The sequence below is a fragment of the Bidens hawaiensis genome, unplaced genomic scaffold (genome assembly GCF_021521415.1).
Source record: "Bidens hawaiensis isolate Kalapana, Puna unplaced genomic scaffold, B.hawaiensis_p1.1 tig00019079_1, whole genome shotgun sequence".
NCBI lineage: Eukaryota > Viridiplantae > Streptophyta > Magnoliopsida > Asterales > Asteraceae > Bidens > Bidens hawaiensis.
Window position 1 is genome coordinate 98,510 of NW_027492896.1, and position 66,759 is coordinate 165,268.

General features: G+C 39.3%; 3 protein-coding genes and 1 pseudogene across 3 annotated transcripts; all 4 read left to right on the forward strand.

Moving 5' to 3' along the window:
- The first annotated feature begins 1,251 nt into the window (after positions 1-1,251).
- Positions 1,252-3,869, forward strand: LOC143557630 (putative WRKY transcription factor 48). The gene is made up of 3 exons (XM_077046663.1): positions 1,252-1,876; positions 2,894-3,037; positions 3,286-3,869. Exons 1-3 carry the CDS (start codon positions 1,491-1,493, stop codon positions 3,773-3,775), a joined length of 1,020 nt encoding a protein of 339 aa, XP_076902778.1. The 5' UTR covers positions 1,252-1,490; the 3' UTR covers positions 3,776-3,869.
- A 31,642-nt stretch (positions 3,870-35,511) lies between these two features.
- Positions 35,512-37,106, forward strand: LOC143557648 (uncharacterized). Its single transcript, XM_077046678.1, has 2 exons — positions 35,512-35,814; positions 36,855-37,106. The coding sequence occupies exons 1-2, from the start codon at positions 35,512-35,514 to the stop codon at positions 37,104-37,106; spliced, it is 555 nt and encodes a 184-aa protein (XP_076902793.1).
- Positions 37,107-38,277: 1,171 nt separating this feature from the next.
- LOC143557631 (uncharacterized) lies at positions 38,278-40,299 on the forward strand. Its single transcript, XM_077046664.1, has one exon. It carries the CDS (start codon positions 38,278-38,280, stop codon positions 40,243-40,245), a length of 1,968 nt encoding a protein of 655 aa, XP_076902779.1. The 3' UTR covers positions 40,246-40,299.
- Positions 40,300-60,478: 20,179 nt separating this feature from the next.
- On the forward strand, positions 60,479-60,579 carry LOC143557661 (small nucleolar RNA R71; annotated as a pseudogene).
- The last annotated feature ends 6,180 nt before the right edge of the window (positions 60,580-66,759 follow it).

Genomic DNA, 66,759 nt, shown 5'->3' on the forward strand with positions numbered 1-66,759 from the left:
AAGTAAGTAAATGGCTAACCGATTCTTGCTCATTACCACATGGCGGACACCGGCTTTGTTCTTAAAGAACCCCCATCCTGCATAGCTCATCGGACGTATCTAGTCTTCCCATCTTCGCTCTCCACCCAAAAATATTAACTTGTAACCATATCCACTTATTCCAATCCAACACGAACTCTTCTCCCATCTGGCATTGTTGGTCCGACAAGATATAGCGGTGAACAACCCGTACCGTTATCTAAACCCAAAACCCATTTAAGGTGTTCCCCAATTTCCGTTCTGGTAATAACTCAATGCATTCCCATAGCTCTCCCCCTCCCCCCCCCCCCCGGTCCATCCTCCGATGACTCATTTCTAGTCCTATCCCTAACCGAACATCTTTTGTCTCTTTTAAGGTTGAATAAAAGAAATCTTGAACAAAGAGCAATATCCCGAACCCCACAAATCAAGCTAAAAGAGAATATTTTGCACACCCCTAACCTCCCCTTTAATCAAACTGTTAAGGGCAATATTGTTTTTAGGAGCTCTCCTTCAATCTTATGGATGTTATTCCAAACTTCGGTTAATAAGGATTTACACGAAATGTGTGGGATTCCCGAGCGTTAAAGTGGATACCTAAAACACAACCCTCCTTCACAATTGATTCGGTTCGGTTTTAAGTCTCCATCACCATTTAGCTAGTAGGCTTAGATTTAAATCCCTAAGGGGAACCTAAACGACCGCACCCCCCCCCCCCCCCACAATTTAGCTCGTAGGCTTAGATTTAAATCTCTCTTCCTAGTTGTAAAACATTTTTTTATATAATTATTTTTCTGTAAATAGTATATTATTTGAAAAATAATGAATACATAGATAACACTCTCTTATATATTCCATGATATATGGCCTTTGATTTCAATCATGCATAAATCAATAAGTAGTTATTATTTGTACAAAATAAAACAACATTTTAAAAGCTCATGAACAACGATTGTTTTTTGAAATAAAATGTATATACCCATCATACATTAAAGAACATAAATCAAAACAAGTATGTTTTGGATGACTCAACTTCATAATTTTATATATTGAGTGATTGAATTGAAGACTATAATAAATTAAGGGATATGTTATTCATACATCCTTTGGTTATCCACACATCCTACATACGATCGTATAGAAGCTATGCTATCGTCTGAAACCCTATGTTAAAAGGTGTGTGGGTAGATTAAGGGTTTATGAATAACCAATGCCTAAATTAATAAGTAACAAGGGGGTCAAGTAAAACTTATTAATAAGAATGAGGGAAGCAAGGTGTAATTGACCCTACCTAAATTCCAAAACAGTCACCCCACACCCCTCTCCTCTTTTTGTATTCTATAACTCTCACTTTTGTACTACAACTATCCAAAAAGCCCTCTTCACATTATACTCAAAACCAACCACCTATCCTCTCTCTCTATATTATTTGGAGAGCCTGCAAGTGAAGAATAGATGCCTTTGATCAGTCCATGGATCAAAAGAAACCAGAGTCAAAGAATAGCTCAGAGAATTCAAACATAATGGCTAGCACAATAATTTCAGATCAGAATATTCCGGCTGTCTATGATGGTGGCTTTTTTGATATGTTAGCTTATAATCAGGACTACGCTGGGGCGTCCCTCTTTGATTTGCTTCAACAACCTACTCCTCCACCGATCTCCACCGTGCCGGAGACTGCTGAGATGGCGAATACGCCAACGCAGAACTCATCTTCCATCTCTTGGTCTTCAAATGAGGCTGCGAAAATTGTTGATCAGGAGAATAAAAGATCTGATGAAGAACAACATGATCATCATGATGCTGATGCTGATGCTGATGCTGATGATCAAGAAAAGAGTACTACTACTGACAAGCAGTAAGAAAAGAACCCTTTTTTCTTTCACTTTTAAAGACACGCTTATGTGTGTTTTTATTCTTGATTAATCTTTATTTTTTGAAAACATTTAAGGAAATCAAGATCCTGGTACACATATATGCATGTGTCTGCTACCTATGTGTTTTTTACACACAAGCTTGTATGGGTTCTTCATCAAATCCATGATCATTATTAAAATGAATATCAAGAAAACATCTTCTTTTTTCTTCTCAAAACTAGCACACTTTTGGGTATTTCTTGTTTGTGTGTGTGTTTTCTTGGTAACTAATCTTTCATTTTGGACAAATTGTTTCTTTTTCACACACATAAGTTTTAATGAGTTTGTGTGTGTTCTTCAACAGATTACAGATCCATGATCATTGCTAAATAAATATCAAGAAAACAACTTTCTTCAAAACTAGAACACACTTATGGTGTTTTGTGTGTGTATTGATAATCAATACACGGTTTTTATGAGTTTGCATGTATTTTTCATCTATCATTGCTAATTGCTAAATGAATATCAAGAAAACATCTTTCTTCAAAACTAGCACACATTTTACATATGATGTATCTTGTGTGGGTATTAATTATTGACTATTGATAATCCACCTTTCATTTTCTAGTTATTGTCTGTTTTTCACACACATGACTTTTTATGAGTTCTTTAACCCTTTCATTGCTACATAATATCAAGAAAACTAATTCCTCAAGACCAATGTTTATGTGTAATTTCCAGGTATTAATTCGGTGGTTTCTGACCAACTAAAAAGGAAAGAAAACCACTCTCTAGTTTCACACATACTCGGTGTTTTTATATTCAAGATCTTTGTTTGACCAAGAAAAGTTAGGTCCTTTTCACACACATATACACACCCAAAGGTTTTGACGAACATGTCTTTTATTATGCATCAGTTTTCAAGATTTGATGAATCTTTATTCTTTTTTATATCTTTATTGTTTATCTGATATGTTTATTCTTGAACTAAAATGTGGTGGTTTCATTGTGTTGAGTAGGTTAAAACCCAAAAAGAAGAACCCAAAAAGGCAAAGAGAACCAAGATTTGCATTCTTGACGAAAACTGATATTGATCACTTGGATGATGGTTATAGATGGAGAAAGTACGGTCAGAAAGCTGTGAAAAACAGCCCTTTTCCTAGGTATACACTCTCTCTAGATTCCATCTCTTTCTCTCTCTACACCCTTCTTTTTTGTTACCCTAACATATATACTATGCATTCATGCCATGTAATTAAGGAAAGTTGGTATAGTGTTCTTTTTCATAGATAAAGCAGGGGTGTGTTACTTTTAATTGCATCCATGAATTGTTGGCATGGTATCAATATAAACACACATACATATATTGCTTAAAGATTGAACCCATTTTTTTTTTTTTTTTACAAAATAGGAGTTACCATAGGTGCACAAGTGTGGCTTGTGGAGTGAAGAAGCGAGTGGAAAGGTCATCCGATGATCCGTCGATCGTGATAACAACTTATGAAGGCACCCACACTCACCCTTATCCAATGACGCCTCGGGGAAACATTGAGATCTTGTCGGAAACTACCGGTCATGGTGGATTTAGTGGTGGTGGTGGTGGTGGTGTTTCTTCTTTTCTTTTAACACAACCTCACTATCAACACCTACAACCACAACTTTTACCCTATTTCCATAACCAGACGATTCCATCATCTTCTCTAAGCTTTAGCCCCACTAATGGCGCCAGTGCCCATTCATCATCATACTCACATCTCCTTCAAGAAAGACGTTTTTGCCCTTCTTCTTCCGCATTGATTAGAGATAACGGACTACTTGAGGACGTCATCCCATTCAAGTTCCGGAAAGATGAGCCCAAAGAAGAACATAACCGAATTATGGAGGGATTTGATAAAAGTTAAATGCTTTTCGGTGATCCTTGTTATCTTATGCACTAACAATGTATGATGATCAGTTTTTACATGTTAATTGCCTAGTTTTAGGTAATTAGCAATGCCCATTCCATTGTTGCGTAGGTAATTTCGATCATGGATCGGTGTACAATGACTAGGCGTTTTTTTTTTTTTCCTTTTTGGTTTTTTAGCTAGCTAATTATGGAGGGGGTGGCTTTGTTAATGTTGGTTCTTTCGTTTGTTCGTTGTACTTGCCAGACATTCCCCATATTTTACTATGGGGATTTTAGAATATATGATTTTGTACATCTTAATAGCACTTACAAGTTCTTATTGTGTATAGTTGTCAAATTAGTTATTTGTTTGAATATATGCATAGCTAGCATTTGTGTGTATATAATGCATGCATACAACACACACGCATATGTATGTGTATAGTGTGCATATAATGTTACACATACGTACATCTTTGCAACATACATAGGCACTACATACATGTATAAACGGTGATCTAATAAGCACGCTGAGATAGACGATAACTGCATGTATGCAAATTTTCGTCTCAGTTTTAGAGATTGCTAGGAATTTGTTGCCTTCAGGGTGGTACCATGTTAATACGAATCCGTATGCATCAAGTTTCTTCTTACACACACACATGACACCCCATACGTAAATGAAAGTGAATGAAGGCATCAATTGCCGTGTTTTTAAGAATAGGTCGATTTCAAAACTTAAAACACGGCATTACTGTTACATAAAGTAGCTTCATTGATTATCATTACTAGTGTCTCTTTCAACTTAAACATGTGGAAATTTATACGTTTAAAGGCAAAGCAGACAAAAAGAAGGTACCACTACACTTTATTAGAGAAAAGGTAGGTGTATTTTGTATTGCCATTATCTCAAATGAATACAATGATGGAAGCCCTTATTTATAGTATGATAGGAGTCCTATGAGATTATACATATAACTAATCTAAGAGATAACTAAACCAATATGCCATTTGAGCTAAACAAACTTGATGACTATGAATATAAGGGTGCCACAAGCAGTTAGCAAGCCTTTGATCATAAAAATATATTAACAATTTAGCAGTACACTTAACACACAATAAAACACGAATTAACTGTGTAACTAATGCAAACAGAAAAATAAATAGAGCATTACACTAATACACTTGCATATTCATACAATTTTTTCTAGCAATTATCAGATACTAAAAACTTCAAAATATGCCAGTTCATAATTTCACCTTATTTTATATATTGACTAGTTAGAATTATTTTATTTTTTATTTTTTTGTATGATGAACAGCATTGGCAAAACCCTAAAAAGTTCTCAGGGAGATTCGATGTCGTGAGGCCTAATCCGCCCAGTGTCCGACGGTGCTTCACCCTTAAACCGGTAACGGCAATGAATATTATTTAATAATCATATGTTTATAATTGCTGACAACAAGTTTTTGTCAATACATAACATAAAATTAAATACATATTAATATACATATTTACTTATATCAGTAGTTTGACACGAAAAAGGTAAGGGACGAATTGTACCATTTCGACTTTATCCCATTCTTAAGACACAGCATATAAGCCATATCCGTGGTTATGCACAACACGTAAACTTGTCCCCACACATTTTGCTTGCTCATATCCTTGATGCTATCGCTATGGACTCCATACACATTAAAAATCCTTCACTTACTCTAATTTAATTTTCGTTTATTTTATTATGTCTCGGATTGACTTTTTAGATCTTCTTGAGTTGTTCCATTTTAAAAGTCATTATAAATACCCAAAAACTGACATACGAATCGATAAAAATACGAAAGAAGGATAAAGAAACGAGTTGTCCATAACACCTAGAAAACATAATTAATGTTTTCTTCTTCTTCTCCTTTTAACAAACTTTGAAACTGTCCCCAATACCTAGGTGAGTTTTTTTAAAACAAAATTTCAATCGTCCATACTGATTTTAACGTTTTAGACTTAACTCGCCTAAGAACACCATCAGAAAGAGAAAAACTTCCTTGAATCAGTTTCGAACTTGAGATCTTTAGGTTTTCTATACACGGATGTGTAGGTCCTCTAGAAGGATCTCAAGACTTGATTCGGATCAATCCGTGTTGTTGGTTAGCGGAAATCACCAACGACACTCGGATCTCGGATCTTAGTTTTGTTTGGTATATTTGCTAGAAAGGAGGAAGAAGATGGAGAGAGAAAGTTTATTTCCCAAAAGTGTTTCTTGAATGAGAAAAAGTTGGAGTTGGAGAAATGGGTTAAGTGACTCTTTATATAGGGTCCCTATTTCTTCAAAGTTTACATAATAAACCTACAAAATAAACGTACCGAGTACATAATATACCGACTAAAAGCAAACTAAAACAACATATACAATCCTAAAAACAATATATAATATTGGCCCTACAATCTCTCTCTAGGATTGAGTATGTCGTGGAACCTTCGTCAAGTTCTTTGCTTCGTCTTTATTTCTTGAAACTTAGTACTTGTCTTGATCCAGGCTCTTGAACAGTTCTTTATTTTCTAGTCTTGTAGACTTGAATTTCCATCTTATTTATGGGAATGATCGGCAACAGTAAATTTTAGAAACATCAGATGCGGGAGGCTCGACATCTAATTTTCTTTTGTTAACTTTCTTGAGCCGACTAGTTTCTTTCCTTGTCTTCAGATACAATCAGTTCCTTTTTAAGTTCAACCACCAACTTTCACGTTCTCGTTTTCTTTTAAGCGCTTCAATATCTGCAACTCCAAACAGACTTGATCTTGATCTACCTGTCCATGTATAGCTGCACAAAACTTAGAACGATAAGATTCGCTCACAGACCCTCTCGAGGGTCAAGAAGAAATCGTTCATAGGCCCTCCCAATTTCAGTCCCTCAACTTGTAAATGATTTGTTTAAGTCCCAGATTTCCAACGAACTTTGCATGAACGACCTTGACAACAAAACACATGATTTTGAATGAAACAAAGTTTAACAAAATATGTACGAACATAATAAAAATTTAAAATTTTTTTGGCATTTTCATATATTTTAAAAATAACGTAAATATATACATAACATTTTGTAGTTGAAACTAAAATAAAACAAAATCAAAATAAATAATAAAAGATAGGAGTAAAGATGAAATTAATATTATATATCAATATTTACAGCATTTTCTAACGATTTTAATATTTTTGTGAGAAAGATCACAACATGGAATCATATTGATTTGCAAAGCCCTAGATCGCGTTTCCATTTTGATATTATTATGACAATTTCATCACCGACTGTAGATATCGTCCATTTGTTTAACCTAACAAGTGTTTTGATGCCAAAGTGATACGTTTAAAGTACAATTAGGCACGGTGCTTATGTGGTCCCCACTTAATCAGACATGTTACTGATTCCATCATATCTCAGGCTTATTTTGTGTTGACATATCACCTCAACTTGACTTAAACCTTTCTTATTTGATCACAGTACTCTTATTAACATACTTGACACTTTATGCTTTATTTTTGCACACTTGACTCAATCTAGAAAGATTAAAAGAAAGCAGAATATTCAGGGCCTTAACAATCAAGTCTTGTATGACTACAAACAGAGAAAGTCCAAGACTTGAATCAAAATAAATGAAGAAATAAAACAGAAGTTAAAATCCTAAGATAGACTCTTTTTCGTCTCTTTTTCTTGATTTTTCTTTTGTTTTTCTGTTTTTCTTTTTATTTTCTTGACTCTTTTGTTTTTCTTTTTCTTGCATTTCTATGAGGCTTTTCTTGACCCAAATAAAGATTAAAAATTGACACTTATTTCATAAGATAACTGTGATTAGGTTAAGAGAGGCTTGGGTATTACATGTATAATTACATTTCTGCCTTCATGAATATGACATCACGGAATCATGTAACTGCATAATGAACGTATATCCACTAGTACTGGCAGAAATTTAGGTTTATATCACCTGACACTTACTTGTTTATCAAGCCTATCTACACATCTGTGAGTGATTTTGTAGACGTTTGATTTACTCTTTTCATGCGCTAGGATCATTGCATATCAATGTACTATCATTTTCCACATGATCGGATCAATTCTTAATTGAAAATTTTAAACATCCGACTCCCTTTAAGCGGGATAATACTTTTTGAATTTTTGAAATTTTTCTTTAATAGGAGTAAAATCTTTTTGTTAAGTCAAATGACTCGTTTTAGTTTTTCTTGAAAGCAAAATGAAAATCTTTTTGGTGAGTTAAACTTAACTCGATTTTCTCCCTCTAAAATTGTGATATGTTTGAAAAATATTAACAATTTTATATACAAAAATATAGATAGGTTGTTTTAATCAAAATTTATCATGCCGAGCGATTCAACCAGAAATTCAAATCAGTCATAATCGATGGTTTTAGTGAAAATGTCAGCAAAGTAGTTGTCAGATGGACTATCTTAAGCATGCATCATCACATTGTATAACAGAGTTGAAGAGATTCAAACCGAGACCCAACAGCTGATGCTGGATCTATCACTTAAGAGAAGTAGTTGGACGAGGTTGGTTTGAGAAACGCTCGAAAAGTTGTTGTTGAACCATTTAAACAAGGCTTCCCTTCCATGAAGTTTGTCCTCCCATGTCGCTTATGAAAGACTCGAATCCGCCATCAAATGGTTTAGCATCAAATAGCAAGGGTTCGTCTCCCATTATATGCCGGGTGCAATCACTATCTAAGTACCTAATACTATTGATAGTCCTCCTTGATTGACCCTGCATGCAATAAGCATTCAAATAGACATGGGTTCCTGGGATACTTTTGTCCCGGGAAGGTCAACCGTAATTCGACCAAACTTAATTTTATTTCCTAAAAACCATTTATTTCTTGTTGGAGACTCACTTGATGAAGAGCGGTCCTTAGGAATCCAAGCAAAAACTTGTTCCTTAGTTTTGACAATTTTGGACTTCTGTTTTCTTGCTTTTACAACTGTTTTTGGTGAATCCTCATACTTTACAGTATTAGGATCCTTTTTGATTTTATCCTTCTTGGTTTTCCAAAAAGGTTTCTTTTTGTGTTTTACTTTATTTACTTTGGATCTCACATCCATTTCACTGGGTTCACTATCAGCTTGATTAGTCCTTGAATCAGGGCTACTGAAAGCTCTTTTTGGGGACTGACTAAGCCGCCTTTGAATATCAATTTGTTGCTTGAACTAGTGCTTGCAATGTCTTGCAAGGAGAGAAGAGTGACCACACACAAAACAACACTTTCTTCTAAGAGTGCCACGGAACTCATCTGAACTATAATGTGGTTGGTGTGGTGGGACAGTTGATCCTTGGAAAGGAGCATGATTAAAAAACGCATTTGTGTGATACGGAACAACAAAATTTTGTTGATAATGACCATAGTAGTTGTTATCACAGAAGTTGTATGACTGAGGACCTCTTAATTGATTGGTTGTTTGAGAAAATGATCGTTTATTTGGTGGAACATAATTACACGAAGTACTTGTCTTTTCATTTTCAAAAACTTTGCTTTTACTTGAATTATCCTCAGTCTCACAACTTGATGATGAACAACGTGATATGTTCACCTCAACAGGCCTACTTTCGTTGACACATTTTTCAACAAAAGTTTCATCACAAACGGTTTCATAATCTGAGTCAGAAGAAGAACATTCATTTTCATTGCAAACGTTTGTACAACTATCATCACTTGAATTTTCACAAAATACATAATTTAACCCTGACTTTAAACTTCCTAACATGGATTCACAAACTTTATTACAAACTGGATTGTTAATAGTTTTGGTTAGATCCACACATGATTCAAAACGTGGTTCTAACGTTCTTTTTAGCTTACAACCCAGGTTAACCGTCCCACATTCACCACCATTTACATCACCTGCTACACAAGACACATTGATGTCAGATTTATCAGATGATGTGACTGGAGCAGCAGTTTGAGAGGCAGCAGGAACAAATTTCACAGGCTTTGGTATTCTACCAACCCCATATTCCATTTCCTCTGGAAAAGTATTATAGCTAAAGTGGGGCAAGCTGGTGTAGTTATCATTGAATGGTGGTGGTACGGCAGTCTAATCATACCCCAGCCCCGCTTTAACTTTAATACTTCGCTGGGCTCCAATAAGATCATCTAATTTCTCAGATGATGCTTCAAATCTTTCAACTTGCTTTTCTTTTTCCTTTTTATCAGAAACTTCAAGTTTTAACTTTTCAATTTCATCTTTTAAATCATTAATTATGTTTTTATAATAAATAACATTATGCTCTTTTTGAAAAATTTTAAGTTTAAGATTTGCTACATCATCATGATGAGTTTTAATCTTTTCAACGTAGATCTTGTCAGCCTTTACATATTCAGCATTTAATTGACGAAGTTTTGCATTTTCTTTCAAAACTTCGTCCTGAAGATATCTATAATATGTAACCTTATTTACGCAAGCTTGAGTGCACAGATTGTGATTTACCTCATCGACTGGTGATGTGTCGGGAATGATAGGATATGCATGACTGCTTTGTCCAGCAGCACTTGTCCAAACTTTATTACTTGACCCAACTTTATTTTCTTTGGACTGATTGTTCATTTGGAGCTTATCTTCCATTATTTCAAAAGACTTGATGGTAGAAGCCAACTATGAGAGTGTCATGGTATACAGATTTGTGGTTCTTCTGATGGTAACCACATTGATGTTCCATGTTTAAGGTGGTGAATTCAACAACTTCATGTTGATCTCAAACAAACCATTGATGATACCGACACTACTCATTTTGGAGACGAGTGACTCAAATCTGTTGATGAGAGAGGCAACCGATTCTCCTTTAATATGTATAAACATGTCGAATTCTTCTTTTAATATTTTCTTTCGGCTTTCTCCCATATCCAGATTTCCTCTAAGCTCAGGTTCGTAAGACATTTTTTTTTAACTCGGTTAGTTTTTTTTTTCTTTTTTTTTTGAAAGAGAAAAGAAATTTAAGGTTTTTGTTTTTTTTTGCTACAGTACCGAGTTGCTACAGTGCCGAGTCGCTACAATTTTCGCATGAGTTGCTACAGTGCCCGATGCGAAGCGATTGCTACAGTACCCGTGCGAAGCGAAACGATTGCTACAGTAACCCCCCATGTGAAGCAAAACAATTTGCTACAGTACACCGTGCGAAGCGATTGCTACAGTACCTCGTGCGAAGCGATTGCTACAGTACCCCCGTGCGAAGCGAAACAATTGCTACAATACCCCGTGCGAAGCGAAACGATTGATACAGTACCCCCCGTGCGAAGCGATTGCTACAGTACCTCGGCGATGCAATTGCTACAGTCCCCGGAGATTGCTAAAGTACTTCGGAAGCGACTGCTACAGTACCCGATGCGATTTTTTTTTTTTTTTTTTTTTTTTTGAGAATATAACACCCAAACTTCCAAAAAGTCAAAAAGACTTTAGTCTAAAAATCAATAAATCGGCCTAGATCTGAGTTTTTAAGCCGAATCTGAGCACATACACAAAAATTTAAAATACTAAAAACTTAGATTTAGTAATTCACATGTATTTCTAAGGTGAAAGGGACTCCAAAAAAGATAAATAACACGAAATCAACCTCAAATCCAACAAAAACTAAGATCAAAATCTGAAAAGTTTGACCCGAAAACCACAAAAAGTCGATCCAAAAGCTCTGATACCACTTGTAGGTCCTCTAGATGGATCTCAAGACTTGACTCGGATCAATCTGTGTTGTTGGTTAGCGGAAATCACCAACGACACTTGGATCTCAGATCTTAGTTTTGTTTGGTTTATTTGCTAGAAAGGAGGAAGAAGATGGAAAGAGAAAGTTTATTTCCCAAAAGTGTTTCTTGAATGAGAAAAAGTTGGAGTTCGAGAAATGGGTTAAGTGACTTTTTATATAGAGTCCCCATTTCTCCAAAGTTTACATAATAAACCTACAAAATAAACGTACCGAGCACGTAATACACCGACTAAAAGCAAACTAAAACAACATATACAATCTTAAAAACAATATATAATATTGGCCCTACAGGATGCTCCTTATAGTTTGCACGTATTTCGTGTTTGGTCCATAACTTTGATAAATTACATGCATACTCCTAAGTATTTTGTAAAACATAATATGGGCGCTCCTTCGAATGAATGATGGTTAGTTTTTCCAGTTAGTTATGTGTGAAATGACTGAAAAAAACTCTACTAAATTACATAAATCCATAAATCATTAAAATAAATAGCCACTTCAAATGAGTTAACTTGGGAAAAATTGCTAGGGTTAGGTGGTGTTAAAGTGTTGGAAAAGAAACGTGCATTGCCATTTTAATTTTTTTTATGGTTTTTGGTAATCATTAAGGGTATAATAGTAATTGCATATTCACTTAACTGAAAAACTTAACGTTCATCCACGCAAGGGAGTACGAGTGTTACGAGGTTCAAAATATTAGGGAACATGCATGTAATTTATCAAATTTAGAGACCAAATGTGAAATTCATACAAACTACAGGGAGCATCCATGTAATTAACTCAAACATAATGAATTGCAACAGTAGACTTTAGGTCTTTACAAGTTTAGTCCTTTGTTTTGTTTAAAAGTATGTTTTAGCCTCTGATGTTATGGGTGATGCTTCTGTTAAATAGGGTCGATGTCCTTTTGTTTTGGCAGATGTGGTATTATGTTACTTTTGGTAACTTTGACTTAAATAAGTCAGAATTATGGATGATTGGTTGGGTTAAAATTATTATTTAGATTCATCAGCGGAATTCGTTTATAGCACCATTGATCTCATATATGTTAATGTGAACTTGCATTGGTATTTTATAGGTAAAAGGAGAAGACAAAATGCAGAGAACTAAAGAAGAATAAGGATAATTAATTAAAGATGCAGTGAACATACTTGATTATATATGTCCTTCAAAGAACCACTAGTTTCATTAATATTAATATGTTAATTAGTTCTCAACCCATATAGATTAACACTTACTGTGATAATAACGATCCATAATACAACCCCATTTAGAAAACGTACACTAGACGTGAAGGAGAGTGTGAAACCGAGTTACTTGTCAGATTTAAAACATTGAGTGGGAGAGCTTGAGAAGCAAGAATATTAGAAAAGATACAATCATATATGAAAAAGAATATACCCAATAATATATATGCGGGAGGCAAAACTATAAATCTACCTTGAGGCTTTATTTAAATATTAATATGTTAATTAGTTCTCAACCCCGTATAGATTAAATCTTATGTTTCACAATTAAAATTAATAAAAAATGTTAAAATTTATTTACAGTTTCTCTCTCCTGAAAACATATATAAAACTTACTAAAAAATAGCAAAACATTTTTTTTATGTTTTCGATGTTTTGTATTAAATGTAACAACATATATTACATGTAACAAAAAAAACAATGTTACATAGGGTTTTCTCAACTCAAGAGGGTTTTCAAATTAACTATACTTCTCCTATATATATATAGGGGAGGGTTATAGTAAAAAGAAATAGTTTTCTAGGAAGACTAAGAATAAATCATAGCCATTGGATCATGCTAATCAATGGTTGAGATTTAAAATACCAAAAACCGACATAGTTTTCTAGAATTACTCTTTCACTATTATAACTGACATAGTTTTCTAGAATTATTCTTTTACCATAGGTTTTAATGCCAAATGTCAAAAATCTATTGGTTCTTACCATTCATAGGAAACTCTTTATTCTTATTTGAATCATTTTCTATATATATATAGGGTTAGGTTAAATTAAAAACCCACTTGAGTTGTGAAAACTTTAGAAACTCATTCTCAACCACATATTTTTAATTAAACATTAAATCTTGTGATCCACAATTAAAATTAATAAAAAATGTAAAAGTTTATTTATATTTTCTCTCTCCTGAAAACATATATAAAAATTACTAAAACTGTAAAAAAAATAGCAAAACATTTTTTTATGTTTTCGATGTTTTGTATTAAATGTAACAACATATATTACATGTAACAAAAAAAAAACGATGTTACATAGGGTTTTCATGGGTTTTCACAACTCAAATGGGTTTTCATTCTATACTTTGCCTATATATATATATATATATATATATATATATATATATATATGGGAGGAATCTTTTAAGAACCATGTTGAGTTGTAACAACTTAAGAACTTCATTCTAGGTCACACATTTAATTAAATGGATTGGAATACGTGGTTGAGATTAAATATGGCAAAAAAAGTCAAAATAGGAGAGAGAATAAAGATGTAAGTGGTTACATTAACTTTTACGTCCGTTACACATGTGTAAAAAGTCGACCCGGTGCGTAAAAAATTATGTAATTTTTTTACGTGTATGTAACCTACATATATTACGCATGTGTAAAAAATATTCGGAAAAAAAAAATCGTTACACTGAGTTCTTTTGAATTCTTAAAACTCAAAGGGGTTCTCATTTGAAATCTCCCCTATATATATATATATATATATAATACTAGATTTTATCCCCCGTATTACGGGTGTTGTTTTACATCATCCATTTTTTATATTTATTTATATATATGTTTGGATTTTAATTTTATTTATTGTAAAAAAGTTAATAATTAATATAGTTGAGTTTTGATGATAAAATGGCTTCACAAATAAATGATATTTTATAATCCGGTTTAAAAGCTATCTGGGTTTGGTGATACCCATTACCCTTTTATTTTCTTTATTATAAAATTATTTCTTAATTATAAATAATATCTTTTTTTAAATAACATAGGATATTAATTTTTAGTATATCCCTATTTTATAGGATTTTCATATCAAATATTTGATGAGATTAATTTTTAATATAATGAGATGTTATAACTCGTTTAAGAGCTATTTGAGTTTGGTGAGACCTTCACCCGTGAATTGGGGTCAAATACGTGAGAAGCCTTCATTTACAAATAAAGTAATCTGATGGCTTGAGAGAATGGTTGTTTTACATTTTTCGTTTTTTAATATTTATTTTTTGGATTTTAATTTTCTTTATTTTAATTTTATGTATTATAATTTATAAAACTCTTAAAATCAAGTGTATTAATTTGCATTTGTCTTATGTATTATATATAGTATAGATAAGAACTTGTGTACAATCGACGCCACAGAGATAGCCAACTCTATTATCGAAAAAATCAGGAAAGTTGGCGACGATTTGGCACCAGATAACCGGAGGTGTAGAAAGAGCAGTTGTGAGAAGTGGAAGAACCATCAAAAACGACGATTGTTCGTGGAGGTTTCCACATAAAGACCCCTTGGTTCTGGCAAACGGATCACAATTACAGGTACTTGGGAGCATACCGATGGAATGAACGAAATACGAACAGTTCACATAACATGGTCATAGATCTTAGGTTGTAACTTGATCATGAGCGAATTTGTTGATGTTGCACCCATCAAGTATGAAAAGTGCCAAACATTGAGAACTACCCGGGAGGAGTTAGGAACAGGAACAAGGAGAAGCGAGAACTACTTAAATGGAGGAATCGATTGTATTTCGTCCTTTGTTCCCTAGTTGCTGAGGCAAAATAAAAAATCCCAAACACCCCCTCAGTCTCTTGTCTAACGGTGTTATGTTTGTGTTTTAGGGTTTTGTTGGTGTGAAGATTTAAATGTTGAAAATGTCACCTAACAATATTTTAAGTTCTTTGAATTCATTTGCGCGTTTTATTTATAATAATAATTATTATTATTATTATAATAATAATTGGATATAAATAATTTCAACTATGGTCTATTGGTAAAATAATAATTTTAACTAACGGGTTGTCTACTTACGGTCTCTTATTTTAGTATATTTGTTCCCAATGAGCCGTGACTAACGGAAACTTAAAGTTGTTAGTCTCCGGTAGCATGAAAAACGTTTTTGCTGGAAAACTCAACCTAGACACCATCACCAATTAAACACCATCGCTGACCACCACCACCACCTGAACACTACCACCATCACCACCACCGTTGCTGGAAACAATCTGTGTGTCAGGGATTGTTTGATTCTCAACCGATTAGACCAACATATAGTCGTTCATCTCCGTCGTTAGAGCATTAGTTTGCTGTCTAAGTGGTTGGGTGCTTACCAGATTTGTCTCAAACTGTCGCCCGCCACCATCTCAGAGTTGGTGACACTCTTTCTCTATCGTTGCTAAATCCGACGGTGGTTCTAAGGTTTCGACAACCTCAATAACTGGATTTTACTAGCAGAAGGCTCCTAAAGGTCAGATCTAAAGATTGAAAGAGGTTTGAGACGAAAATGTTGAGTTTTCTGACCATAAAAAGAATTTATAGCCAAAAATGTTTTTCCGGCGACCAGAGACTAACAAAGTTAAACTTATATTAGTCACCGCTCGCTGGAAACAAATATGTTAAAAGATGAGACCTTAGCAACTAATTCGTTAGTTGAGACTATTATTTGTCAGTAGTATATCGTCTAGACTATTTAAACCTAGTTTTCCCAATAATAATAATAAAATAAGATATTGTACGGAGAAAGATTGGCCATTGAAATAAAAAGTTAAAAAGCATAAAAAGACCATAAATCTTATGAAAACTTTCTTCTTTCATGCAACAACTGAATATTCTTCTACTTTTAAGATGATTGGCCTAGAAATTAATCAAACAAGCCAAAATTGTTCGGAAAAATTCCTAAATGATTCATTTATTGAAGGAAATTCCAAATATGTTCATCCTAATTCAAGTTCTTTAGGTTTGTTCTCAAGCTATCTCGTCGTTGACAACCTGCTAGATTATCGAGACGACGATTTAATCATCTAACCGAAACGCGTCGTGGCCTACCCGTTTTAACTGCTAATGCGTCGTGGCCTACCCGTTTTAACTGCTAATGCGTCGTGGCCTACCCGTTTTAACTGCTAATGCGTCGTGACCTACCCGTTTTAACTACTAGCGCGTCGTGGCCTACCTGTTTTAACTACTAAAGCGTCGTGACGTACCTGTTTTAACTACTAACGCGTCGTGACCTACCTGTTTTAACTACTAACACTTCATGGCCTACATGTTAGTCAAAACAGGTAGGCTACGACGTGCTAGTAGTCAAAACAAGCAGGCCACAGCGTTAGAAGTTAAAATGGGTAGGCCACGATGCATTAGTAGTTAAAACGGATAGGCCACCATGCGTTAGTAGTTAAAATGGGTAGGCCACGACACGTTAGTGTTAAAACGGGTAGGCCACAACGCGTTAGTTAGTAGTTAAAACGGGTAGGCCATGACGCGTTAGTAGTTAAAACAGGTAGGCCACGACGCGTTAGTAGTTAAAACAGGTAGGCCATGACACGTTACAAAAGTAACTTTCGAAGATTGAAAGAGAGGCACTGTTCGATACTAGTCTTGGCACTTTCCCTTGGATAATTAATTCGCCGTCTCGATAATCTAGCAGGCCGTCGATGACAAGATAGCTTAGGAACAAACCTGGAAACTTCAATTAGAAAGGACATATTTGGTATGCTCTTCAATAAATGAGTTATTTTAGGAATTTGCCTAAATTATTTTAACTTATAATAATTTTGTTTCATAGAGTATCTAATCTATCACATGCTAAGAATATTATTTCGTCGACCTTTCCAGCCATTAATTTTGAAAGTGTGTTGCAGTTGTGACTTGTGAGGATGCATTTTTGTTCATGATGTAGTGAAGAAACAGTATAAGGTTATAATGATAAATTTTAGACATAATGGCAAAACCAGTCTTTTATGTTTGTAAATTTTTTCAGTAGTTGTTTTATCAAACTAAATGGTAAAAAACATATTTTATGTTTTAAATCCATATCACGTTACGTCCCTTGTCACTAGCCCTGTTAGTTTTTCTCGTTAAATCTGGTCATGTGCAAGCCACATGAGGGTAGAAAACATACTCTCTCTCTCTCTCTCTCTCTCTCTCATGTGTCTTGCACATGACCAGATTTAACAAGAAAATTTAACGGGGGTTAGTACCAAAGGACGTAACGTGATAGGCGTTTGAAACATAAAGTATGTTTTCTACCATTTAATTTGCAAGGTAGAACTATTGAAAAACATACAAATATAAAGAACTAGTTTTTAGTATTCTGTTTAAATTTAAAGTAATTTAGGTAACTAGTATCATAAAAACCAACCCATTTTCCCATTTTTCACGAAAAATGTTGTTCAGTTCAATTTTAATATATTAAAGTCTTAAAGTAAGTAAAACAAATCACAAAATCTTTCTGATAGACACTATATTTGGAATTGATAAGAGTCTATTGTTGGAAACCAAATCATCACGTAAATAATTCATATTATGTTGTATCTTTCATTATTATAGGAGATTGGCATATTGTAGCTATATATTGATTTGAATAAATGAGAACAAGACATCGATTATATTCTATCATGGTATCAACCCTAAAAGATCCTTAATTCTAGCTACCTTTTTCTTCTGCTCCCCTCTTCCTCACCGATTTCTCATATTTTCTCACCGGTTACTCCCTAACCCAAACACCGTGATCAATGGATTCAAAACTTCATCCCGCTGTCACCGTGTCAAACATCAAAACCTACATCCCTATTACGCTAGAGATGGAAACAAGCCAATACTCCTCATGAAGTGAACTCTTCAAGATCCACTGCCACGCTTTCCTCGTTTCCGACCACCTAGCCCCTCGTCCCACCTCCACAGACACAAGCACAGAAACATCCAAAACCGGTGACACTGCTTTTACAGCTGCGAACACTTGGGACATATTAGATGCCATTGTTTTGCAATGGATCTATGGCACAATCTCCGGTGACCTCCTCCACACAATATTGAAACCGAATAAAACCGCATACGCTGCTTGGATCTCTCTCCAAAACATATTCCAAGATAACAAGGCCACCCGCACTGTTCTACTCAATCAGAAATTTTCCAATACACGCCTTGAAAATTTCAAGGATATGTCAGCCTACTACCAAGAATTGAAGGTTTTTGATGATCAACTTGCTAATGTCGATGCCCCCGTTGACAACGACAAACTGGTTATTCAGTTAATAAGCGGCCTCAGTGACCAATATGAAACATCTGCTACTCTTCTCTCCAACACACCTCTTCCTGATTTTTATGAGGTTCGATCCAAACTTATTTTTGAAGAAGGTCGCAAGGCAGCCCGAGCCTTACGTGCAGCACAAGATGCTGGTCACGCCCTCCACACCAACACCAGCAAGTCATCATGTCAGTCCTTCTCGAACCCGTACCCGTATTCTGATCGTGGTCGGGGTCGCGGGCGATCTCGCAGGCGATCTCGCGGGCGTGGTCATGGCAGAAACACTTGGGGTCATGGAGGTCGGAGTGGCTCTCCGGTCACACAGCCGCTTCACCAAGGGATGTCCAACCTTAGCAATCAACATTGGACAACTCCTTGGGCCTCTCAACATCAGCAGCAAAATTCATAATGGGCCAGCCCATCACAACAGTCTTCGCAGTGGGCTCAAAACCAAAACATGCCCCAATGGACAACCCCACCCCACCCCTATCCCACACAACCCAATACCACCAGAACCGGAAATGGAATTCTTGGAGCACGTCCCGCTCAGGCATATCAAACTGCTTATGCCCCGACTGACATCGAGCATGCACTTTACACGATGTCTCTTAATCCACCGGATAGCTGGGTCATGGAAACCGGGGCAACATCTCATATGACCAACCACCCAGGTAATTTTAAATCGTTTTTAAATAATAGCAATCAAAATATAATCATTGGTGATGGTCAAACCATCCCGGTAATTGGATATGGCAACCAAAACCTTCCCTCACCCTTCCCGCCACTACAACTAAACCATGTCCTTTACGCCCTCAAATTAATCAAAAATCTTATTTTGGTCCGTCGGCTAGTTACCGACAATTGGATTTCTATCGAATTTGACCCATTTGTATCCTTCGATGCAACAGCAACGGTGATTTGTATCCCTTACTGCCATCAAGTGGATTCAAGCATCCTACGCCGACTACTTTTACAGCCATCTCTTCCCAACTTTGGCATCAAAGACTCGGTCACCAGGGACAAAATTTATTACGTACTTTAAAAAATTCTCATGTTATTGATTTTAAGACTTTGAATAAACATGTTTGTCAGTCGTGTGTGTTTGGAAAAAGTACTCGGTTGCCTTTTAATATGTCTAGTACTTGCATGTCATTACCTTTTGATATAATTCATAGCGATCTTTGGACCTCACCCATCGTGAGTTCCAGAGGGCACCGATATTACATCTTATATTTAGATGAATTTACCAATTTTTTATGGGCATACCCACTTGTGAGAAAATCTCAAGCCTACTCTGTTTTTTGTACCCTCACAAGACAGGTCGAAACCCAATTTGAACGCAAAATAAAAACATTCCAATATGATAATAGTAAAGAATACATAAACTCCTCATTTCAACAAATTTTTAATCAAAATGGTATGCTTTTCCGTTTATCGTGCCCACACACGTCTTCCTAAAACGGCAAAGTGGAACGAAAAATCCGCTCAATCAATAACATAATTCGCACCCTTCTCGCTAATGCGTCCCTCCCAAATCACTTTTGGCACCATGCCCTAGACATGGCCACTTACCTTTTAAATATTTTGCCAAGTTCAACCCATAACCTTAAAACCCCCCACCCACCTTCTCTATAATCGTACACCCGCCTACGATCACCTACGCGTATTCGGGTGCCTTTATTATCCTCTAATACCATCCACCACCATACACAAATTAGCCCTCCGATCCACCCCGTGTGTATTCCTAGGATATCCCTCCACCCATCAGGGGTATAAATGTCTCGACATCCGATCCAAACAAATCATAATATCCAGTCATGTTACTTTTGACGAGTCCGTCTTTCCATTCGCGACTCCTATCGCCCAAACCCCCACTACCTATGAATTCTTAAACACGCTCCCATCACAACTTTGGGACTATGTTCAATCCACCACACCCACTGCCACTACAATTCCCACCACCCCCAACAGCCCCCACCTCATCTCCAACAAGCACCAACCCACCTCCTAATACATCACCTTCTCAAGTCCAACCAAATGATCCTCAAGCCTAAAACCCACCATCGGCCCAATCTCCACAATCACCCCAGCCCAGTTATAACTCACATTTTCCTACTGCTCCTGTCTCCTACTCTCTGCCACAAAATTTCTCCCCGCCCTCAACACCACCTGTTATCACTTCAACACAACCGACTCGGACAGTATGAACCCGAGCCATTGATGGCATTATCAAACCTAAACGCCACTTTAATCTTCACTCATCAACCATTGTACCTATACCCAAAAACCCGGCCTTTGCTTTATCTATACCGGAATGGAACCAAGCCATGACCAATGAATATAATGCTCTTATTAAAAACGATACTTGGGAATTGGTTCCTAGACCGCCACACATGAATGTAATACGAAGCATGTGGCTTTTTAAACATAAGTTTAATTCTGATGCTACATTGGAACGATACAAGGCACGTTTGGTAGGTGACGGGCGCTCACAACAAGTTGGGATCGATTGCGGGAAAACATTTAGTCCGGTCGTGAAACCGGCCACAATTCGGACGGTTCTATCCATTGCTCTCTCCAAGTCTTGGTCCATAAATCAACTAGACGTCACCAATGCATTTTGATATGGGAAATTAAATGAGACTGTGTACATGTACCAATCACGTTTGCTTACTTAAAAGGTCTCTCTACGATCTCAAACAAGCACCGCGGGCGTGGTACCAAAGATTTACGGATTTTGTTATTCGGTTGGGATTTATACAAAGTCGGTGCGACAATTCCCTATTCATACTTCACCATGGTAATGACACCGTATATCTACTTCTATACGTAGATGATGTTATACTTACTACATCCTCCGACTGTCTTCGCAAAAATCTCATGTCTCATCTTGGCAATGAATTTGATATGAAGGACCTTGGTTCCTTGCGATTCTTTCTTGGAATCGCTGTCACACGAGAGAACAACAACATGTTTTTGTCACAACACACCTATGCCAATGACATCATAAAAAGGGCTGGAATGAACACATGTAAACCCGCAGACACTACAGCCAAGTTAAGTACTCAGTCGGGTACCGATTTTGACGACCCAATACTCTATCGAAGCCTAGCAGGTGCCTTACAATACTTAACATTCACACGACCGGACATAAGTTACGCGGTCCAACAGATTTGTACCCACATGCATGCACCTAAGATAGAAAATTGGAATGCACTTAAACGCATCATCCGATACATAAAAGGTACGGCCTCTTACGGCCTCACTCTTGGAGGCACACCTAACCCGTCACTCATCGCCTACACAGATGCCGATTGGGCGGGATGCCCAGACACCCGCCGATCCACGAGCGGCTATTGTGTTTATTATGGTTCGAATCTTATCTCGTGGTCGTCCACATGACAAGCTACCATTTCCCTATCCAGTGCCGAGGCCGAGTACCGCGGGGTTGTGAAGAAACACTAATCGACCCCGGGCAGATTACGGATAATATGGGGGTTAAATAGATGTTTCCCACGAGGGTTAGTTCCGGCAAAGATGGTTGTTCTGATGATGACCTGCAAAACAGACACCGTGAGCTCGTCACTGAGAAGGGGGGTACCTCCTTGTGACCACCCTCCGGCGTGAGAATCAGACTAGATTGCTCTTGAATATAAGTGTATATTAAGAGAAATAGCTAGAGAGAAGATGATGATACCGTTCCAAGGTGTTGGAGTATTTATAGCCGAAGGTAGGTTTCCAAGCAGGTACAGCCGTCTGAATAGTATTCCTGTTCTACCAACTGTGGGCTACGCACGTGCCATTCTGGTGGTTGGTGGGTAGGCAGCGGCTGATAGTGACCAGGCCGGCTGTGTACTATTCCTTTTCCACCAACTGCCGGCTATGGACGTGCCCCGACAGGGGTTGGTGAGTAGGCAGCGGCTGATAGTGACTTTAAGTACTAGAGCGTGCTGCCCGTCGTACTGTTGTCAGTGAGCTGTCGCAGCTTTGGTCAGTTCTTTTGTCCATACCTTAGCAGGTACAGTACAAAAGATCCTCCAGTATCGTACGGACTGGCTCATTTGGCGGGAGAATTCCCGGCTTTGGGCGGGAGTATTCCCGGCTTGCTCATTCCCTCTTCAGGTGGCATTACTGAATTATTTAAGAGTTAGTGCCTTGTGCGTGTAGCCTTGCTGCGCGGGTAGCCTTCCCTGATGGCTAGTATCCGTAGCTGCGGGAACAGGCGGAGTACGTCACCATTGGGAGGCTTTTCCTGCGGGAACAGCTTGCGTACTGCGCGTAAGGACGTCGCGTCTCTGAGCATGGTTGGTCCTGCGGATCCAGTTGGTCTTTGCGCAGACGTCCCTCAGGAGTTTTACGAGTTCAACTGCGCAGACGTCTCTTCGAGGTGAGTCTTGCGGGTCCAACTGCGCAGACGTCCCTGTTTAAGGTGAGTCTTGCGGGTCCAACCGCGCAGACGTCCCTGTTCAAGGTGAGTCTTGCGGGTCCAACTGGGCTCTGCTGGGACCTACCTCTTCAAGTCCCCCCAGTCCAATGTTCTTCTCATGAATTGTTAATGAGGTGAACTTTTGGATTTAAGCAATGGGTTTTGAAAAGGGTTTAGTTTTAAGGTTTTCCATGGGGATTCTTCCCGCGGAAGTCCTAATGTCACGTGCAGAAATTCCCGACTTTTCTGCTCGATCTTTGGGTATGATGCGGGTAGGTCTGTAACCTCCTCGCAAGTCAGGAGCGTTGAGTTCCACTTGTGTAGATTCTCCATGAGGTTTTGGTAGTTTTGAACATAGTGATTAATTATGTTAAACCACCAATTCCATCTTGGAGCTTCAAACAATCTAGTTCTCAACGTTCCCACTATGCGGGGATGTTATTTCCGTTTCCGCAAGCATGGCCCAGAAGATCCTTCTTGGTTTCAATTCCCTGCGGAGTGCTAAGTATGTGAAGGGTTTTGCCTTGACACTGTACCCGCACTCGTCTTATAGTTACTTTACTTCCAAGGTATTCCTGGCGTCAATTCCCTGCAGGTGCTAAGTATGTGAAGGGTTTTGCCTTGACACTGTACCCGCACCCGTCTTATAGTTACTTGGTTGCCGAGGTATTATTGGCTTCAATTCCCTGCAGGTGCTAAGTCTGTGAAGGGTTTTGCCTTGACACTGTACCCGCACCTGTCTTATAGTTACTTGGTTGCCAAGGTAAGGGGTATAGTCCCGCTTACTTTTGAATCTTTGTGACTTGCGTTATGAACGTTACATGACTTACGCATGCATATTTTAGTTTATTTTAGCAATTTTCCGAGTGTTTTGAATAAGTTAACCGTTCGACGCGCGGTTGTCAATAGGTTAGTGTTCAGTTTCCTCTATCATGATTGTGCGGGTAGGACCATCACTTTCATTTAGTGGGATGACCAATCTTCACCTATAACTGACCTGCGTGGAGGTTTGTCGTTTTTTGTGTTTATGCGGGTTTTGCCGCCGTCCACACGCAACGACTTCTTTCCATATTTATGCGGTTAATACCGGCATACCGTCCGGAACGTTTATAAATGTAAAGCGATCAACACAATGTGAAAGGAGAATCATTTCCATTAGAAGTGGCCCCAGGCCGTTTCTTTATAAGTCTGGAATTGATCTACATGTAACATTTGCGTAATTGAGCTCCATTCCATGTTCTTGGGATGGGGGTGCCATCGAGCCTTTCGAGCCGGTATGCGCCCTTTCCCAAAACTTCTTTGATAATGTATGGCCCTTCCCAGACGGGGGCCAGCTTTCCTGGGCGTTCTTGGTTCGAAGCCTCGTTGCTACGCAGTATGTAGTCTCCGACATTGAAGTTGCAGAGTTTTACCCGCGTGTTGTAGTACTTTTGCATTTGTCGTTTGTAGTTCTCTTCACGCACTGCGGCTAAGTCTCTGCGTTCTTCGGTTAGCATAAGGTCTAACCGTCTTTCCGCATCATTGTCCTCTGGATGAATCAAGACCCTTGGTGAGGGTAGACCAATTTCGACCGGGACCATGGCTTCAGTGCCATAAGTGAGGCTGAACGGGGTTTCTCCCGTACTTGCCTTTTTCATCGTTCTGTGTGCCCAAAAGACGTGTGGAAGTTCGTCCACCCAGCCGGATCTGTGTTCCAATAGTCTTTTTTTATGCCGTCGACGATGCTCCTATTTGCTCTTTCTACCTCACCATTACCCTGTGGGTGCGCCACTGAGGTAAAGGTGTGGGTGATTTGAAGTTCTTTCAGCCACTGTTGTAGCTTCTTGTCGGCAAAGTTGGTGCCGTTATCGCTCACCAAACTCTGTGGAAGCCCGAAACGACAAATAATAAATTCCCAAATAAATTTTTTGATATGTTTTGCGGTTGTTTGGGCTAAGGGTTTTGCTTCTATCCACTTAGTGAAATAGTCGATGGCAACCATTAGAAACTGGACGTTCCCTGCTGCTGTGGGAAATGGGCCTGTCACATCGATGGCCCACTTCTGAAATGGCCATGAAGAGGTGACTGGAACAAGTTCATTCTTCGGGGCGATGCGTGTTGGGTGCGTAGAGTTGGCAAGACCTACACATTCTGATGTATGCCAGTGCATCCGTATGCATCCCCGGCCAAAAGTATCCCGCGTTGTTTAGCTTAGCTACAACTGCGCGTGGACCTGCGTGTATCCCACAGATGCCTTCGTGTACTTCCCTTAGGAGGTAGTCGGCATCTTGGTCGTCGACGCATCTGAGGAGTGGACCAAGAAAGTTACGTCTGTAAAGGATGTCATCGATGAGTTGATAGTTCAGTGCTTTACAGCGTAGTTTTCTTGCCTGTTTTTTCGACTCTGGTAGTATACCCGCCGCAAGGTAATTTATTATTGGTGTCATCCACGTTTCCGTGCCGGTTTGGATGACACAGACTTCCTTGTGTGGGACTGATGGTGCTCCAAGGAGTTCAATGCGGATGTCCTTTCCCAAGTGGGTGAAAGCCAATGACGCAAGCTTGCTTAACGCATCCGTAGATTTGTTTTCGCTACGCTTGACGTGTATGACTTTACAATCGTTAAAATCGCGCATTTTGCTTGAGCGAGGTACAGGGCCATTGTGTCGTTCACGGCCGTGTACGTCCCGTTTATCTGATTGGCTACCAACATGGAATCCACGTGGGCTTCCAAGTTCTTTACTCCCATCTTACGCGCAATCCTCAGCCCGGCCAAGAATGCTTCATACTCCGCTTCGTTATTTGTACTTGGAAAATCCAGTCGAATAGCGTAAGTGTATTCTTGGCCCGCTGGGTTGGTTAGTTTTAACCCTGCGCCTGAGCCCTCGTTGCTGGCTGCTCCATCAGTGTAGAGTCGCCAGACATCATCGATGTCCTGTGCTGGAGAGGGTTGAGCCTCGTCCTGGCACTCTTTCTCCCGCGAGGCGGGGACTTCTGCAATAAAGTCGGCCAAGACCTGGCCTTTTATGGCTGGCCTCGGCTTATACTTTATCGCGTATTCTCCCAATTCTATTGCCCATTTGGCTAGGCGTCCCGACAGTTCGGGTTTGTCTAAAACGTTTGCAAGTTTGAAGTTGGTGAGAATGGTGATTGGGTGACCTTGGAAATATCGTCTTAGCCTGCGTGAAGCCTGTACAAGTGCTAAGACTAATTTTTCCAGGGTAGAGTACCGGGTTTCGACGTCTGTTAGGAGACGGTTAACATAGTAGATTGGCATCTGGATGCCTTTTCGCTCGACTAGCAGGACGGCCCCAGTTGCTCTATCTGTGGCGGAGAGGTATAGGATTAATTCCTCTCCCGCTTCTGGTGCTGTGAGCGTTGGGAGTTCGATCAAACGTGACCGAATTTCCTGAAAAGCTGCTTCCGCTTCTGGTGTCCAGCGGAAGTGCGTTTTCTTTAAACAGTTTCTCAGCGTTGACACGAATGGGAACGACCTATCCGCATGGTTTGCCAAAAAGCGGTTAAGTGCGACTAGGCGTCCATTCAGTGTCTGAGCTTGCTTGATGGTAGTAGGTGATTCCATTTTGATAATGGCTTCGACCTTTTCAGGGTTCGCTCTGAAGCCATCTTTAGTAACAATGACTCCTAAGAACTTCCCTTCTTCCATCCCAAAGGAACACTTGCTCGGGCTGAGCTTCATGTTTATCTTTCTGAGTGTGTTGAATGTTTCTTCGATGTCTTTCAACATCGTTTCTGGGTCAAGGCTTTTGATGACCAGGTCATCCATGTAGACTTCCAAGTTTCTCCCAATTTGGGCATGAAACTCTTTGTCCATCAGGCGTTGGTATGTGGACCTGGCATTCTTAAGTTCGAATGGCATCATTTGATAACAAAATGTGCCATCGGGCGTCCGAAATGCGGTTTTGTCCTGATCGTCAACGGCCATGTGGATTTGATGGTACCCTTTATACGCATCAAGGAAGCATTTAAGGCGAAACGGTGCTAGCGAATCTACCTTAAGATCAATTTCGGGTAACGGGTAACAATCTTTGGGGCATGCTTTGTTCAAGTCTTTGAAATCTATGCACATGCGCCATTGTTTGTTAGACTTCGGTACCATGACGGGATTTGCAACCCATGTTTGATATCTGCTGACGCGTACGATGCCCGCGTCAAGGAGTTCCTTGACTTGGGTTCTACACGCGTTAGCTTGTTCCGCCCCCATTACTCTGCGTTTTTGTATGACCGGCGTAAAAGCCGGGTCACACTTGAGCTTATGCTCTGCCTTACTTCGAGGTACCCCAGTCATGTCAGCTGGTTTCCATGCGAAGATGTCAGCGTTTTTCTGTAGTAAGCGTTTGAGTAAGGTGCGCGTAGGATCAGTGACTGTTGGGCCAATGGTAACCGCCTGGTCGGGGTATTTGCCATTGAGGGCCCATTCTTCTGGTTCAGTGATGGTCGGTTTAGCCATCTTTGGTTTGGGTGTTGATGAGACAGATGCGATGCATACCTGGGGAATACCGGTGACCATCGCTACGCCCTCAGCTGTTGGCCATCCCATCATTCCGTGGACTGAAGATACCACGGCATTGAATCTTGCCATCCCGTCTCTCCCGAAGAGAATGCCGTATGTGTGGTGTGGCTTCCTCATTACGACAAAGTCCACGTCTTCTGTGCGGGAGTGTTTCCCGTCTGTGAGAATGACGGGGAAGGATAGGATACCCAGGGGGGTGTTTGTGCTGCCGTCAAACCCTTCCATCGAGGCGTAGACCGTTTCCAGGCGTTCTTTGTCTTCGTCGTCTAGCTTGTCGAAGAACTGCCTGTACATAACTGTTGACGAGGCGCCGTTGTCAACAAGAGTGCGGGAAGTGATGTAGTGCCCCAGCTGGCTTTTGATGACGATAGGGCCTTCTTTGCTGGGTCCTCCTGGCACTCGCGGGAAGCGCACCTCAGCTTCCTTCCATGCGCATGGTTCTGTCGTCCGTCTTTTTCTTCCTCTGATGTTACTATTAACCATGTGAATGCTGATGTCAACGGGCTTTCGTCCGTTGCTTTTGTATCGGTTGTCATTCTTCATTCCATTCTTGATTGATGCCACAAGGTGCGTAAGTTTTCCATCCTTGACGAATGATTCAACAATGTCCCTCAAGGATGTACACTTCTCAGTGGTGTGACCCTTTGTCCCGTGGAAGTCACAGTATTTGCTCTGATCCGCGTCAGGTCGATGCCGGACCGTTGGAGCTTTTGGCCATGGGAGTTTCTCAGTGGAAAATATCTCCGTGACGCTTTTGGTGAGCGGCGTCCACCGGGGGTGTCGGCTTGATGGGTGCGTGTTATCCCTTCCGCCTACTAAAGAGCGAGAGCTGGATGAGGTGTTAAAGTTTACCCTTGACTGCCAAATGCCTAGCTTCCTTTTGTTTTGTCGGGCGGTCCGGACGTTGTTTTCTCTAGTCCTCTGCGTGTAGAGGTTTGTGCTCCGGGGCGGATCCCCACCCAGTTGCCTCTCTGTTTCGGCAAAGCGCTTGGCCGCCGTCATGATGGCATCCCACGTGGATGGCATGCCGTCTTTACCCGTCAACGTGCGGATAAGCTCTGGGTATTCGGCGCCCTGGATGAAAGCGGCGCGAACAAGATCTTCGCTTATAATGCCCAGACTCAGCTTTTTCGAGTTGAAGCGAGTGATGAAGTCTAGTAAAGATTCATCCTCCTCTCTAACACAGTTGAGGATCGTCCACTGCTCTTCAGTATATTTCCGCTGTTGACTGAAGTGTTGGCTGAACTTGTGTTGGAAGTCCGCCCATTCGTAGATGTGGTGGACCGGTAGACGGTCAAACCACGCTCTAGCCGCTCCAACCAGCGTCATCTGGAACATATAACACCACGTGGGTTCCGTCCAGTTGCTGACGGTTGCCCCCGCTATGAATCTGTTCAGGTGATCGTCTGGGTCGGATATACCGTCATAAGTGCCGATGTTGGGCATCTGCTTGGCACTCTTCGGGGCGATTGCTTCCGCAATGTCCCTTGCAAATTTGGACGTTCCTGCATTTGCAGCAGTTGGTCTAAAGGTTTTAGAGAAGTCGCGTGGGTTTCCCCCCGCGTTCCTTTGTTTGACGGTTTTTCCAAAATTCCTTGTTGGTTGGAAGTCCGTTTCGTTACGCTTCCCTTTCGCCCTATGGCGAGGGTTTGCGTCACTGTCGGATTCCTCCCGATCATCGTCCGAGGACTCGCACTCATTGCTCATGTTGAGCTGTTGTCGAGTGCTTCCGAATTCGTCAGCTTGTTGGATGGAACGTAAGCGTTCGTCCAACTCAGCTTGGAATTCTTTCTGACGTGCTTCCGCCCACGCTTTAACTTGATCAAGTGTTTGGCGGGGGAACCTCGTCTGTCGTCTTTCCGCCTGGGTATCGATAAATCCCAGGGGATGATTGTTTACTGCACTTGCCCCGGCTTGGGTAACCGGGGTAGTGTTCGTAAAATTTACTGCACTTGCCTTGAGTAACCGGGGTAGTGTTCGTAAAATTTGTGTATTCGCCGGTGTTCCTCCCAATAGCTGGGGTTGTGATTACCGGGGTTTCTTGGTCACTCGCTGGCCTTAGGACCGGAGTAACGTTAACCATCTTTCCAGAAGTTTTGAAAAAACTGAAAAAGAATAAGTTCTAGCTTTTATGCACGGATGGCGCCAATGAAGAAACACTAATCGACCCCGGGCAGATTACGGATAATCTGGGGGTTAAATAGATGTTCCCACGAGGGTTAGTTCCGGCAAAGATGGTTGTTCTGATGATGACCTGCAAAACAGACACCGTGAGCTCGTCACTGAGAAGGGGGGGTACCACCTTGTGACCACCCTCCGGCGTGAGAATCAGACTAGATTGCTCTTGAATATAAGTGTATATTAAGAGAAATAGCTAGAGAGAAGATGATGATACCGTTCCAAGGTGTTGGAGTATTTATAGCCGAAGGTAGGTTTCCAAGCAGGTACAGCCGTCTGAATAGTATTCCTGTTCTACCAACTGTGGGCTACGCACGTGCCATGCTGGTGGTTGGTGGGTAGGCAGCGGCTGATAGTGACCAGGCCGGCTGTGTACTATTCCTTTTCCACCAACTGCCGGCTATGGACGTGCCCCGACAGGGGTTGGTGAGTAGGCAGCGGCTGATAGTGACTTTAAGTACTAGAGCGTGCTGCCCGTCGTACTGTTGTCAGTGAGCTGTCGCAGCTTTGGTCAGTTCTTTTGTCCATACCTTAGCAGGTACAGTACAAAAGATCCTCCAGTATCGTACGGACTGGCTCATTTGGGCGGGAGAATTCCCGGCTTTGGGCGGGAGTATTCCCGGCTTGCTCATTCCCTCTTCAGGTGACATTACTGAATTATTTGAGAGTTAGTGCCTTGTGCGTGTAGCCTTGCGCGCGGGTAGCCTTCCCTGATGGCTAGTATCCGTAGCTGCGGGAACAGGCGGAGTACGTCACCATTGGGAGGCTTTTCCTGCGGGAACAGCTTGCGTACTGCGCGTATGGACGTCGCGTCTCTGAGCATGGTTGGTCCTGCGGATCCAGTTGGTCTTTGCGCAAACGTCCCTCAGTAGTCTTGGAAGTTCAACTGCGCAGACGTCTCTTCGAGGTGAGTCTTGCGGGTCCAACGGCGCAGACGTCCCTGTTTAAGGTGAGTCTTGCGGGTCCAACCGCGCAGACGTCCCTGTTCAAGGTGAGTCTTGCGGGTCCAACTGGGCTCTGCTGGGACCTACCTCTTCAGGTTGCTAACGCCGTGGCAGAAATATGTTGGCTACGGAATCTCCTTCTTGAGCTCCGGCGTCCTCTCTCCCGTGCTACCATCGTCTACTGCGATAACGTTAGTGCCATTTACCTATCTGGCAACCCTGTTCAACACCAGCGCACCAAACATATCGAACTCGATATTCACTTCGTTCGTGAACAAGTCCAACGTGGTCGCGTTCGAGTCCTACATGTGCCTTCTCGTTACCAAATTGCTGACATTTTTACTAAGGGTCTACCTCGAGTTTTGTTTAATGACTTCCGCTCCAGTCTCAGCTTTTTCACCTCCCGCTTCGACTGCGGGGGTATGATAGACACTATATTTGGAATTGATAGTCTACTGTTGGAAACCAAATCATCACGTAAATAATTCATATTCTGTTGTATCTTTCATTATTATAGGAGATTGGCATATTGTAGCTATATGTTGATTTGAATGAATGAGAACAAGACATCGATTATATTCTATCACTTTCAACCTAATTTTGTTATGCTATCTACATGTCTAAAAGCATGCAAACACTTATTATTTAAAACAATGATGTGTTGCCCCTTGAATTTGTCAAAATAAGATTATATAAACTTTTTTTCTAAAACATAAGGTTGAACGTAGTGAACGATAAATTGGGAGAGTTTTCGGCGATAAGGAGCTACAACACCGCCCCTTCCCCTCCGGCGATATTCGGGTGATAGGGGGAATATAGATTTGTCGTCGGTTGGGATTAAAAAAATACTATTTTATTCAACAGGGGGGGCGATTTTTGACTTGAACACCACTACACCCTAAAATGAAAATAACCCATCTGCTGATGTGGTACCACGTGTCGAGTCCTACATGTGCCTTCTCGTTACCAAATAGCTGACATTTTTACTAAGGGTCTACCTCGAGTTTTGTTTAATGACTTCCGCTCCAGTCTCAGCTTACGTTCACCTCCCGCTTCGACTGCGGGGGTATGATAGACACTATATTTGGAATTGATAGTCTACTGTTGGAAACCAAATCATCACGTAAATAATTCATATTCTGTTGTATCTTTCATTATTATAGGAGATTGGCATATTGTAGCTATATGTTGATTTGAATGAATGAATGAGAACAAGACATCGATTATATTCTATCACTTTCAACCTAATTTTGTTATGCTATCTACATGTCTAAAAGCATGTAAACACTTATTATTTAAAACAATGATGTGTTGCCCCTTGAATTTGTCAAAATAAGATTATATAAACTTTTTTTCTAAAACATAAGGTTGAACGTAGTGAACGATAAATTGGGAGAGTTTTCGGCGATAAGGAGCTACAACACCGCCCCTTCCCCTCCGGCGATATTCGGGTGATAGGGGAATATAGATTTGTCGTCGGTTGGGATTAAAAAAAATACTATTTTATTCAACAGGGGGGCGATTTTTGACTTGAACACCACTACACCCTAAAATGAAAATAACCCATCTGCTGATGTGGTGCCACGTGTCGAAATCCCCCCCCCCCCCATTTTGTAGCAAAGATGTGTGCCTCACAATAAAATAATTGTAGGTTATAGTTTCACTTTAGATATTGGGTGAAATAGAGAGAATAAAAAAATAGTTGTTTAAAAAAACATCTTATGATTTTCAAGATTTTCTTCACAAATACATGCGATTTACACTTACATAAGTGTAGAGACTTCAGTATAATAAAATTGGATTAACGGACACTTTCATGTTTTTGTAATTGCTTGGGCATTGTTGAGAGAATTTTCCATAATATTGAAAATGTATTTTTTTTTATAATGTTAATTAACCCTAATAATAAAACATTAATTTATTACAACTTGACACATGGTATACATAAACTAATGATTTTAGAAAAACTAAAGTAAGTCTTAAATTTTTATATAAATAATATCATAAAATTATTACTATTATTATTATTATTGTTATTATTATTATTATTTCAATGGGAGTTTATTTGGATGAAATCGAATATTTTTGCTTTTTAGTTCTATTTTTTGCTTTAAATGGGAATGTATGTTAAATATAAAATAAAATAAAATAAAATAAAATAGAGAACATATTGATCCTAATTCTCCATTTAACAATTATGTCAAAAGTTTGATCCTCTATATATGCCTTCCAGAACAAAAGATACCTTTTTAAATTATTTTGAGAACAAAATTTCTATCAATCTTTCCCTTTTATTTCAAAGAAATTCCACCTACAAAGCAACTAAAAAACTAAAAAAAAAAAAAAAAAAAACCAAGAAATAAACTATTTCTTTACGCATTTCGTTAAGAAAGTCCATATGGTGTCTATAGCTGTCTCTGTGTCTAAATCCGTAGACATATAATACTATTTACCGGAAACGGCTTTATGAACATGAGATTTTGAACAGCTATCAAAATATCGATTGTAGATCCAAGAATCGTATTTATATGATAGAAATTTTGTTTGTTAATTACATTGTGGTCGTTTGATTCAATAACAAAATTTTGTGGATTTTGAGTTTCTAATGGGCCTTTAAGAAAGAGCCCAACTAGCATGAATGTGAATGCCTGTGGCTCAAGTTTGATTAAGCATGTCAACTTTTACCATAAAAGCCATTTCTCTTTTCCATTTTTTATTTTAATTTGTATATTTAAAATATAGTTTATATACTAATAATCTGATCAATCATGTTAATAATGAAATCCACAATGAGATTATAATGCGAAAAGTGCTATAGCATGAATGTTTGAAATAATAACATACTATCTCATACTTTCTGTAGTATATTAAACAAACACGAGTGCAACTAAAGCATATATGATCATAAACAATAAATTTACGGATCTTGAGTATTTAATAAATAACATGACCGGTTAAAACCATCCCGTGAGAATGACGATGTGAAACGTATTATAGAACTTAAAAGATAATTGGCATAAAAATTTTGTTGTAAGAGAATTTTAATTATTTACCAAGGTAGGGTGCAAACACATTATTCCACATTTATGTATTTTTATTTATTTATTTACTTGGTAATAATAGTGAATTTTATTTTCAATTGATTGTGTTCAAGTTACTTGCATTGTTTGGCTACACCCGCGCCAATCCTTTGGCTTTGGCAATCGGCTAAGGGTTTTGGGGTTTTGGGTATGTGAACTCGATGATGGAGACCAGCTAAGAATGCGGGGGGTAGATGATCGGGCACTTATGTGTGCATTCAGGTAATTTTTGACACCGTTGTCAATGAATTGGGTTTAATTGGCGACCAATGAGGTGGATATCTCAATACTTCGGGTATAATGAGAAACACACCTAATATTTGTTAAGTGAGTATTAAACTGCGAGTAGCTTATGGTCTTATGTTCTTACACGAATTGTTTTGTTGAAGACATGCTCCAAACATTATTTATAATTGATTGAAAAGCTAAAAGCATATGTCATAATTTATTTAATACAAAATTTACCTTAAATTAGGGGTGTTCTTCGGTTCGTTTTTCGGGTTTCGGGTTTTTCAGGTCGGGTTCTTCGGGTTTCAAAGTTTTAAATCTTGACCCGAAACCCAACCTAAATCTCTCACGGGGTTTTCAGGTTCGGGGTTTTTCGGGCTGGGTTACCCGAGTTTCGAGTATCCTAGAATTTTTTTTTAATATAATGCTAAAATTAAAACAACATACTATTCTTTGCTTACAATGCAAATAATCAAATAACAAACCAACATAACTTGATAAAATAATTCAAAAGAAGAGTAAAACTAACTCGAACCATAATCGTATTCAATCGGGCGTGATTTGGTTGTTCGATTTCAGTTGCTATTAGTAGTAACATAAAACATTATTTAATAATAAACAGTCGATCCATAATAGTTAGAATGACAATAGTCGATTACAGCCATATTCTAATAACTTTAGTGGCTACGACTTATCCTATTATACCTAAAATTATATTTAATTTTAAAACAAACAATTTGAATCTACGGGGACTTAACCAGTTCAAAAAATTTTCAGGGACTTGTTGTGCCTCCGTCTTAAAACCACAGGGACGCAAACAATAATTTTCTCAAAAGTTTATTTGGGTTTTTCAGGTTGACCCGAAACTTATAAATCAAACCCGAGAACCAACCCGAGTTACTTCTGTTCGGGTTCGGGTTAGTCTTTTGTTGGGTTCGGGTTAGTCGAGTCCGGATATGAATTTTTTCGGGTTGGATTTCGGGGTTTGGATAAAAATGACAACCCTACCACAAATACGGGTAAATTGGTATACTTGAATAAACAATTTCTAAAAAATAAACATGTGATACTAAAAAACCCGAATATAACCCCACTGGATAAGCAAATCCCAACATAAAATGACGAAAAAGCCCTTTCTAGTCCCAACTCTGATACTAACACAAAACATGAACCGCGTCGAGTCATCACAACCGTCGGATCAACCGCCACGTCAAGGATCCCTTTGGAACAAGAAACCAACGGTGGAGATCCGACGTCCCGTATAGCTACTCTGAACAACGATGAACCGCCTCTATTCTTCTCGCTCCTCTCAACCCCATCACTCAATCCCCAAATTAATCAATTTCGTTTCTGGGTTTTGTAAAGAATGAAGATTCTGATCGGAGAAGAAGTGGGTTTTGACGATGTGAACGAATTCGAAGATATAATAATTGTTGAGGAAATTGAGAGTGAAGGTGAAGTTGAAGAGGATGATGATGATGATGATGTGCAGGAGGTTGTGCCTGGCTCAGGCGGAGCACCGCAGGCGATTCCGGTAGGAGATGACGATGAGGATGATGAAGATGAGGAGGAAGATGAAGATGATGACGGTGAAGATGATGGTGACGATAGCGATGATGATGATGATGATGATGATGACGACGACGACGAAGACGGTGAAGATGATGAGGTATAATTTTGCATCTTTTTTTTTATTTTTTTATTTTTTGGCAATTGATAGTTTACAGTTTTTTCTGTCATATATGTGAAATCTAGTTGTATATGTTTTTGTTGATTTTTCTGTGAATTTACAATTGATTTCATATTTTTGCGTTATTTTTACCGATCCACTATGATTTACAGATCTGGTGATTAGGGGTGCCGAGCCCGAGCTTGACTCGGCTTGAGCTCGGCTTGTTTCGAGCTTTATTTTCAAAGCTCGAGCACGGTTCGTGAGTAGATTTTCAAGCTCGAGCTAGGCTCGGGCTTGGCTCGTTTACGATATATCAACTATTTTTTATATAATTATAATTATTTTTATATATATTTTTTATTATAACTTTATGTATAAAATAATATATATTATTTATTTATTATTTCATAACATTATATATATTAATTAATAATTATTAAATATATATTTTAAAAAGTTATATAAATGACAGGCTCGTTTAGGCTCGCGAGCCGGCTCGAGCTCGATAAGTGAAGCTCGGGCTCGGGCTCGTTTATTAAACGAGCTTATTTTTAGGCTCGAGCTCGGGCTTGATTAAGCTCGGCTCGGTCGAGCTTTTTAACGAGCCGATCTCGAGTAGCTCGGCTCATTTGCACCCCTACCGGTGATGTAAATTAATATAAACGTTCAATTCATCAAATTTTGATCTGAAAGTTTGATGAATTTTTGGTGCTTTGTGTTTTTTCGAGTCCGGTTATGTTCGGTGTTCTTGACCATTTGCTATGGGGTTGATTGAAATTGGTGTTTTATGTCTCACTCTTTCTTCAAATTATTAGTCAAAAGTTGCATACTTCACACTATTCTGGACTTGAATATGCAATATTTCGAGTTTTTTCTGGTGTTTTTGACCTTTTGATATGTTGTTTGTTGATTCATATTTGTTATCAATTATAGCCATAAAGCTTAACTTAAAAAGTTGAAACCATTCTGTATCTGTTTGTGCTGATTTTGGTTCTGTCTAGTGTTTTTGACGTATGATGAACTTATGCAACCAGGAGGATGCGCCAACTGAATACCTGGTTCGACCTGTGGCTAACCCTGAAGATGAAGAAGATGCTAGTGATTTTGAGCCAGACGAGAACGGTGCTGATGAGGATCCTTCTGAAGAGGAGGATGAAGAAGAGGATGGTAAGGTTGAAGCCCCGCCAAAGAGAAAGCGGTCCAAGAAAGATGATGATGACTCAGGTGATGATGATGATGATGACGGTGGCGATGACGAGGATGATGATGAGAGACCGTCGAAGAGATAGCGGTTCAAGCCCATTTCTCGCGGTCAACACTCTCGGTCCGTCACATTCTCAAGCATTCTATATGTTTATCTACACCTTGTTACAATTAGGTTGGTTAAATAAGTTAGCAATTATCTAGTTTTGTAAAAGATTGAACGTTTAGAGCTTTTAATTTGTAATCTTGGTATGTAGGTTGGTGCATTATGGTTTTTAATTTCTGCTTTTGTTTACTTCTGTTAACCTATTGACTATATTGTATGTCAAATGTTTGGTCTTACTTTGCATTTTTATCAAGTTGTGTTGTTGTGTTTCTGTTAACCTATTGACTATTGTATGTCAAATGATGTGTTTTATTTATATGGGAAACGAAACCTTTTTCTCAAGAGGTGTGTTACTACAAGCTTCATGAATCATGATAGATTCCATAATCGTTTAGTTTGATTCAATGTGGTTTATAGAGAAACATGATAAGAGCTAATGGCATGAGTTGAGTTGGTTTTAATATAAACTTATATTCTTGGTAAAAAGAACTTCAGATATTGTTATACGGTAAAAAAAAAATTCCGTTTGCATTGTATGAAACAAGATAAAAAAATAGTTTTGAACTTTACCCCTGAGCTTTTGATCTAGATCCGTCACTGAGATAGACTCAATTGTATGCAAGATTAAATCGTTAGTTTTTCTTTGATCCAATCATAAATCCAAAAAAGATCCTATAAATTCGACAAATGAATGTAACAGTCCTCCGGCTTGTGAATGGTCTTGTTTCGGCTTTTTTGCCCGTTGTTTATAAAAGTTTACGTTTCAAAAAAATAAAATAAAATATCATTCAATGCATCTTAACTTAGAATCTCTCACTGTGTTCCCCAGTTTACGTTTCAAAAAAATAAAATAAATAAATTTTCACTTTCTTTTCTCTTTTTCCTTTTCTTTTCTTTCCATCCAATTCTTTCCAATTTAGAAAGAAAATAAATCCATTCAATTTACCCTTCATTTGTCTTGTTTTTTCTTTCATTTCTTTTCTTTTCTTTATTGAAACTCGGGAACATACATTTCCTTGTTTTTTTTTCCTTCGATCCTTTAATGAAACTCGGAAATACACCTGACCACTTCTTACTCTCCATTTCCTTTCCTTTTTTTCGTTTAATGTGCTGTTAGATTTTCAGTTTCAGGTTCAATCTAGAACAACAATATGCATTTGAAAGGGCCATGCTCCTTACTCCTAAAACCCCACAAACCTTCAATCCCTTTAATACTCAACACCAACACCAATCCACAAAACCCTAACCCAGAACTCACAGAATCAGACGTCTTAAACCGATTACACCATGAACAAGACATCAATCTCGCCGTCCATTACTTCAAATCCATATCCAACGCCAACTCCTTCAAACACACACCCCTCACTTACCAAACCTTAATCCAAAAGCTAGCCCACCAACACGACCCACACGGCGTCCAATACCTCCTTCACCAGATGAAATTGGACGGCATAGATTGCTCAGAAGACATATTCATTACTCTAATCACTTGTTTCAGAAGACTTCAATTAGCTGATCAAGCTTTGAAAACGTTCTACAGGATTCAAGATTTTGGGTTGAACCCTAGTGTTAGAATATACAATCATTTGCTGGATGCTTTGTTGAGTGAGAACAGGTTTCATATGATTAATCCTATTTATACCAACATGAAGAAAGATGGGATCGAACCCGATAAGTATACGTATAACATTTTGCTGAAGGCGTTGTGTAAGAATAATCGGATTGATGGCGCACGCAAGGTGCTTGTTGAAATGTCTAAGAGAGGGTGTCCGCCCGATGAGGTGAGTTACACTACGGTTGTGGCTTCCATGTGTGATGTTGGTATGGTACGTGACGCGAAGAAGCTTGTGGTGAATGTTGTGGGGGGTTTTTCGATGGTTTCGGTGTATAACGCGCTGGTAATGGGAGTGTGTAGAGAGGGTGATTTTAATGAGGCGTTTCGGTTGTTGCAAACGATGGATGGTAATGGGATTACGCCAAATGTTGTAACGTTTACGACTGTTTTAAATGCACTATCGGTTGTTGGTGAAGTTAAGCTCTCGTTAGCTGTCTTGGCGAAAATGTTGTTGAAAAATGTCAAACCGAACGTGGTCACTTTTAGTTCTTTGGTAAAGGGTTTTTGTGCAAAGGGGGAAATGAAAGACGCATGTGATGTTTACAACCGAATGACCCGAGAGGGCGTTTTACCAAATGTTGTGACGTACAACACGTTAATAAACGGGTTTTGCTCGATTGGGAATATGGAGAAAGCGAAGTCGTTGGTTCTTGATATGGAAAGACGAAAGTGCCCACCAAATGTGACAACGTATGGAACGTTAATCAACGGGTATGCAAAGTGTAGGGACGTTTTAGGTGCATCGGAAACATGGAACAAGATGATAACACAAGGATGTGACCCGAATGTGGTGGTTTACACATCAATGGTGGATGTTTATTGTAATAGTTTCATGTTTGAGGAAGCATATAACCTTATGAATAATATAAACTTAGCACCAAATGCTGCAACTTTCAATGTGTTTATCAAAAGTCTTTGTTCATGTGGAAAGATTGATTCAGCAATGAAGTTATTTCATCAAATGGGAAATTTGGCTAATTTGACCACATATAACGAGCTTTTAACGGGGTTTTCGAAAGTCAACGACTTTAAGGCTGCGTTTGACCTCATACACGAGATGGAACAAAGTGGCGTAGGGCTAAATTTGGCGACATACAACACGATTATTAACATGTATTGTGTTAACAATATGGTAAATGAAGGTTTAAAGGTTATGGCAAAGATGTTGGTGAAAGGGGTGAAACCGGATGTGGTTACGTTTAACGTGGTTATTAACGGGTGTTGTAAGTATGGTAAGGTTGACCTTGCGGGTCAACTTTTGGAATCTATGAGTCGATGTGGTTTACGGGCTGATATGGTTATGTATACGAGTGCCGTGTTCGGAGTGTGTGGTTTGGGTGAGGTGGAAAGAGGGGAGGAGTGGGTTTGGAGAATGGTGAATGATGGGGTTTGTCCTGATAAGGGGATATGGAGTGTTTTGGTTAGGTGTTTGATGAGTAGAATTGGGTATGATGGTGCAATAGATTTGGTTGATAGGATTTTAGAAGATAAAAAAAATATGTGAAAGTTTATAAAAAACTACACTGAATTACAATTTGATGAAGCATTTAGTTTGTTTAATCTTGTTATTGTATTGAGAAAAAATGAGCACTTTGCATTACATACTTTTTACACAACTTGATTAAACAAAGTGATGGTTTTATACTTTTATGATATAGTTTCGTACCGGTTGCCAATTGAGTATTGACAAAGCACTCGCGAGTTTCACTCCGATTGGAACTCACAGGCCATAGTGACACAGTATGCTTCTTAGGGTGTTACCCATCCTAACCCGTATTTCTTTTAAGTTAGCCAGTCCTAACAGGTCCTTTTTTAATTTAATTTTTTATTTGCCCATTCTAACCGCCAAGTATATATCATGCCCAAGACGACCAATAAAATTCCTTTTTAAGTCCATATCACCCCAAAATCGAACCCTTGGATCAAAATTGTCAAGGATAAGTACTACGCCGTTCAAAAAAAAAGGACTTGTAAGGATAATAAATTGGGTCCAAACTTGGTGAGTAGCTTTCAACTAAGTTTTCAAACCCGAAACACCATATAATTCATTGACAGATTATGAGGTAATTAAGATTTACTAAGATCATTGATAGATTCATAACTCCAAGATCAGCCAATATAGTTTTAAAAGATGAGTTTTGCAACTCAAAAGGGGTAGCAGCGCAGCTTGTTGCCCGCTTGCCTTTCCGTTTCGATGTAATCACTACTTTTTTATTATTAAATATTAATTATTTACTAATTAAGCAGTAAGTAGACTAGACAGAGTTTTAAATACCCCTTTACATTAGTTGTCTATGATCGTTGTTAAGTATGAGCGATTATTAATAATCAAATGCGCAAAGGTCGTCTTCATTAGGAAAATTCGGCTGCATGTGGATCAATACTTTTTGTAGGCTGCCATGTTTAACTCATTTAAAATCATTATGGTGGCTAATATGGACGCAATTTAGTTTTCGTCGTAAGCCTTTTTAAGCATCTTTAACTGTGGCAATAATTCATTTAATTAGACGTCTTGTTGTATTTAAAATTCTATGTGGCCTATGATTATTCAGACAAAACTAGAAAACAGTTCTACCATAGTTTTTTCTAAAAGAGAACTTTATGATTACCGGGGAAAGATTATTGTTAAGAATAGAATTAATCAATTGATTTAAAAGATCTTGAATTAAAATATAGAAAACAAAAGCATTATTTGAGTTCAAACTAAGAAACAAAAAGTATTTATTACAAACTTGTTTTTATTTGAGCAAAGGCACATGCAGAGGATATAACTTTTGCAATAATTAATTTCCTCAAATCACAAAAGCAAACCTAAATATATTCAATATTAAAATCAATATTTTGTGCCACTTTTTAGAAAACTCAATACAACCCTAATTTTTAAAATGAATGTGAGTATCAAACTAATCGAGACCTATAAAATATATTGAGTAGTATGGAAAATAAATTGAAAGGATCATAAAACATGGTGAACCTCCTCAAATCAAAATTATATACATACTAGCTTTTCTCCCTTGTAATACGAGGTTGTTTTACATTATAGGTTTCTAATATTTATATATTTTTTTGAATTTTAATTTTATTATGGGTTACGTGTCTCACCAAACCTAAATAGTTTTTAAACCGGTTTATAGCATCTAATTTATTTGTGAAACTTGGTGAGACCCATGACCCGCTAATTCTTTTACTTTAAAATTCTCTCTTAATTACAAATAATATATTTTTTTAAAAAAACATAGGATATTAATTTTTAGTATATTCTTATTTTATAGGATTTTCATATCAAGTATTTGTAGAGATTAAATTTTAATTTAATGGGATATTATAACCCGTTTAAAGACTATCTGGATTTGGTGAGGCCCATACCCATGAATTCTCTCTTAATTACAAATAATATTTTTTTTTAAATATGGTGGCTTGAGATAGGGAGCAACCAGAAAGCTTTTAAATGTTACGTTCATATATATTTAAGATTTATGCACTAACGCTTAAAAGACATAATATTCATATGATTTTTCGGGTTCTTTATCTAAAAATTAATTCCGTATTTAACACCATATATCAAGCCCATTTGGCTAAGAATTGCATTTTCTTAACCCTTTTTTTTTATCACGATGGACTTCGCCCTATTGAAATACTTATTAGACTCTAATTTAGATTGGTGTTTCTTCTGTATTAAATAGTGAAAACTCACTACATGTACCATCATTGGACTTATTATCAAACTTCCTTTTGTATATAGAATTACAGATGGTGGTCTTAGTCAACGTAAGTTTCATGGCCCCGGTCACATGACGGATTGGTATTTTGCACACAAGTCATATTATAAATTTATAATCATGTTATTAAGTCAACCTTAGCAAGTAGGAAACTTCAAGCATTACCAATTGATATTAATTGCCACTAAAGTGTTAGTGTATATATTTTTTTATGAAACTAAGGGGGTGTGTGGAATTTTTTATTTTGACCTTCTTATGGCTTTTTAACTTTTTAAAAAGTTAAATGATGTTTGAGTGTCCTTATGCTGTGAGTGAATAAGTTAGATGAGTTACAGCTTTGTAACTTATGACTTTTCCATAAGTCATAAGAGACCAAAATAAGTAATCACAAACAACCCCTAAATATAAACTTAGACGTTAGTTGCGTGTTTAGTATTTACGAAGAGGGTTGATCACACAAATACATGACCGATTAACTTTAAAAATTATATTTGTGTATTTTGAATGCTACTAATTCTTAAATCATAAACTTACAATAAAAGTTACATATGTTTATTTATAGACAATTGCGCACCTCAAAACTAGAGACGCTACCTCTTAACGAATTATAGAGAAAGCATATCAACCTCTTAAATCATCACGTAAACGTGAGACAGACCCATTTAGTTAAAAGGGTTTATGAATTCAATCCTAAAACTGACTCGAACTATTAATTAAAATGAACCTGAACTCTATGAATTAATGTCATGCTTGAAATTCACACCCTAGTTGGTGTAAACCCAGCGCGTTCTTACTTGAAGATAAGCGCGCACCCATCATTTCGAAGGTAAAAGTCGACATATGCACCAACTGTTTGGTAGGTAAACAACATTGAGTTGACTTGTATGAATAAGATTGTATATAAAGGTAGTATATACGGACCATAGTTTCTATGCTATCAAACAAAACACTAAATTGATGTTGAGTGTTAATCAAACCAATACAAGATAACCGTTGCTCCGCAGCGGATCAGCCAAGTACGTGGAAGCTAAGGGTTCTGTAAAATTGTAATGAATTTGTTTAATTTTAGATTTCATAAAATTCTTGAACACAGTTGAATGTGCTTGCAGTCTTGCACCTGCTACGCTTTCTTCGGAAACATTTTGTCCACAAAAAGCTCATGCTTATGGTCTTTTGCCCATGAAAAGTTCATGGATTTGTTTTTGGTTGTTTAAGCGGAAGGAGGTCTTTATCATGATAATACTTACACCTGAACACGTTTAACTATGGAGTTCTCATCTCATTTATTAGCATTAAGCCTAAAACACATTGGTGATATTTAAGGCGGAGCATTCCTTATGAATCTAGAATCTCCCATGTCCACGATCGATGTAGGATTCACCTAGCGTGTTACAATCAACCCCCCTGTTGGCAATTTCGAATGATCCTCCTTGAAGTACAAGACAAGTAACTTGACGGGCAAGGCACAAGTTATTTAATTAAAGAATATATATGGATCATAATACTTCCTAAGGTTTAGGTTGTTAGGTTTATTTAATTGTTTTATTAAATTACCTATTGTTTAGGAATCCTAGTTAAACTCAAACGTGTTTAGGTTTGGTCTATATAAACCGTGTAGGTTTCATTTTAGTAATTGAGTTTTGAGTGAGTTTCTCAATAAAGGTGTTTGGGTGTTTAGCCAAATACGTGTTCCGTTCATCAATACCTGGTACCAATTCTCTTTACCCCTCTTATTGACTCATAATCCTCGATGAGGTTTGCCCCACTGTCTAATCCAGGATGTAGGATTCGCCTAAGTGTCTCTCTTGACACCCTCAGGGACTCACCATCCTTGATGAGTTTTGCCCCACCATTCCAAATGAAACTGAAATGACTCAGGTACCATTTGTAACATCCAGCCTTTAAGACTATTCATATTTCCCAATTTGCGCACAAAGAACTAGCGAATTTGTTTTTTGTTGTCTAAGTGAAAATGTCCCATAGTAGAGATGAGATCGGTACTGTATACGTACATGTATCCGTACCCAAAAGTATCCGTACCTAAAATCAGTAAATCTGGATACTCGTACCCAATTTTATGGTGCGGGTACGGGTACGAGTACAAGTACTTTCAGGTACCGTACTCACTTTGGTACCACTTTGTTCCTTTTTTAAAAAACAAATCTCCACTAAACTTGGTATCGTATAGTACCGACATACAATTATTTATAATACCACAACCAAAACCATAATAGCACAGCCAAAACATAATATTAAAACTAATGAAGTAAACAAGAATATAAAAGTCATTCATAATCAAGTAATGAATGGCAAAACATACAAAGTCTCCCAAATTTTTTTATCAAAATGTTTAAACCAAAATTTACTTATGCAAAGAAAGTTAATGGTTGTTTAATCTTCGCTTGCCATTTTTCCATCTTCCTTTTTTTTATTGCTTCTTCAATTTCTATAGAAAAACAAGAAAGAAAGTTGGCATATGTTATTTAATGATATACACAATTACACATACATGAAATAAAAATATATTAATACACAATATATGAATATACACGTATATATCAAGAAGGAACTGATTCAACTGATATATATTAGGTTTTGAAAATCCCTCTTGAAAGTAAATTCATGAGTGTTGGAAACCTAATAAAAGTCCCTACATATTCTAAACGAGTATCGATACCCGTAATACCCGTACCTGTATCGAATGTACCCGTACCTAATAGACACGTATGGTATCAGTACGGGTATGAGTATTCAGGAAAAAAATGTCATCCCTATTCCATAAGGTCGCTCATCCTAAGAACGCTTAACTGTGTATTTTTCAATAATTTGGTCAATAAAAGGTAATAGAAAATGGTCTTTTGAGGTAGTCGCATTTAGCTTCCTATAATCAATGCACACTCGCCACCCAGTTACCGGTCGGGTGGCAATTTGTTCACCACTTTCATCTTTAATTACCTGGATGCCGGCTTTCTTTGGAACTACCTGTGTTGGACTTACCCATGCACTGTCTGAAATTGGATAGATAATTCCCGCATCCAACCATTTGATGACTTCCTTTTTCACCACCTCTCTCAAATTGGGATTCAACCTCCTTTGAGTTTCCCGAGTATGCTTTGCATCGTATGTGGTGATGATTTTGTGCATGACTATGGACGGACTAATACCCTTTAAATCGGCTATTGTCCACCCAACTGCCGCCTTGTGAGCCTTCAAAACTTCCAACAATCCCTCTTCTTGAGCCTTATCTAAGTTAGAGGCAATGATAACCGGCAACGTCTCACCTTCTCCCAAAAACGCATACTTGAGATGACTTGGCAATTCTTTCAATTCTACCTTGGGAGGACAAATCAATGAGGATTTAGTATCCGAATTGATTTCTGTTGGTAGACTCTTAACCTGATGAGTCCACGGTGGTCTTCCGTCTTGCAATGCCAATACCTCTTGTTTCTTTTCATCTAACTCCAATGCACAACTGTGAACCTGTTCAGAATCATCACAAACACAAACATCCAACATACCTTCCTCATACTCGTGTGGTACACACCCATCTATAATATCTGCCATAAAACATTCTTCACTAACCAATGAATTAGCAACATTTGTATACACATTTTTCTATTTCCAAAGGCCAAGTCAACTGTACCAAACCGGCAGTCAATAATAGCATGAGCAGTATTTAAAAATGGCCGACCCAATATAACATTTTGTTGTTGTGTTGGGTCAACCGACGAGTAATCCAGAACCAAAAAGTCAACAGGATAATAAAATTCCTCTAATTTAACAATAACGTCCCGCACGATCCCTCGAGGAAGTTTGTGAGACAAATCAGCCAATACAACTATGGTCTCAACTCGTTTAAGTGGACCAAAATCGTATTGGTCATACAAACCCCCCGGTAGGATACTCACACCCGCTCCAAGATCCAACAGTGCCCGTTTGTAAGGCCCCGAACCCGGTAGCCCTACTTTCGCGTCGGATTTACTCATAAACACAGTTCTTCAAATCAGAGTTTATTAAAACTTTTCGCGGAATATAAAACATCAATCATTTGTTACAAAACATTAAATCTTTTCTTTGATACCATAACACAAAACTTTATATTTAAAACATCTTTACTTCTTTCTTCAGATGCCAGCCGTTCAATCCATGTCGTGTGTCATCCTCATGCTAACTCTATAATCAGCTCACCTGCGTGCATACTAAAAGTCAGCTACGCTGAGTGAGTTCTAGTTAATCATACAATACCATACGATACCTTATTACATACATACGTACTTAACCTCATAACTTTCTTTCATACACACATAAGTACTCATACCTTCATTCTTACTTACATACTTTCTTTCTTACTTACATACTTTCTTTACATTCATAATCATACGTTTTAAAGAGCCTTTCGCCCTATAACCTCACAGATATTATAAGGGTCTGGTCCCTAACATCACAGATATTATAAGGGTCTGGTCCCTAACATCACAGATATTATGAGGGTCTGGTCCCTATCCTCACAGATATTGTAAGGGTCTGGTCCCTAACATCACAGATATTATGAGGGTCTGGTCCCTATCCTCACAGATATTGTAAGGGTCTGGTCCCTAACATCACAGATATTATAAGGGTCTGGTCCCTAACATCACAGATATTATAAGGGCCTGGTCCCTAACATCACAGATATTATGAGGGTCTGGTCCCTAACATCACAAATATTGTATGGGTCTGGTCCCTAACTGTGACATCTGCCCCGATCCGACCCGACCCAGGTACCCGTTTCTCTGACCCGATCTCTTTCTTTTATGATTTAATATTTATTTATACTTATACTTTATTTTTAATAATAATAATATATTTTCCTTCCCGCCTCTCTCTCTCTCTCTCTCTCTCTTTTTCTTCCCGCCGTCCCGTCCCTCTTCTCTCTTTCCGCCTTCTTTTCCCTCTTGTCGCCGTCCCGCCCTTAAGCCTTGTTTCCCTCTTTTTCTTCTAACTCTTTTGTTCCTTCCCGCCTAAGGTTGTCTGCGCAGACCCCTTGCAAGGAAGCCTGCGTGAAGACCACCTGTTTCAGCGATACGCGAGACGAACTCTTCTCGCAGCGCACTAAGAATTGTAGTTCTTCTCGCAGCGCGCTAAGAACGGTAGTTCTTCCCGCGACGCGCTAAGGATTGTAGTTCTTCTCGCAGCGCGCTAAGAATCGTAGTTCATCCCTCGACGCGCGAAGAATTATAGTTCTTCCCGCGGCGCGCTAGGAATTCTAGTTCCTCCCGCGGCGCGCTAAGAAATGTGATTCTTCCCGCGACGCGCTTAGAAATGTAGTTCTTTCCGCGACGCGTTAAGGTTAGTTCTGTCTGCCTTCGCGCTCGCGCTCTCTTGACCTTCTGTGTCTGCCTTCGCGCTCCAGCCTTCTCGCGCTAAACCCTTTGAGTTTTCTTCTGTTTAATCTAGCCATTTGCTTTTGTGTTGTCTTATCTTTTGTGCTGTTGACCTAATCTGCTTTATGTCTGAAAAGTTACTTTCGGCGCAACATGCGCACCAACCCCATTGGTTGGCAGATAAAGTGACTGACATTATCTTTTAAGATCTCCTTTTTCCATGCTTGACCAGAACCTTTATCTGACCCGCCCATGCTTTTTACTGTTCCCTGTCAGCTTTTCCTTTGCCCCCTGCAGCTGCCATATCTTTCCATATCTTTTGCTTTTGTTTGCTTATGCTTTTTGATATCTTTTGCTTGATCCTGTTAAAGATCCTTTCCCCTTTTCTAGGGATTATGTCTCCTAGGGTTTTCCTATAAATAATAGTAATATTTTCATAACACTACACACACAAAACACTTAATCTCTCCTGTTCTCTTGCCCCTTCCTCTCTCTGCCGTCTTCCTCTCTGCCTCCGTCTTCCTCCCTGTTCTGCCCTGCTTTTCCGGTAATATATATATATATATTATATATAATAATTTACTTATTAATTATGCTAACTTATAATCCAGACTTAAATCAATTCATTAAAACAATAATCTTATTTATAGGTTAACTTGTGCTTGTTTAAAGTTGGTTCTTGCTTTATCTTACACCGCATCGTTTATCATGTGAGTAATCTCGTACCTAATCCCTTTTTGCTTTTAATGTTTTGGGATGTTCATGTGTTCATACAAACTTAGAGTCTTAAACTTGTTTATGAACTTTAGTCGCGCAGTATCCCATGTGTTGAGGACGTTTATTTGGCTGTTTATTTGTATGTGTGTATCATTAACCGCTTTGTTCGGCCTATTCCGAAGTTTTCATGGATCCATTAGATGAACACGGGAGACCTATCGTTTACGGTTTTCTTTGTTTACACTTGCACAGATGTTTTCTCGTTTTTGTGCTCAATTGGGAGCACGGATTGAACTATGAACTATGAGCTATGATCTAATTAGGCTTGATCACAATCTGATTGCACCCTTGTTAAACACCAGACATACACGTGTTGCGCGCAGATTTATGATTATCTATGTATTGTATTAAACTTGATTTCTCACCAACACGCAAGTGTTTGACGTTTATTTTAACACATGTTCAGGTTTGCAGTAGCTGTTTTGGAGCTTGTGGACACATAGGAAGTTTTCTTTATTTTGGACCTAGATTAAAATGTATCAAGACAAGTTATTTGTTGTTCTAATATTTTGCCTTATAATATATTGATTTTTAATGATCTATGTTTACCCTGCGCGTGCGCGAATGAATGTATTTATTAAATATTGACACCCAATAGTGTCACGAGTAATGAAACAATATGTGGCGCCCCGATGTATAATCCGCCTTTGGTCGGGGTGTTACAGATTGGTATCAGAGCTCGTTGACTTTAGGATAGGTGGTTAGACGTAACGGCCTAGAATACCTAAGAGTCCCTTCTCGCGCATGAGAGAAATCTCATGTTCGCGCGCTTATTGTTAATTACTCGTTATTTATGAATATGCTCGCGCTTGCGCAGTATATGATTTTATGTTTTATTTCGCGATATTTCGATTTTTGTTGAATTTCGATTTTTATTGATTTTTCTTACATATTCGTTTGTTGGGTTTGAAAATCCGAAAAGTCATGGTGATACATGAATAGTTGATTTTCAATTCCCATTTACGATTATGTTCTGAGGTTGGAGACTTGAAAAGTCATGGTGATACATGAATTGTCACTCTCCAATACTCATTTTCTTGTATATTTTATATTAAAGATTGAAAAGTCATGGTGATACATGAATTGTCGATTCTTGATTCGAATTTGTTACCTTTATTAAGTCTGCATTTAGGGTCATTTATTTTACTTTAACTTTTGACAGTAACTGACTCCGCGAAACCAAGCTTTATAAGATTAAAACTTTGCGCTAAAACCAAGATATTAACTAAAATTAAAATTTTTATAGAATGCCTCCGCTATCTCGCCGATTTCAGAGAAGAGAAGCCTCGCGCATGCGTAGACAGCAACGTTCCCAGGAAATGGCCGCCGCGATAGCCCAAGCCTTGAGCCAAAACAATACCTCCAGTTATAACATTAAGTCCTTTAACGCGGGTAACCCTCCAAAGTTCACAGGTCTTGAAGGAGCCACCGTGATGCTCCAATGGCTCGAAAAGATTGAAAACACTTTCCTCCATACCCAATGCCCTCATGACAGACGAACCCTATATGCCTCCAGTGTCCTGGAATCCAGAGCGCTTACATGGTGGAATGGAGTAGCCCATGCGCGTGGCGCAGAAGCTGCTTCCAGCATACTCTGGGAGGAATTTAAGGATCTCTTGACGCGAGAATTCTGCCCCCCCAACGAAGTTAAGCGCCTGGAGGAGGAATTCTGGAACTTGAAGCAATACAGCGGTGAAGCGCGCGAGTACGCGACGCGCTTCCATGAACTAAGTTTGCTTGTCCCTCACCTTGTTACCCCTTCCCGCCGAGCCATAGAGAAATTCCTTGGGGGTCTCCCCATGGAAATTCAAGATTCTGTATGGGCCAGAAACCCAGTAACCCTCTCTGACGCCATCGAGTTGGCCGCTGTGCTCAGCGACAACCATGTCAGAGCAGGAACCCTGTTCCTGCGGGGAACAGAAAAGACCAAACTCACCAAGACTGTTCCTGAACCAACAGAAACCAAACCAGAACCCTCAAACCGTAACAACCTCAAGCGCAGGCGCAAGGCCTATGCGCTTACCAACCCGCCCATTGCCCAGCAACCCATCTACCAACCTCCAGTTTACGCGCCTAACCCTCTGTCAGCCTACCCAACACCTCCTGTAGTCCATAACTATGCCTTAACCAATCCCGCACTCCCTGCCCCGCCACTTAAGAAGCCTTACACAGGAAATCAACCCTTTTGCCCAACCTGTAGACTTCACCACCCAACCCAAACCCCGTGTCGACAATGTAACCGATGTGGCCGCGTTGGTCACTCTGCCGAATATTGTAGAGTCCTTCCCGCCAATCCAATTGCGCCAACACCACCAGTCTACCCGCAGAACCCACAACCAACCTACCAAAACCCACGACCCAGATCGTGCTTTAACTGCGGTGATCCCAGTCATTTCCGGAACGCGTGCCCGAGACTACAAGTGCAAATCACACAAGCGAATCCGGTGAACCAGATTTCAAACCAAGTAACGCGTGGACGAGCTTTTAACATAACCGCGCACCAAGCGCAAGCGAATAATGACGTAGTTAATGGTACATTTTGGCTTAACGGATTTTATGCTTCTGTACTTTTTGATACTGGCGCCGATCGAAGTTTTATCTCTCGCGCCTTCGAGCAGAAGCTTGCGCGACCGCGCAGCGATTTAAAAGAAGATTTTTCAGTTGAATTGGCTAATGGTGAAATTATTTTAATTAACTCAGTGATTAAAGATTGCACGCTTAACCTTAACGAAAACGATTTTCTGATTGACCTCATCCCTATGCCTCTTGGAAGCTTTGATGTTATCATTGGTATGGACTGGCTTTCGCATAATCGCGCCGAAGTTATTTGCGCCAAGAAATTGATTCGCATTCCTCGAGAAAATGGTGATCTTCATATTTACGGCGAAAAACCCTCCAGTGGTCTTAAACTTATGTCTTGCGCCGAAGCCCAAAGACTCATGCGGAAGAAGTGTATTGCATTTCTAGCCCATGTGGTTAAACCTGCTGAAGAAAAGAAGCTTCGCGATATCCCTGTTGTGCGTGATTTCCCTGAAGTTTTTCCTGATGATCTTCCTGGTATCCCTCCCGCTCGTGAAGTCGAGTTCCGTATTGATCTTGTCCCTGGTGCTTCCCCCGTAGCTAAATCTCCTTACCGTCTTGCGCCCGCTGAGATGCAAGAATTGGCCAGCCAACTTCAAGAGTTGACTGCTAAAGGATTCATTCGCCCTAGCTCTTCTCCCTGGGGTGCTCCGGTGTTGTTCGTTAAAAAGAAAGATGGATCGTTTCGCATGTGTATCGATTACCGCGAGTTGAACAAACTCACCATTAAAAACCGGTATCCCTTACCGCGTATTGACGACCTCTTTGATCAACTCCAAGGTGCCTCTTGTTTCTCCAAGATTGATCTCCGCTCTGGCTATCACCAGTTGCGCATCCGCGATGAAGATGTTCCGAAGACAGCTTTTCGAACTCGTTATGGCCATTTTGAATTCTTGGTCATGTCCTTCGGTTTAACCAACGCACCCGCCGTTTTCATGGATCTAATGAACCGGGTGTGTAGGCCTTTCTTGGATAAATTCGTGATTGTGTTTATCGATGACGTTCTGATTTATTCTAAGACTAAGGCCGAGCATGAGCAACATCTCCGATTGGTATTGCAAAAGCTTAGAGCTGAGCAACTCTATGCTAAGCTTTCCAAGTGTGAATTTTGGTCGGGTAAAGTACAGTTTCTTGGTCATGTTGTAAACAAGATGGGTATTCATGTCGACCCATCCAAAATTGAAGCAATCAAGAACTGGATTACGCCATCCACTCCTTCTGAGATCCGTTCCTTTCTGGGCTTAGCTGGTTACTACCGGCGATTTATTTCGAACTTCTCAAAGATCGCTTTGCCTTTAACAACTCTAACGCACAAAGGTAAACCGTATATTTGGGGCTCGAAGCAAGAAGAAGCCTTTCTAACGCTCAAGCGTTTGTTGTGTGAAGCTCCTGTTCTTGCGCTACCTGAGGGTAATGATGATTTTGTCGTGTACTGCGATGCCTCCAACCAAGGTCTCGGTTGTGTTCTTATGCAACGAGGCAAGGTTATCGCTTACGCATCAAGGCAACTCAAGGTTCATGAAAAGAATTATACAACTCACGATCTCGAACTTGGTGCAGTTGTTTTTGCCTTGAAGATCTGGAGACACTACCTTTATGGTACTAAGTGTATCCTTTACACCGACCATAAAAGCCTTCAGCATATCTTTGATCAGAAGGAACTTAACATGAGGCAACGCCAATGGAACGAACTCATCAGCGATTACGATTGTGAGATCCGGTATCATCCTGGTAAGGCTAATGTGGTAGCCGATGCGCTCAGCCGAAAACCCTGCCAGCTTAACTGTATCTTGCCGCGCACCCAGCTTCACTTCGCGCCGATTCAAAGCAACCTTGAATCGCGTATTCGTGACGCGCAGCGCGCATCCATCAGTAATGGTAACCTTCGCGCCGAGTTAGCGTGTGGCGCGGAAGCACATTTTGTGCCTAATCTGAGTGGAATTCTCTGCTATCTTAATCGCATCTGGATTCCCTGTGATGAGAATCTTCGCGCTGATATCCTGAGTGAAGCGCACAAATCTCGGTATTCTATTCATCCTGGCGCTGATAAGATGTACAAGGATTTGCGCATTACTTATTGGTGGCCCGGTATGAAAAAGGATATTGCTGTGTTCGTAGCTAAATGCCTGACTTGTTCTAAAGTAAAAGCTGAACACCAACGCCCATCTGGTTTGCTCGAACAACCAGAAATTCCTGCATGGAAATGGGAATGTGTAGCGATGGACTTTATTACCAAGTTACCTTTGACAGCAAGCAAACATGATAGCATTTGGGTAATAGTGGATCGTTTGACTAAGTCTGCTCACTTTCTGCCCATTCGTGAAAACTACCGTGTTGAGCAACTCGCGCAGCTTTATGTCAAGGAAATTGTCTGCCGCCATGGTACTCCTTTGAGCATCATATCCGATCGCGATGGCCGTTTTATATCTCGCTTTTGGAAATCTCTCCAATCTGCGCTAGGAACTCGCTTGGACATGAGTACGGCATATCATCCCCAGACTGACGGTCAGTCTGAGCGAACTATTCAGACTCTTGAGGATATGCTCCGATCTTGTGTTCTTGATTTTGGAGGTAATTGGGATTCACACCTGCCTTTGATTGAGTTCTCTTATAATAACAGCTATCATTCCAGTATCGGTATGGCCCCATTTGAAGCACTTTACGGTCGTAAGTGCCGCTCCCCGATTTGTTGGAGCGAAGTGGGAGAAGCTCAAATCACAGGACCCGAACTTGTTCAAGAGACAACCGATAAAATCGCCAAGATCCGTGATCATCTGCTGACTGCCAGAAGCCGACAGAAGAGTTACGCAGATCGTAGGCGGAAGCCTCTCGAATTTGAAGTTGGTGATCTTGTTCTCCTCAAAGTGTCGCCTTGGAAAGGTGTTGTCCGCTTTGGGAAGAAGGGTAAGCTTGCTCCTCGTTATGTTGGTCCATTCAAGATTCTCGCGCGTGTGGGAAAAGTTGCCTACAGACTTGACCTGCCGCCCGCGCTCAGTAATGTGCATCCAACGTTCCATGTATCCAATCTCAAGAGGTGTTTAGCTGACGAGAACCTTCACATTCCGCTTGATGAAGTTCAAGTTGATGAAACTATGCATTTCGTTGAGAAGCCTGTTGAGATTATGGATCGCGAGGTTAAGCAAACCAAGCGCAGTCGTATCCCTATCGTGAAAATTCGTTGGGAGTCCAAGCGCGGAGCCGAGTTTACATGGGAAAGGGAAGATCAAATGAAGATCAAGTACCCGCACCTGTTCTCTGCGCAACCTACTTCGAGATAAATTTCGGGACGAAATTTCTTAAAGTAGGGGAGACTGTGACATCTGCCCCGATCCGACCCGACCCAGGTACCCGTTTCTCTGACCCAATCTCTTTCTTTTATGATTTAATATTTATTTATACTTATACTTTATTTTTAATAATAATAATATATTTTCCTTCCCGCCTCTCTCTCTCTCTCTCTCTTTTTCTTCCCGCCGTCCCGTCCCTCTTCTCTCTTTCCGCCTTCTTTTCCCTCTTGTCGCCGTCCCGCCCTTAAGCCTTGTTTCCCTCTTTTTCTTCTAACTCTTTTGTTCCTTCCCGCCTAAGGTTGTCTGCGCAGACCCCTTGCAAGGAAGCCTGCGTGAAGACCACCTGTTTCAGCGATACACGAGACGAACTCTTCTCGCAGCGCGCTAAGAATTGTAGTTCTTCTCGCAGCGCGCTAAGAACGGTAGTTCTTCCCGCGACGCGCTAAGGATTGTAGTTCTTCTCGCAGCGCGCTAAGAATCGTAGTTCATCCCTCGACGCGCGAAGAATTATAGTTCTTCCCGCGGCGCGCTAGGAATTCTAGTTCCTCCCGCGGCGCGCTAAGAAATGTGATTCTTCCCGCGACGCGCTTAGAAATGTAGTTCTTTCCGCGACGCGTTAAGGTTGGTTCTGTCTGCCTTCGCGCTCGCGCTCTCTTGACCTTCTGTGTCTGCCTTCGCGCTCCAGCCTTCTCGCGCTAAACCCTTTGAGTTTTCTTCTGTTTAATCTAGCCATTTGCTTTTGTGTTGTCTTATCTTTTGTGCTGTTGACCTAATCTGCTTTATGTCTGAAAAGTTACTTTCGGCGCAGCATGCGCACCAACCCCATTGGTTGGCAGATAAAGTGACTGACATTATCTTTTAAGATCTGCTTTTTCCATGCTTGACCAGAACCTTTATCTGACCCGCCCATGCTTTTTACTGTTCCCTGTCAGCTTTTCCTTTGCCCCCTGCAGCTGCCATATCTTTCCATATCTTTTGCTTTTGTTTGCTTATGCTTTTTGATATCTTTTGCTTGATCCTGTTAAAGATCCTTTCCCCTTTTCTAGGGATTATGTCTCCTAGGGTTTTCCTATAAATAATAGTAATATTTTCATAACACTACACACACAAAACACTTAATCTCTCCTGTTCTCTTGCCCCTTGCTCTCTCTGCCGTCTTCCTCTCTGCCTCCGTCTTCCTCCCTGTTCTGCCCTGCTTTTCCGGTAATATATATATATATATATATTATATATAATAATTTACTTATTAATTATGCTAACTTATAATCCAGACTTAAATCAATTCATTAAAACAATAATCTTATTTATAGGTTAACTTGTGCTTGTTTAAAGTTGGTTCTTGATTTATCTTACACCGCATCGTTTATCATGTGAGTAATCTCGTACCTAATCCCTTTTTGCTTTTAATGTTTTGGGATGTTCATGTGTTCATACAAACTTAGAGTCTTAAACTTGTTTATGAACTTTAGTCGCGCAGTATCCCATGTGTTGAGGACGTTTACTTGGCTGTTTATTTGTATGTGTGTATCATTAACCGCTTTGTTCGGCCTATTCCGAAGTTTTCATGGATCCATTAGATGAACACGGGAGACCTATCGTTTACGGTTTTCTTTGTTTACACTTGCACAGATGTTTTCTCGTTTTTGTGCTCAATTGGGAGCACGGATTGAACTATGAACTATGAGCTATGATCTAATTAGGCTTGATCACAATCTGATTGCACCCTTGTTAAACACCAGACATACACGTGTTGCGCGCAGATTTATGATTATCTATGTATTGTATTAAACTTGATTTCTCACCAACACGCAAGTGTTTGACGTTTATTTTAACACATGTTCAGGTTTGCAGTAGCTGTTTTGGAGCTTGTGGACACATAGGAAGTTTTCTTTATTTTGGACCTAGATTAAAATGTATCAAGACAAGTTATTTGTTGTTCTAATATTTTGCCTTATAATATATTGATTTTTAATGATCTATGTTTACCCTGCGCGTGCGCGAATGAATGTATTTATTAAATATTGACACCCAATAGTGTCACGAGTAATGAAACAATATGTGGCGCCCCGATGTATAATCCGCCTTTGGTCGGGGTGTTACACTAACATCACAGATATTATAAGGGTCTGATCCCTAACATCACAGATATTATAAGGGTCTGGTCCCTAACATCACAGATATTATAAGGGTCTGGTCCCTAACATCACAGATATTATGAGGGTCTGGTCCCTAACATCACAGATATTATAAGGGTCTGGTCCCTTGTTTTCGAATATTAGTAGGGTTCGATTCCCTCTTCGTTACCATACAACCATACATTATACCTCGAGTATTATTAGGGCTCGGTACCCTTTTCGTAACCATACAACCGTCATTTCCTTCTTTTATTAGCTTTATTACGTTCATACACATAAACGTACATATCATACTTACCATATTTATAACATTACAACCTGACAGTACGTGCAATATCCGAAGATCGTTCACGTACCATCAAGCAATCATTCATACATATCACATATATCACAAATGGCATACACTTATCACTTAGGATAAATGTATTAACAACACATCAAGTATGCACACAACCCCGAAAACATAACAAGGAATGGGGCTAGAAACTCACCTGTTCTGATAGCTGTAAATCCCTTCCTTAACTGAGCTCGGTTGACTGTACAAGTTACACGTATCAATACTCGTCTGATTTAATCTGGTGGCCTGGTATTTACTTTAACTTATCGCTTTCAATTTATTTCCTAAACGAACTTCACTTCAGGCGAAGTTAAACCTTGGGCGAACTTGGCTTCAGGCGAAGTTAAACCTTAGGTGAACTTGGCTTCAGGCGAAGTTAAACCTTAGGCGAACTTGGCCGTAGGCGAAGTTATCCTTAGGCGAACTTGGCTTCAGGCGAAGTTAAACCTTAGGCGAAGTTACGCTTGAAGGCGAAGTTACGCTTGAAGGCGAAGTTCATCAGGCGAACTTAATCTTGCAGGCGAAGTTATCGCGCTGCAGATCTGTTTGCCCATAAATCCTTCGTTTCTTAGCCAAATAACTCGATTTTGGTACCCACGGAATCGTATGATCGGCGCCTACAAATCCCAACCATCAAATCGGCCTAAAATCGACGTTTTAGGGGTCCGATTTGGGCAGTTTGGGTTTCGGGTCCGGTTAACCCATCCAATCCTAACCATTTACAGTAATATAAGCTTTGTTGGATTTGTTCTTACCTTACCAACTCAGATCTACCAACAAAATCTCGGGTCTCGGCTCCGAATCTTGATCGGTTAGAATGTGTGTGTATGTGTGTGTTAGGAGTTTTAGGGTGTAGGGTGAGAATGAAGATATTTTGGGTTTAGGGGATATTTATATCCCTTAAATCCCATTCTCATTTAACCCATCTCAAATAATCCAAATCCATAACCAACGTCCATTACCCGACACTAGCCCGACCCATACCAACTCCTACTCTTTTATTTATTTCCTGATAACCCGAGTAACTTTCCGTCTATTATTAAATAATATAATTAATATTATCTTGAAATTTCGGGATGTTACACCATTGATGACCGTCGTTTGAGTCATGCAAAAACCTAATTAACCTAAGCAGTTAGGGTAAGTCAGGTATCGTATCCACCAGGAGTATGTGGTCAGTGTGAAGTGAAATCAATTCCTAAACTTATGAATTAATTCAATTAAAGTGCTGATCACACCTGCAAACTGTTTATATGTTATAACAAGCAACCAAGTAATCACGTATTCAATCAATTAACAAAGACAAATTACACCCGGGAATCCAAGTAATTAACCTAATAGTAAACTCATGCAACTTAACAGATTAACAATCATTGATCAATACCGATTGACTAACTAGATAAACCTTAGGCATCAACGCTTACTAACACACGACACTGGTTATCAAACAGTCCCTGCCAGTGTGACTCAACTAAGGGAAAGCGTATACTTCATCACATTCAACTAGTCAAAACAATCCTATAAGCAATTATCATAGCAACTGGCACAGTAATCGTTCTGATCGAAATAAACCTAAACTGACTGAGTGCACAATAATACTAGACATCAATACTCATAGATTAATCAAAGATCATTACAATCAATTCGTTCTAAATACATGAGAAAAACTGAAAGATACAATACTCTACATCCCGGGTATGACTCGAAGAAACTAGCCGCACATCGGCATCTCTCGGGCCTCGGTTATGATCTGGTAGGCCATGTAGGACACTTAGAGATGATTGGGGATGATTGGGACTTGCTCTTCTGCTCTGGAAATCGCCTGGAAGGTGAAGAATGGCGTCTCGGGTCGTCAAAACATAATATAAAACAAAACCCTAACTTTCACGATTCCGGGGACCATCGCGTAGCGCGATGGCCTCCTCTCCTGGTCCATCGCGCTACGCGATGGACCAAAAGTCAACGCAGTCATTTACAGGGCATCGCGTAACGCAATGCCCCAACTTCAACACCCATCGCGCTACGCGATGGGTCTCCTTTCTCAGCAACTTCACATGATTGCCTCGGTAAGCGTGCTGGACATCCCGGGTCTTCATTCCATGCTCGTACAGGTCCAAATTAAACGCGTTAAGTACCTGTGACCTGAAACACAACAACACGTATGAAGTACCAAAGTTCCTAAACTAAACACGTAAAACAAGTACGTTAACACAATTAAATATGTACAAATAAACCGAACATCACCCGTGACATTTGAAAGTCACCCACTTGAATGTTAATCAAGGGCGCTCCCGGGTCTTGAAGCTTAGGTGGAAGATTACCCTTTAGAATTGCACTCACTCGTTCAGTTAAATCAACTCGTTTAGGAACTTTTTGTTGTCGTTTCTGAGTACACAATTCTTTTAAAAATTTTGCATATGCGGGTACTTGTTTTATTGCTTCAAGTAAAGGAAGATTAACTTTAACCTGTTTAAATACCTCCCACATCTCCTCCTTTTGAGGACCCCGTTTTAAAATCACATTTTTTTGCCCGGGTCAAGCAAAGCCGAAGGAAATGGAATTGGAACCTCTTCCACTTCCTTGCTTTTATCGTTTAAAAGTTCATTTTGACCCGAATCTTTGTTTGAAAACGTGGATGGTTTAGAGGGTTGAATGGGTGAAGATTTTTCATCTTCACTTTCTACCCCAGTCACATCCTCTACCACACCACTTCTTAAAACACTTACCTGATTAATCAGCACATTGCGAGAAGTAGTGTGAGTAGGGTTCACCTTGGTGTCACTCGTGAATTGACCTTTGTTTTTCTTCAAATTGGATACCTCGGTTGCAAATTGGCCCATTTGAGTTGTTAATGATTGAATGACCTTGTCACGAATTTCATCCTTTTGTACACGAGCTTCATCCAACTGATTCCTCTTTTGCATCTATTGCTGCATTAACTTTAACATGTCCATCACTTCATTCCCACTTGATGAACCTTGGCCCGAAGACCCACCTTGATTACCACCCGTTCCTTGAAATTGACCTTGATTTCCTTAGTTGAAGTATTGTTGACGGGGGATAAAGGTGGTTTGAGAAGTCCCTTGGAAATTTGGATTGAGTTGAGTTGCTTGATTTCCATAACAGAAATTTGGATGATTTCTCAACCCGGGGTGGTAAGTGTTTGAGTTCATATTGAAATTTCGATTACCACCCCCTTGACCTTGAAGGACATTCACCTCTTCAACTTGTGCTTGCCCTACCGTACATACATCAGCCCCATGACCCAACTCGTTACAATTGGTACAAACATCAATTCTTTGATTAGTAGTTTGTACCCCCACATCTTCCACAGCATGAACTTGCGGTCTTCCAATTATCGGCCTTGCTCTTCTTACAGTTTGAGCATTTCTCTTTGATGTGACCGACATTTGTTCAAAGAATGCCCAATCGTCTTGTTCATAATTGGTACCGAACGTACCGTTTGTGATTGACATCAAATCCCTTTCATCTTCCAATTCAACCCTTCATGAAATGCATTCAACAACTCCCAAAGAGCTATACCATGATGAGGACAATTCTTGATCAACATGTTGAACCTCTCGAATGCTTCATGAAACATTTCACCCGATTTTTGTTGGAAATACCTCAAACTTCGTCTCGCATCATTAGTCTTTTGGGCCGTGTAAAACTCTTCTAAGAACCTTTGTTGCATCTCGGCCCAAGTATAAATCGATGCGGATGGCAAGGTGTAAAACCATCTCTTCACCTTATCCTCCAACGAAAATTGAAATAACACGAATTTCACTTCATCCGGTGTAAAACCTTGACCCCCAATCGTGTTGCAAATGGAGTCATATGCCTCCAAATGAAAATAGGGTTCTTCCGTTGCTAAACCCTTGTACTTTGGTAAACTTTGGAGCGCATTGGTTCTCACTTCAAATGTTCTTCCATTTTGGTTTTGAGGAATAACAACCGGAGATGGGTTATTGGTGATGACCGGTCTAAAGTGAGCTTCAATTCCTCTAACCATTTCTCTTGCATGACGTCTTAGTACCCCCAATGGTACTCTCGGTTGGCCCATTTGCCGATAAACAGGCATTTGTTGTGCATATTGTTGGTATTGTGGTTGAGGATTTGGTTGTTGAAACTGAGGTTGTTGATATTGAGATTGTAGAGAAACTTGTTGCAATGGTTGTGGTTGATGCGGTTTGGTCTTGAATAATTGGAGGTCCACCCCATTGTTGCACTTGTTGTTGCGGTTGACTTTCGGGTCCATACCCGAATGGCCCTTGAATCCTCAATTGGCTCCCATCAACCCTACTTGCATACCCTTTTTCAAAATCTTCATACCTTTCACTACCATCACCATATCGTGGCCCACCAAACAAATGCGGGCCCGATCTTTGACCCGATGGAATATGAGTTATGGGTGGGTCTTGGGTAAATGTGTATGGTTGTTGATAACGTGGATTTTGTTGAGATTGGAAAGATGATTGTTGTGGTGAGTTTGATGATTGTCCTTGCATAGGCATGAAAGTGGTCAAGGGTGGAAGGTTAGGTGGTGATTGAAAACTAAACACGGTTGAAGTTGGTACATTTGTAGAGGTTGTGGTAGTAATGGGTTCAGTGGATGATGGGTTTTCAGAATTTATGGATGGTGGCATTGGCGGGACAGTTTGTTTCGAAGCCATGATTGTGGTGTCAGTTGTTCGACTTTTTGTACTTGGAGACCCAATAACCTTGTTTTCCCTTTGCAGAATCCGGTTCTGACGAAAGGTTCTCTCGATTTCAAGATCAATGTTAACGGTGATGAAGACAGAGAGCGTCTTGTATGCATATACCTGTAAGTACCTGCACACTAGCACAACCCGCGTAAAACTGAAAATAACAATTTAAACAAAAACTACAAAAATAACACACGTTGCGCACTACTCCCCGGAAACGGCGCCAAATTTTGACACGAGGTCGAAGACTCGCGCAAAAATAAACCAATTACAACTAATTAGATAGTGGTAAATGGGTGTCGAACACGAAGAGTTTGTGAAATATGTGTTACTGAGTAGTTTACAATTAAACTAATATAAATGTAAATGACAAAAAAGTAAAATTCAGGTTGGTTTGATTTGATTTTATAAAATAAATAAACTAAACGAAGGTTGTAAAGAATTGATTAAATGAGCATTTCTCTTGGAGCTCGGTTATTACGCAACTCTTTTGTTTAAGTTCAATGGATAAATCATAATATATTGATTTCGTGTAAATGTAATTGTTTGTGATTAATCAAGAACTAAGTACTCGGATTCCTAGAACGCGAGGTCGTTACTTGGTTAATCAATCAATATAATCTTAACCCTAATTTCTTCTACTAAATCTCGATTGTCAACAACACCAAGAACATATAGAACGAAATTAGGTTAAACGATATGGACAAATTACAAACAATCAAACAAACAACGTGATTATATTAATCTAAACGATTCGATAATCAATCCAAGTGCACGAACAATAAACAAAAAGAGTATTGCAATAACCTTACAACCAAGAGAAATAATAAAAGTTTTAGCCACACATAATTGAAATCATCATACCAAGTTTAATCCGAAGCAATCCTAGATTATGATGTTAATCCTTGATTAGAAACACCCAAAATGTTGTTCCCCAGCACCAAAATCACCCCACAACAATGTCTAGATCGGAATTCTGAAGAATAGAGCTCAAAAGCCACTTATAACATAAAAAACGAGTTGTAACCGCCACCAGTCGTCAGGGTCCACCGTAAGCTACGGTGGCCGCCGTAGCTTACGGTGGCTTTGAAAATCACTACGCCATCTTCTATCTGTTTACGCTAGGCTGCTACGTTGGGACCCTACCGTAGCTTACGGTGGCTACCGCATACGGTAGCCTCAGCTCCAAATTCTTTGTTCTTCTTTGACTTGTTGACTGCCATCACCAACTCTCGAGTTCTTTGCTCCTCTCCATCATAGTTCACTTGAATCGCCATTTTTAGCACCTGTACCTGCAATACACGCACCATATACGGTAGTAACCTAAATCCTTGAAATAACACGTAAACGCTCATGTTTTGTTTAGAATTACTACAATTAAAGGTGGCTCTACAATCCACCCGTCAGTATGTATGTATGTATGTATGGTATATGTATATGTGCATATATATGGTATGTGTACGCATGTATAAGTACGAGATGTATATGTGTATGCATGGTTATTGTGTTTATTGGTTCTAATAGATAGGCATCATTGTGGAATTACCCTCAAACTTCACTCATGGTCTTTGCCTTATTTTTTTTATTTTTTATAAAATTTGAATCCACAACACAAATAATATTTTTTTAAACTTTAAGGCGACATAAACTCTATACATCATTCTCTTTTCACAACACAAGATAAATATGATAAAACATTTGCTCTTATTTATTCATTAACAACTTAAAATTTTGTTTTATACAAAGAAAAATGGATCGATATGAACCTATAGTTCACATACAATTGGGTGAATGATAGAAAATACCACAAATCAAGTTCAAATTATCTAATTAGTATAATTAAGAAGTTTGATATCATAAAAGCTTTTTTAAATATTTTATTAGTTTAGTTTTATTTTTATGTAAATTATTTTGACATTTAACCAATTATGATAACTTAGCATGTTAGTTGTTGATGAGTTTGTTAAAGTTTATGAGATTAGAAAAAGGGGGTGCAAGTTTAAGGCTCTTATCTAACAATATTATGATAATTTTTTTGGGTTATATGGAGACCTTCTTTCTTTGAATATTTTTTTTGTTTTTTTTTTGTTTTAAACATGTTAATTTGTCGAAATTATTATCTGGGTTTATTTCTGATCCCGCAACGAACCTATTCAATACCTATCGAATTCGTATTGATTCGCTGCTGCAACTTCCGTATTTTACCAGTCACATAAACATCATTTTACATATGTTACTTTTTGTATCATAAGTCATACGAGTGTCACTACTATACCATATTCACGTCGGCTCTCCACCTCAATGCGTGCTTTTTTTTGTTTTAAATAGGTTTATAAATGTATCTTGGTGTTGACGAATTAATTTTTTTTGTTTACGGTTACGTAAGCCGATACTGATCGAATTCACGTTGGCGTGTTGCCGAAACGCACGTACAAACAACCAAACATCACTAGCCCGGTGCAACGCGCCGGGTAAATCCCATATATTGGTGAAGTATTTAGTTATCATTTTGTGTGAGTTGATTTTAATATAAAAAGTTTTCATGCTTAAAAGAAACATACACTCTCACCATGCAATTGTGAGATAAATCTCATCAATGCTTATTAAATTTCTCTCCCCTTGATCACGAGTTCACAATAGTATTTATGTTTATGTGGAAGCAATATAACTACTGAGTACACATATACATGGATGGTAAGATTTCTATTCAACTAAGTTAAAATCTTTCTGTTGATACAAACAATTTTACTTCAATTATCCCGTATGGGGAGGCTAGAGACCAAACACCGATAGGTTTTCATTTAGCTACTTTTGAATATGGAGATTTTAAATACCGCGCTATGAAATACATATGGATTCCTAAATATATCATACTAGAGAGTCTATTGTCATTAACAATGGTATCAAAGTTGAGCCCAATACAATATGGTCATCACCATAGTTTAATTATTGTAGTTTTATAATTTAGTTCTATTTAGTTGTGTAACACCATTGTTATTATAATTGGTGCTATCAACCTCATCCGGTAAAAGATTATCCTACTTTTTACATGTCATAGAGTTTGGAACAACGTTTTTATTCTTAATTCAACGCTCTTACATACAGTGCCGTAATCGAGAATCGTTAAAATTTTTGGACCAAGGATAAAAAAGTTTTGAACCTTGAATAAAAATGTCTATTTAATTGATTTAAACAATTAAATTTTTAAATGAACTAATTATTGGGTTATGGTGTGGGCTTTGTAATTTTTTTTTTATAACAAAAATGAGTTTAATTATGAACCGAGTAATTTGGTTTGAATATCGATATCACATATTCCCTGGTGATTTGGCTGGGACCGTCGCCCTCCCTGAATACATAACCTATATATATATATATATATATATATATATATATATATATATATACTTTTCATTATAGGTTTATAAATCGGTGGGGAGGAATTTGTGTTCGGAATCGATGCCCTCCGCTAATAGGGTGGTTGGTGGTGGGGAGTCTGAGCTATGTGTTTGCAAGGCAGGCGGAGATGGGCCCGTGGTGCTAACCAAGTCAGTGGAAACATTCTGGCAGAGGGTGCTCCGGAGGTTATTGTTGAGTCTATTGAAATGGCTGAAACAATAAGAGTCGGCCTAGAAATTGATCATCAAGTAGAGCTCCGTGAGGTAATTTTAGGTGAGGGCGAACAAGTGGTTGTGCAATGAATATAATCTCAATCAATTGTAGGGGGGCTGGAGAATCTCCAAAAGAGAAGTGGGTTCGGGGTTTGAAAACTAGTAATGGTGTTCACTTTATTGCATTGCAAAAAACTAAGTTTGGTTCAATACCTAGAGTTCGGGTTAGCCGTTTTTGTGGAAGATCAATCTTTGAGTTCAAATCGGTCGATGCAGTGGGCAGGTCGGGTGGGTTACTAAGTATTTTCTTTGTTCGTTCTAGAGTCATAAGAAATAGGAGGTTTTTGGCAGTGAGTGGGGAAATCCGGGCGACGGGTGAGATTTTGAACATTATAAATGTCTACGCTCCAAATGACGCTTTGGAACGTAGGGCGCTTTGGAATACTCTACTGTGTATTATTGGGGTTCTTCCAGGTTTGTGGATTATTGCAGGTGATTTTAACGAGGTTAGAGAGCCGTCAGAGCGACGGAACTCGGAGTTTGTGGCCTCAAATGCTGCAGCTTTTAATAAGTTTATTGACGAGGCGGACTTGGTGGAATACCAAATGGGGGGAGGTTTGTTCACATATGTGTCGGATCGAGGGGATAAATTTAGCAAACTGGATCGAATTTTGGTCTGTCGGAGATTCATGAACGGGTGGCCGACAGCGTCACTTACAGTGCTTGCGAAGGATTGCTCGGACCACAGGCCGGTACTGTTGTTGGCTGTTCCGGTTAATTTTGGCCATATACCATTTCGGTTTTTTAATTCTTGGCTTTTGATTCCTGGTTTTGTGGAGTTTGTCGAATCGGAATGCGATAAGTTTGTGTTTGTGGGTCCGGCAGACTTGGCGTTTTCAACGAAGCTTCGGTGGATCAGGTCACGTATTAAGGGATGGCTGAAAGGCTATAATAGCAGTCGTGATGGGGAATTGGAGGGTAGGAAAAAGAGAATAAGTGAGCTTGATAGTATAGCAGAATGGCGAGAGTTAGACCAAGGGGAAGTCGAAGAACGAAACGGGTGTAGGTTTTTTGTGGTGGAGGCGGAAGGCCAAAAACTTAAAGATCTTCAACAAAAAGCAAGGGTGCGATAGGCAAAAGAAGGGGATGAAAACTCGTGTTATTTTCATGGGATTCTAAATGCTAACCTGTCTAATAACAGGTTACATGGGTTGATTGTGGAGGATAATTGGGTAGATAATCCCACGATTCTTAAAGATACGGTGTTTAATTTTTTCGCAGAAAGGTTTAAGGAACCGGCGTCGTCTAGGCCGCACTTTGTGTGTCCAGACCTTCCGACCGTGCAAGGGGCTATAGCGGAATCGCTAGTGGTACCTTTCACCCGTGCAGAGATTAAAAGGGCGGTTTGGGATTGTGTTGGGGACCGTTCACCGGGGCCGGATGGTTTCAATTTTAAGTTTTTGAAGCGGTTTTGGGGTTGTTTCGAACGTGATATAGAAAAAA

Bases quoted from the DNA above. Each gene is read 5' to 3' on its own strand.
- LOC143557630 (XM_077046663.1), top strand. From the start codon at position 1,491: ATGGATCAAAAGAAACCAGAGTCAAAGAATAGCTCAGAGAATTCAAAC. The intron at 1,877-2,893 runs GTAAGAAAAGAA...TGTGTTGAGTAG, and splicing joins AGTACTACTACTGACAAGCA to GTTAAAACCCAAAAAGAAGA. The intron at 3,038-3,285 runs GTATACACTCTC...TTTACAAAATAG, and splicing joins AAAAACAGCCCTTTTCCTAG to GAGTTACCATAGGTGCACAA.
- LOC143557648 (XM_077046678.1), top strand. From the start codon at position 35,512: ATGAAGATTCTGATCGGAGAAGAAGTGGGTTTTGACGATGTGAACGAA. The intron at 35,815-36,854 runs GTATAATTTTGC...TGCAACCAGGAG, and splicing joins AAGACGGTGAAGATGATGAG to GATGCGCCAACTGAATACCT.
- LOC143557631 (XM_077046664.1), top strand. From the start codon at position 38,278: ATGCATTTGAAAGGGCCATGCTCCTTACTCCTAAAACCCCACAAACCT.